General features: G+C 29.0%; 1 protein-coding gene and 1 long non-coding RNA gene across 2 annotated transcripts; one reads left to right on the top strand and one right to left on the bottom strand.

Annotated features, from left to right (window-relative positions):
- Window positions 1-6980: 6980 nt before the first annotated feature.
- On the bottom strand, window positions 6981-58625 carry LOC136979580 (rho-related GTP-binding protein RhoE-like). Its single transcript, XM_067275599.1, has 6 exons — window positions 58421-58625; window positions 35905-36080; window positions 20121-20208; window positions 19020-19129; window positions 14037-14171; window positions 6981-7314 (listed from the first exon to the last, which is right to left on the bottom strand). The coding sequence occupies exons 2-6, from the start codon at window positions 35998-36000 to the stop codon at window positions 7078-7080; spliced, it is 666 nt and encodes a 221-aa protein (XP_067131700.1). The 5' UTR covers window positions 36001-36080; window positions 58421-58625; the 3' UTR covers window positions 6981-7077.
- Window positions 20569-30834, top strand: LOC136979537 (uncharacterized). Its single transcript, XR_010881397.1, has 3 exons — window positions 20569-20624; window positions 29880-30261; window positions 30788-30834. It is a non-coding gene; the product is annotated as an uncharacterized lncRNA (long non-coding RNA).
- Window positions 58626-60948: the final 2323 nt, after the last annotated feature.

Genomic DNA, 60948 nt, shown 5'->3' with positions numbered 1-60948 from the left:
TAATTAAAGAAAAAACAAATGTATTAACGTGAAATTAAGAAAATTACAAGAATAGTTTCTCTAGAATAAATTATTGCTTCCGTTTCAAGTAGATTACAAGTGGATGATGAGGGAAGATGATAGATTGCTCCTATAACTCTGTTGATGAAGTTAAAAGTAAAATTATGCTGTTCGAATTAATTTCATCTGAGGTAAGAAGAGAAATAATTAATAATAATAATATTTCTGGAATTAATTTTTATATTTTCAATACATCATGAATATTATTTATCTTTCATCAATTTTTCTATTCCTTGACATTCTCAATCGCTCATAGTTGAAAGATGAAGAAAAATTTCTTTTCTTTTATTTGACACGCAGCTTAATGATAATTTATCTCAATAAATCTACATGAACATCATTCTGTATTTCTCTATCATCTGACAGATTTATGTTCTTTATTGATATTCAACAACTTATTTCTTTTCTGTGTTTATTTTTTGAATTTTAGACGGTAATATTGATTTTCGGTTAGAAAAACTTGTAAGTGCTTGCAGCTTAGTACAGTACTTCCATTTTAAAGTAACAAGAGCACTTATTATTTGTATTTATAGCTTGTGTACAATTTTTATATAAAGTAATAATACAACGTAAAAATAGAATATCAAAAATAAGGTATTAAATGGCAGTAATTAGTGCTTGTATTGTTTGGAATTCTAGTGCTTTAATGCCTCAATTGTTTGGAATGGTAGTGGTTTAGATGCCTAAATTGTTTGGAATGGTAGTGCTTTGATGTCTCAATTGTTTGGAATGTAGTGCTTTAATGCCTCAATTGTTTGGAATGGTAGTGGTTTAGTTCTCAATTGTATGGAATGGTAGTGCTTTGATGTCTCAATTGTTTAGAATGGTAGTGCTTTGATGTCTTAATTGTTTGGAATTATAGTGCTTTAGTGTTTCAATTGTTTGGAATGTAAGCATTTTAAAGCTTCTGTTACATGGAATACGAGTACTTTGATGTTTCAATTGTTTGAAATGGGAGTGCATTAATGCTTCTGTTTGGAATGCGAGTACTGTTTTCATTATTCGACTGATATGTGTTGTTTGTGTTTATTCACTATTACTACCATAAAATAAAGTAATTATGAAAAAATATATATAACTAGTATTCTCTATATAAAGAATACGAATCGATATATCTACTAAACTGAGGATTTCCCACTAGATATATCTATATCCCGAACAATCCAGAGGTGAAATTTTATGATCACAACGATTGATGGAAAATATAGATGATAAAAGACCTAAGAGATCCCAATTGGTATAGATTTATTCACGATATTTGTTTCATCTTTAATTTCTCATACAGTAAAGGAAATATCACTCGAATAGCTTTGTTTTCCATAATTTTAATAATCGATATAAATATATTTACCATATTCGAAAATTTTCCCACTAGATACATAGTTCCTAATTCAAAATATCCCAATGGTGAATTTTACGATCACGACGACAAACAGGAAGATATAGATGATAAAAGACCAAAGAGATCCCAATTGGTTTAAGTTTATTTACGGTATTTACAGTATATCACCGTCAACAATCTCATACGATAATGGTAAATATATCGTCTATATAATCTATATATTATTTTCTCATTTAAATTATACTAATTTAAATATATTAAATTTTAATAGAGACTGATTGTATAATTTATTCACAGATTTTACTTCAAGCAATATTCTTCTCTGTTTTTTGAATATTTGAATAATTTATCACTCATTCCAGCTTGAATAATGTTATATAAAGACCTGTTTTCATTCTTTAAATTAATTGAAACTTTGGCATCAAAATTATCATGCCAAGTATTAAAACGTGCCTCTTCCAACTGTTCGCAACTGTTTTAAAAAATATTTTGTGCCAAGTTATATACGATTTTATCTTCTATTACATGACACATTTGAAATGTCTTGCTATTTCTAGAAACCATATACTTGGAAAAGAAATTCAGATCGAAGTTTTACAACTACCTTGTCAGATGTAAGTGAGAGATATGTGTCCCACCTGTCGTCGAAACATTTTTATTTGCAAGTATTCACCGAAATGTAATCCTAAACCAGTTTTCTCATTTCAGATAAAAAGAAAAATAAAATATATATTTTAATAGAATTTTTAAAAAACATACTGTATATTATATGTGATATGTTTGCTCTTATCGTAACCATTCGAAGATATTGCTCTAATAGCTATTAAATGTTTCTATAGTTTATATGACTCGTTTGATATATCTTTTTCTTTAAAAAATTTAAAATATGCATTAAAGTACCACATTCCAAATAACAGTAGTATTAAATTACTCGCATTCCGAACAACAGAAGCATTAAATTACTCGCCTTCTGAACAAGAGATGCATTAAATTATTCGCATTCCGAACAACAGAAGCATAAAATTACTCGCATTCCGAACAACAGAAGCATTAAATTATTCGCATTCCGAACAACAGAAGCATAAAATTACTCGCATTCCGAACAACAGAAGCATTAAATTACTCGCATTCCGAACAACAGAAGTATTAAATTACTCGCATTCCGAACAACAGAAGCATTAAAACACATTTCAAACAATTGAGACATTAAAGCACTAGCATCCCAAACAATTAAGACATTGAAGTACCGGCATTTCAAACAACAGAAGCATTAAATGTTCTATTACATTGTGGAGAGTAAATGTTTATCAATAGTTTAAGCCATTGAGCTCTTCAATGTTACGAATTATAGAATGTTTCAATGTGCTCTGAGTGTGTGTGGTATTTCATGCAATACCAGAATAAGTAAGTGATTAAAGTGAATAATTTGAATAGTTAAGTTCGCTGAATTTTTTGAAAGGCTATAAGGTTTAATATTTTTTAATTATTGAGCATTACAATATATTTGAATAAATGGGTTCTTTCTACAATTTGAATAAATGGGTTCTTTCTACAATTTGAATAAATGGGTTCTTTCTCCATCAGATTAATACTCTAAGGTTTGATATGGGAAGTGGAAATCTGAATAGTTTGAATGAATATGCTGGATGTTCCTTTTTTGTAGTTAACAAAACGATTATGAATGGCTAGTTATGATTTTTAAGTTACTAGTGCTTTATGGCTAAATATTCCTCCAACGATTAAATGATCAACGATTCATTAGATCGCTGGTGAATACTTCAACAATTTTGATCATTACTATAATTTCGGACGAATCAAGTAACTTAACACCAAGTGAATGAATTGGATTAGATTAATGGAATAAGACAACACACTTGGGCGATCCGCCAGCGGAGATGGTCTCCCGGAGGACTTTCTATAATAAACTGGCTTCTGTTTAGGTGTTGAACACGTAAAACCCGAAACTCCTGGTGGTAAGGCGCGAACCCACGACCAACTGTCAGTGGTTTTATCCACTAGGCTTTCAGACCGTGCTAATGGCATATTTAAATAATTTCAAGTGAGCACGTACAGCCAATGCACAAGCATACAATAACGATAAGCAGCTAGAAAATTGATGTTTATAAATTCTTTGACCATTGTAATCTCTTCAAAAGCAAGGCATGTTATTCTCCATTTGAACAAAGAAAAACATAAAATAATCATTACAGATATCTTGTCTATGCTCTTTTATGACATTAGGAAACTTTATAAACAACAAGCATTAGTAACTTGGTAAGCCATCATGGGAGTAAGAAGAATTCTAGCGTGGAGTTATGAGATGACTCTAAGGAGAAATAATACTACTGAAGGCAATCAAATACTACAGCAGTAATAACAGCAATTGTTTGATTCTTAGTTTCATTAATAATCCCAGGCATGTTTCTAAAACTATTTCCTACATCCTATAATTTTCTGTATCGTCCCACCAACGACCATTTAATTAATTTTACTTATTTAATAATACGAATAATATAATAGTAATTATCGTTTGAGAATTCAGCGTAGGAAACCCGACGTACCTTTTATTTTAAAGTTTTAGAAATATATATTTTAAAATTCATGAAATTTGTAGCATTGGGGGAAGGACTTTTACAATATCAATCTGGATATGGAATTCTCTCGCATTGGGAATATATCAAGTGAATTACAAATGTTATTTTCAAGAGTGATTCATGAGCGAATGAAAATCAACAAGGATAAATAATCCACTTTTCAAATAATATTTAGATTTAGAATTTTTAAAATAATTTACATAAAGCTTGGGTCTTTTTAAAGTAAAAAGAGAGAAGATCCAATTTTATATATTCATTTTTCATATACTGTATATAAGTATAATAAATGAAAGGAGGAAGATAAGTCGCCTCTGCTGCTACAAAAAAAAAAAAAAATAAAAGAAGGAGAGGATAAAAGAACAGACCTTACAGAAAAATATATGACAGTCGAGAAAATTCGGAAATAAAAATAAAAAAGGAAAGAACTCTTTGTAAACTATTGAATGTCTCGCGCATAAACAGTATAAAATTGTAGTAAAAATTCCAAACGTAAACATTGTTATAAATATTTGCATAATGATACCAGGATAAGTATAATGATAATAACCTGTTCTTATGAGAGAAAACTAGACATTTGTCATAGTCTTTCAGAACAATTTATCTAACAATTTCCTTTATATACATATATATATTGAATAGTTTTAGATGATATTCCTGATGATCGTTTACGGTTGTAAACAACTCATTCTTCTCGATTGTTAGAAAACAAGACATTTGTGTCGTTGCTAGTTTCATTGGGAACATTTTTCAAAATATTTCCCTGCTAACGGGATTATTATTTTTAAGTTATTATCCTCTTGTGTAATTATGTTTTAGGATTATAAATAAAGAGATGTTTATTTTCGACCGCATTCGCTCGATAAACTTTTATAATGTGATAAAGCTTAATGCCTTTAAGTACATTACGATAATCTTTGAAAATTTTTGTGGAAGAAAAATTTCTTGTTATTTTTCTTCTAATTATTTTTATTATCTATCATTTCTGGAGATAAAAATTACCCTTTATCGCTTGATATTAGCATCAAGTTTTCAGTTTTGTAAAGGAGAGACGGTTGTTTCGATCGTTATATGGCAAATTTTGTCTCCTTTACGACGTGCATTTCTATTATTTATCGTGTTTTTAAACGATCGAGTCGAGTTTAATAATAAATAAATTATATTATGCTCCAAATTTTGCTTAAATTTATCTCAGATTTATCATATTGCAACCAATAACTCTTTAATTATATTTTATACCTCTATAAGAATTCGTTGAGACTTTCCTTCCTTACAGCGACTATCTATAACCATCCCTCGATATATATAAACAACCTGGAGGCAAGAAAATATTCTTACACTCCTTATTTTCACAAGAATAACAACATATTCGATCTATTACATGGTCTAGCAAGTGAAATCTGTGATATGGCAAGCGACTTCTAAAAATTGTACAAGACAAGAAGAAAGTATCAGAGTATTATAAACATATCCAATTTCAACAGTAGATCATGATAAAATCTAGAGGATATTGTTTAATATTTTTAATAGAGTATTACTCTATCGAACACAGTTTAAATTGGAACAGTACAAGATATTGTTATGATAACGTTGGGGGAGAGTACGTACAGAGATATGAGACAAAAACGAAATTGAATCACATCAAGCTTAACAACTATCTCTTAAGAAAGAAGATATATTACATAGGGCATGCGCTTTTTCTTCTCAATCTACAGAAGTAAGACGTCGAATTGAATCTGACCTAAACGTGTAATCTCTTCCAGACATCGTCCAATTGAAGCACGCCAAACACTACACACCAAGTTTTTAGTCCCGTACAATGGTCTTTGTTAAACTAGAAAACACAAACCACAACAGGGAATACAAGACTTATTTAAGAGAAAAATGGCAAACCAACCCTATAAAAAATTATTATTTTTTTCTCCTTTTTGTAAAAAATTATTTTAAAAATAAATGTAAACGATTGTTTAAATATAGTTTCCTTTTTTTATTCCAACACACTATGATATGTTGGGATAAATAATTTATTGATATTCATTCCCAAAATTCACACATTCATTCTTTCTCCTATTATATTTTCTTATATTCTTTTACATAAATCTTTTTTTTTTTTTTTAAAAAAAACTGTACATAAACAAGAAAAATAATGGTAAATTATTATACAAAAATTCTCTCTTTTATTATTCTACATATTCATTATTCACAGGAGAATGATTTATAGAAAAAAAATTTAATTTATAAATTAAATTTTTAAATATTAAAAAAGGTCTACTCATATACAATTAGCTACATTATATATATGATGTATAGTTATATTTAATAAATTAAATTTTTTCTCTTTCTCTCTCTCTCTCAATATATATATATACTCATATTTCTTAGAAATAAAGAATAATTAAATGTAAAAATGAATTAAGGCAACCTTTATGTAAAATTCTTCATTGCCATCGTCATGCTGATCATCAACAATAAACCTTCACATGATTTAACATGTAAACACTTTACTGTAGAGTTATCAAGTATAGAAAGACTCAAGAGAAGGCCACTCTTTTTGTGACAGTCGATTAGAGACGTGAACCAATTTACTGCAGAATTTATTTAAATAATTATATTTTAAAGTAATAAAAATTGATTAAAATGTACAGAGAAGGAGGGGGAAAATTGTTTCTTTTGCTGTTTAAAAAAAAAAAAAAAAACAAATTTTAACAATATAAATCGACTAAAATGTCGACTGTTGTAACAACATTTCTGCTGAAATTTAAAACATCGATATTGATCTAAAATTGGATTTCAATATTGAATTTGTACATTACAACTGGAGATATTAACCGTAAACATATTTATTGTTTTTATTTAATTGTTCAGGTAACGGTCATTAACGTTTAAATCTATGTACATAACATGAAATATGATATTTTTTTATTTATAGTTAACGTTGTAATATCAGCTTCACATGTTGGAATATCTTTATTTATTTTCTTAATATATATATATATATATTTGTTTTATTTATATTAAATAGATAAAAATCGAACCAGTCTCTGAAAAAACTATAAATTCTTTAAAAAAAATTCATGATTATGGTCACATAAGCGTGCAGTTCCTTGCTTTATCTCTTAATTCTTCTTTCAGGTCTATTTTGCTTTTGTATTTTCTCTTCATCAAGCTTCGATGACGTTGTACAGTTACGTGATTTTTGTTTAGTTTTCCCAGAGATGCTAAAGCAATTACTTCGAAGGCATCTTTGACTGTTTTTCCACAATGTTTTGTTGTTGTTTCCACATATGTCGTTGCACTTATCTGCCTAGATGCCGCTAATGCCTGGAATAACAAGAAGAATTGTTAAAGAATATTCTTATATTTTCTAAAAGAAAAAATAAGAAGGAAAAACTGAAATTTCAATAGAAGAAAATCAGAAGAACAAAGGAAATTTCACGATTTTGCAAAGTTAATTTTGTTTACAGAAAAGTTGAATTTTTTTTTTTAGATCGTTCGTTTATGTAAACTTTAAAAAAATAATTTCGAAAGGATTATAGAAGCATTAAAGTCCTTTCTTATTTCAAAGGATTATGTAGTATTAAAGAATTATCCTCTTGAATCCTCTCCCTTATTCATCAGTATTGATCACCCCCCATAGTTCTTAATTTATCGAAACAAAAAAAAAGGGGGGAACTAAATGTCATGATATTAGTGACATATTTTTTAAAATTTAATTTTTTTTTTCAAATTGAATGAAAAAACCAAATTTAATTTTGGTTTTTTTTTTCATATGTTTTCCTATATGAGAAACCAAATCGTTTGAAAAATGTTTCATGTTGTGCCACGGAGCTACCTTTAAAATATGTCAGAGTAGGAAGTAAAACTCAAACCCATACTCATGAATAATTCCAAGGTTTTTTCACTTCTTATCTACAGTTTCTTCTTTCTTCTTATGAATTATTATCAGGTATAATTTAGCCAAGGGTTTGAGGGAGAGGGAAGGAGGAAGAGGAGGAGGAGGAGGGGAAAAAATACATTTCTTCTGAATGCTACACAACGTTAAATTTATCTCGAGTTTTGCAGAGTCAGAAAATTTCAGAAAATTCATGAAGTAACAATCCATTTTGTGAGATAAGCGATGTATAAATAGCGTTATAATTAATTTTTCGATATGATCAAGATAACTGGTAAAGATATTTAAATTTTCTGTAACTTGAAAAAATTAAGACGTGTATTATGTATTATATACATACAAACTAATTGATTAATTATCAATTATCTCTCCAGTGGAGTATGACCTTTAACACAGATTTTAATAAGTTTAACTGAAGAAAACGTTATTTATCATCTTCAATAATGAATGCTATTAATAAATTTAATATTTTTATATAATAATGCTTCCTTCTTATACAGATATGTGGACAGAAACTTCTCTCATATCTTCGACTAATTTTGAATTTTATTTATAATTCTTTATATATTTAATTCAAAGAAGTAATAAATTTAAAAGCATTATATAATATTAAATTTCGTATACTAATGGTTACTTATAAACATATTCTTTCCTCATTCTTACTTTCTCCTTTCTACACTTGAGTAAGTTCTACTCCCTAATATATCAAAACTTTTCTCTTATAAATTTTTTTATATATCCTATTAATTTCGAGCTATTTTTATAATATTTTTTATCTTGTAACTAAATACTATAGACTCCCAAAGGATAGATAAAAAGAAAATACAAAGAAAAGGGGGGTAAAAAAGCGCAGCATCTATCCACTTTATCAAGTTGTCATCAGAGTACAAATCACTTTAACAACTTCTGCCTGCTCGTTAATAGAATTTAGAAACTTCCAGTGAAAACTCGATCCTAAACAACGGCGTAACAGAAGATTAGATAATTTATTTCCATTTACGTTACCCTTTCGGAGATTTCTGAGATTATACTCAAAACCGTGACACCTCCATCAATCAAAAGCGATTTAAACTTCTACCGGAGTTATCCATGACGTGTGAACTAACCGCTAACTAAATTAAAGGAGAAATTTCCAAAATATTACTTTTAAACATTTTAAAATTGATATAGAAATTGTAAAATTTTACAAATCTATCGAAAATTTCCAACATATTTAATATACCCGATACGTTAAATTGTTAATTTATCGATGTACTGCTTGAATAATCCTAAAATTTAACATTTGTATAATGTAAAACTCTCGACTATGATATCCTCTAAGGCAAATTTTACAATAGGAGGAAATACTATTGATCGTAACTGAATTTTTCAGGGGCAAAGTTGATGTAACTTTTATTATTTTTCCCTCGTTATATAAAGATTACAAACAAAGTAGAACGTATCTTATGAGATAAACTGAATATATGCTTCGTGCGAATTATTTTTGTCTTTTATTTAGATTTAAGAAGCATAAAAGATTTCGAAATCAATTTTTTAGTCGCGTTGTATTAGCAAAAGTTAGGGCATTTTAAAAATTGACATACGTTCGTGCCGTCGATTGGTTGAAATTGAGAAATTAAGTGTAAAACGTGATGTGATTTGTTGAAATATTCTTGCCATCTTTGTCATGATTTTTCATCTATTATGACGTATCTTCCTTGCGAAAACACTCAAAAATTAGTGTTTTAACTACTCATACGTAAAAAAGTTTCGAATTTAATGGTGCAAAAATAGAAAAAAAAATTTAAATTTTACACAAAATGGCTCCTATTTTTTGCTTGTTATGTAAGCAAAAAAGCTGCTTAATTAAATTTCAAAATCACGACTTTATTTTTCACGTGAATATCCTCATAGGTATGAGATCACGTGAATATTATACACCTTAAAGGATCGAGTGATATGTTATTGATTTCAGTTTATCGTAAGTATCAACTCTATGCCAAATTTGCCTCTCTATATAGCAAATGTAGAAAGTTTAAATAAAAATCACATGACCGGAAGTTGGAATATAGTTAATCGAGGTATCTAGCACTTATTAACTATAACGATCGATAAAAACAATCGATGCATCCTTATTGAATTTACATAAAAAAAAAGTATGCAAAATTAATTTTTTCTACAGAATTAGTATGCATAAACGCGCCAATTCTTCCCCTTACGGAAATATTTCGCATAACGCTTTACTCTCTATTCTTCTTATACATCGCGGGGGTTAATTAATGTAATTGAATTCAAACTAAATGAAATTTCAAGAAGTAAACAGAAAAAGAAACATAACATGTTTCTAAATTATTTATTTAAGTTTAACAAATTTATATTTCTTACCTTTGGAAATATATTTTACAACTTTAAAACTTTTTTTTTAATATAAAAAAAAGCAAATTTTGAATAACGAAAGCAAACAAATTAAAGTAAACAAATAAAAATGTGATGAAAAAGAAACGTATAATGAGAAACAAAATAATAGAAACTAGCAGATGAAAGAAAATATTACTTATATTTAATTTTATTTTTAAGTCGCTTTCATATTGTTACAGGAAAACTTCGTTTATATTATTCAGATAAGGAAATTTAAGTAAATATTTAAATTGTTATTTGAATATATTCAATTTGTTGCTGTTAAGTTCCCTATCAGCAAACATAATATTGACAGGAATTACAAATGAAAAATGAAAGAGTGTAATATACGATATACAAACATCGTCACAATACAAGGCTGCAATTTTTAATCATATTTTTAATTTATTCAATTTAAAATATATGCTCTCCATCTCAAATTAGTAGAGTCTTGTCCCTGTATATCATTAACAATAGAATCGTACCGGTCATCTACATAACACTTTTCAAAGGAACACGTGATCCTCCTCTATCTTCTCACCCCGTCGACCTTTAACTACCAAAATTTAACAGCATTAATTCCTCTAATACACAAACCTCTCTGCGAAATTTCAGATATTTTCGACAAAAGGCACGCGAGTTATTATGCTTCAAATTGGGAGAAGGAAATCGTGCGCCCCCCAAACACACATCCATACATACAGAAAAACCCCCCAAAATTTGTTTCTATTTCTCCGTGTTTCAAGGTGCCTCGAGTCAAAATATATGAAACTGTTGTGGGGTGATTGCCATACTTTCCCTCTGTTTTACGTTAGAGTAGAGAAAGTAAAAGGCTGTTATAAATCAACGAAATTCTAATCATTACGAGATACTTTACTTCCACCCTTGCAACATTATGCTTACTAAAATCACATTCCCTCGCAAAGGAGCATTTTCACGAATTTATTATATTCAATTTACTATTTCAACTCATGAACTTAAGTCAAGATACGTCTTCTTAGCAGGAGGATCATTTTCCAAACGTATTTTGGATAAGAAAGATAAATTCGGATAAGGATATTGTAAGCCAAATGGCCAGAGTAGAATATTGATATTATTGGCTTCGGGCCAATTGGACGAATTTATGTTCAGATTATGGGTATGTTTGGGCCATTATCGTACTGAAATATGGACGATCAACTCATACAATGTTATAAGCAATCAATGCATATATCTTCCAAGTTATAGTGATGTGGTCGTAACTTATTATCCAATGAAAATATTACTGTAAGTGTTTGGAACTTTACCAAACTTACTTGTCATTTCACTTGTTTCTTATTATTATAAGAAATCTATTTGTATAAATATCCAGATTTTGTAAAAATTCGTAAATGCTAATAACGAGTAAATTCTTCGCTGAGTCCTTCCTCACTAGAGATAGAACACGTGACTTCCTCTATCTCCCCACTCGCTTGACCTTTAACCACGAAAATTTAACAGCATAAATCACTCTAACATATAAACCACCTTGCAAAATTTCAGAAATTTTCGATCAAAGGCATAAGAGTTATTAAGGTTCAACGTGGGTGAATAAAAGTCGTTACCCACACATACATTAACATCCATACATATAGAAAAAACACCCCCATATATATGATGCAACAGCTACTTCCATGCGTGAGGATTATGCTACGTTTAATGAGATATATGCATCAATGGCTTCCGACAAATACATTTGAAGTACAGTACCCATGCTTCAAGTGCACGACATTAATGTAGTTTATCATTAGTCGTGTTTAGTTGTTTGTAAGCATGATTTTGGTGCATATAAACACAATTTCATTTCCTAGAATGCTAAATTTTACAGTTGTAAAGTTACGGATGCAACCTATAAGCGCCAGCACACTATAAAAGAGGCATCATACATTATGCAAGAAGCTTCAGACTATAATTCAATGTCGGATCAGAGCTTCCCGCAATCGGTGCCAACTTCGGGCACCTTGTAGATCAGAAAAACGGCAATCCAGGCGAAAGGGGGTATGTGCCCAAAGTTGCCCAGGCAAATCCAGGCAAAAGGGGGTATGCACAGACCATAATATAACAGTTTAAAAATTTTATGTTATGTTCATAACAATTGTGCTTCTTACATTTAATAATATTCGACATCTCTTGAAGGATTTATGCATTACCCATTTTATTGGTGCATGCAAAATCTATTCTTTCGCAACGTAGAAACTAAAATTTATCGCTTTAGCTAGTAACGTTGAAAGTTTTGACTGATATTGTATGTCAATATGTGTAAACACACTGAAAGATATGGTCTGTCCGTTCTCTTGTATTAAACTTTAATGTGTTTTCTGTGTTCACAGTTACTCAATATGCGATATTATTGCACATGAAACAGAAAAAATGTTATTGGTACCCAGGATTAGAAAAATTTCCATGTTGCACTATTCGGATTATTAAGTTATGGCTTAGATTACCAGATTTTCAAAATAATTTATAATACTAAAAAGTCACCATACTATTTTTCAAGCGATAATTTAGATATTCCATAATTTTTAAACATAAAAATCATGATTAAATTTCGAAATTCCGTGTGTTTAATGCATAGATAACTTTCAAGGACTGTCATTTAAATTAAAAAATTCAATACCGGAATTCTTATAATTACTGTTACTAGATTTTTGCATAAAACTCTTATTAAAATCCTTAAAAAATTCGAAAAAGTTTCGACTTTTGTGAGTAAATAAATTGAATTTATACGAAAGACTTCACTCCGCTTATAAGAAAAATCCCTGCAGAGAAATTGCATCTATACACGAAACACACGTTAAAAAAACCGTAATAACTCTATTGTTAGCTGCCAAAATCTCGTTTTTTCCCCTTATTTCTCCATAATCATTACATTATACTTCCCTATTAATTTTCTTGTTAGGGAGTACAAGAAAAGGCAATTCAGTTCTCTTTATCTTGTCTTTTCGTGTTTACCAGATGATATTATTAGATCCAAATCAATGAAATTCGCTATGACGTTGAAGTAAATTGTTTAGTTTTCTAAGAAAAATCGAAGAATATTTAAATAAACATTGAATAAAATACATTTTAATGAGAACTTTACACAGATTTTTAAAGCATTTACTGAAAATTTACTCTTAATAAGATAAGGATTAGTAACTCCTAAAGTAGTTGCTCCTAGTTAGCAGTTACTTTGACTAGAGTTTTTACTGGGATTTTTCAAATTTTCTATTTAAAATGTTGCGAAATTCTACGTACGGATAGATAAATTTCCATAATATTAATTAACTTAAAAATTAAATACAGTGTCACAATTACGAAGGAACACAAAGAGATTTTGACAACACGCAACTAACGAGTAAATATCCACCCATTAATGACAATGATTGTCACTGATATACCGTAAAATTGATCAACGTTGTCTCAGATGATAGACTATGTTTACAGAAATTTCTATATTAAACTTTCTCATATATTTATGTTAGCTGATACGATCGATAAAAGAACAAGTGTCCTGTATCCGTATCCACGATATTGATTTTAAAAGGACACACTCTCCCTCAATTTCTCTTGTAAATCATTTATTACGTATTTTTCTTAAAAGAATAATGATTTATACAATTATATAAATGGTATTTACGTAAAATTAAATCGAAAATTTACTAAATTTAATATATAATTAAACTTACCAGGAGTTTGTGTAAGAATGGGAAAACAATAGCGAGAGAGAAATGGATGCAGAAGAGGAAATTCTTGAGGTAAATATGTCGTGTCTTACCTGTTCGGAAGTGACAGGTGTTTTCTTCAATTTGGACAGATTACGAAGAACATCTGTGTCGTTCCTTAAATCACTCTGGCAACCGCAAAGTATGACGGGAATGTTTGGACAGTGCTGTCTAATTTCGGGATACCACTGTAAAGATTCAATTATAATTATAAATGGAATTCGTCGATTGTGCAGGAGTGAGGATAAACAATTCACTTCAGAAAAATCTCGGCTCTAATTTACAATATAGTATATACGGGAGGGTGAAAACTTAGCTATACAGTGACGATTTATAAAGTAGCAAACACAAGGGGGAGTTTTGTTTACGCGTAAAAATCATTTATTTTTACACGTAAACAAAAAAGGAAAGGTAATAATAATAAGCGCCAAACGTCTGTGTTTATCAGATTGGCAATTGTATAGCTACTTTTGCATTCCCCCCTTTATATTATAATTAATAATCGTTATCCTTATGTTCTGTTCGACAAAATCCTTATACTAATTAGTCTCATAATCTTAGCTAAAGCATACTTTGATGAGAAATTAATGATTTTATATAATGACTTATTAGTGTTTAATAATAGATTTTCATTGTCTTTTATCTTATAGTTTCAAAATATTTTGACAGAAGTCCTATAAATTGGCTTTCTTGGCGTTAAATACTTAAAAATTAATATTAAACTTTTAAAAATGATAGAAAATTATGATATGGCTGCATTATAAAATATTACACATACACTCAGATAAACCTCGATATAACGCCCCTGCAAATAGCGTCACCCTCGTAAAGCGCCAGTGGATAGCTACGATTTGGCATTGCAGCCAAATCACGCTATTTTTTAAAAAAGGCTTCAATTTAGCGCCATACTCGATTTAACGACAATTACAGCGGTAAAAGAAAATGGTGGCGCTAAATCGAGGTTTGACTGTATAAAATATTCTCTTACATTAATATAGAAAAACGAAAACTAATTACACGAAGGAAAACTTTTTACTACCCCGATTTTACGAATTATCTCATTTTTATTCGATTATTTACTATTGTTTACGTTCGCTTATACGTATTACAAGTATAATTATTGCATTTTAGTGCAATAATGCACAAGAACTAAACTAGAACCTGCGTATAAACCGCACCTTTAGAGTAATGGCTGCTTTTTAAGCGAAGGAATCCCATAATTGCAATTAAACGCCGAATATAAGCCGCACCCCCTCTCAATTATCGTTTTAAATACAGATAACCCGCAGGTAATAACGCAACACAGCAACTACTTCCCATTGTGGTGTTTTCAAGAGTTAATTGAACACCTCTTTATAGCAAATATTTTATGAATAATGTTTGAACGAATGATCAAGAAATAAAGTTTAATTTTCTCTACTATTTTATCTCAAATGTAAATTATTAATTCTCAATCAAACATCATTAAATTATTAATAACTGCCATATTTAAACTGGATTTCCTTTTAGTGATTTACTTATTAATACTTTCATTTATCTAACTTAAAAGTTAATTGGATTAGAATATTTTATTTATCAAATATTACTTTTAAATAAATTATTAAATGTATGAGATTATAACTGATGAAACTTATTATTTATCACAGGCAAACACAGCTTAAATTAATTAATAATTTTAACCAGAAAGTATGAAACTAAAGGAAAAAGTAATTATATTAAATGGAAGAAAAAGTTTATTATTAAATTAATTATTTTTAAGTAAAATACCTTGGCTAATTGATCTAGTAAATTGTAAATGGTAAATATGGAAAAATTTACTTCATATTATGGACATAGTAATCAAGATCTGGTGCTATTATTTAATACAGTTGCGGAGATAAAACAGATTTCAATTAAAGAGTCATTACCAATAATTTATTTAATAGCTTTTCTGTACTTTATAAAAGTGTAGCCAATGGAAAGACAGTAATTATATTCATGTACTTACCTGAAATTATAGGTTAAACAAAGGAAAATGCATATTCTCCAGAGTTAGAGAATTCAATTAATTTGTGTTAGACTGTGAAGTTCAATTCAGCTTCGGTATAAACTTGATATTACAAATGACCCCTACCCCATTGATCTTTAACTACAAAATTTACTATCATCAGTGACCCATACAGTGCTGAGATACAATGCACACTCCTTGACCCCTAAACACCAAAATTTAATTGCACCAATGACACATATATAGATATAAACTATCCAAGTTTCAGTGTTTAGTTCATATAATAAAATATAATGCAAAACAGATGCTGAAACACAATTTTGCAAGGGATTTTGAGATCCTGGAATATCTGAGAAATGCAAAAAGTGCAAGTATTAAAACTAAATTGTTTATAGTTATACCTAGTCACTCTTAATCAATAGTGATGAAGAGTACATAGCACTCTTCATTACTAGTAGAAGCAATCAACTGCTTATACCTCTGTTAGGTATTACTTCTACTAGTGAAGTTTTATCAGTAATAAAACTTTTCCTAGATTAAAGAAAGTTTAGTTTGATTAAGAGTCCCAACTGGATCCACTCTGAAGAAGTTCTAATAAACTTTCTTGAAGTCCAATAATCTCAACCATACTAACCCTCTTTAGTTGTTTACTATCACTTGTATCTGAGAATAAGAAGGCAAAGAAATAAAGTGATTGGTTAAGTAAATAACAATTTTCTCATCTGTAAATAAATCTCAACTCTTTTTATTAATGTCTTAATTACATTGAATGTTTTATATATTAATGACATGAATTACTTTAATTAAGAATTGATATGATAGGTCAATATTGGCATAAACTTCTTTCGACAGCATTAAAATTGCTAAAGTAAGCATTTATTCAGCAATTCCAAGAAGGGACTATTATATAAATGCATTAAAAATTGGTATAAAGTATATTAAAGGAATAAATTCCATAATTCATCATACTAAAGCAGAAATGCTCTCGTAATGATGACATCTCTAGCAATCTATACAAAGATCTGAAACCTAATTTTTATATCTGGAATGTAAGATTTTTACATAAGAAACTCCTCCTTTATATTGTACTATAAATACCTTCCTATTAAAGTAAAATTTCAGTCGAAATCAATCGTCTAAAAATAAAACGTAACTCCGCATTGAATTTCCTACGCGGTCCTCCCATGGGAAAATTTGACTATTGTCCATTAAATTTAAGAAAATTGTTACAAAGAGCTTTAAAGTGAAAAGAAGAAAATAAGTAAAGAGGGACAACCGACATCCACCTCCTCCAATTGAACAGAATTCAATACCAAACATTATTTTTACGAAAATATATCGGAATTAAGATTTATAGTACTTAACTTCTTCCAAATAATACCTCTATCCTCTAAGGAATTTTAAAATAAAAGACAGCGTGGAAGAAGATAAAAAAAAAAAAAAAAAAGGCTAGAGAATAGATTGAGAAGCCAAAAACAAAATTGCCTTCCTTTGTTTATTGACTACTAAACCGTTTTCTGAACAGACACCTTTTAAATTGCATTGGTTTGCAGGTAACAACGAATCAATATACGATACTGTTGGAATAATTCATGAATTTTAAGGGTTTTATATAAATAAAACAAGACAAATAAAAGAATTTAATTAAAATTTATAACCTTAAGGGCTATCAAAATAAGGTATGCTGTAATTTTCAACATCATAAATTTATTTTAGCTCATTATTAAAACATCCAGTTATATCATTTATTGTATATTATTTAGGCATGAATGGGGCATCTATAATTCATAAATATTTATATGATTTTTAGTGTCAGATACCTTAAGTATCGTTTATACAGCATGGGAGTTAGTTCTAGCTCTACTCATGGTATATAAATATCTAGAACTTTGGAAAATATATTAAAATTTATTGGTATATTACCGTGTTAAAATTCTCTTTAACTAGCATCTTAAGTGGAGAAATAACCATGTCAAATTAAAAACTTCTCAGGTGCCAAAAAATAAATATTTTCTTTAAGTACTTCGAAAAAAAAGGAGAAGGAAAAAAAAATTCATAACGTTAATTAAAGCTTTAATATATATTATAATTTTTAATTACTGCATGAGAAATTTTTTCCCCACTACTTCTTAATTTAATTAGTAAAATTTCTAAAGTTTTTATCTATTTTCTCAAAATTAATATTACTTTTATGAAAATTTTTTACTATGCTATGCAAGGCACACACACGTAGGCAATCCCAGTTTTTGGAGGCCCCAAAGTTGGAAAAGATAAAGCAATTTTATCGTTTTGGCTGTAGAATTATGTACAGATTATTAGTTTACGTTGTAAAATTATGTAGGGGAGCCACAATCTTCTCTGTCTGAAAGCCCAAATCTTAATCCATCAGTGGTATTGTTTTTCTTTTATTAAACTATTCTAATGTAAATTTTATAACGTTTAAAGAGTAACCATTTTGAATTTCAATAGAAGAATTAGCCATATCAATAGCGAAGTGAACGTTTTTCTGAAGCACCAATGTGAATATGAAATAATAAAAGGTGAAAGGTATCCAGTGTTCCACAACTGAAATGCAAAGTTTAGGAATTTCAATTGTTTTCTTTACCTTCTTTTATCTATCTTGATGTTTTTAGTTCAGTCTACAACGATACCTTTAGGTATAGAAATTGGAATACCAGTCACTTTCCAATCGGACTTTCCATCATTAACTAAAGTGGTAGATCTGTGGATACAATAAACTGAATGGGTTTATGTCAGAAACTTTTAACAGTCCCACTCCGTCTTTTGTAAATCTACTCGTTCCAGATAGTTTCCGAGATTGAGAAAAATAAAATTAATGCTCTACCCAGAGAGAGAAAAGTGTTTTGCTGCCTTCCTCATTGTCTAGAACACGATATTTATTTTTTTTTCCAACAATAATTACTTCACGCGTGGACTAGTTTCGAGTGGTGCAGCATCAGAAGAGGAGGTAAATTCTTCTTTTAAGTGAGCGTGTACTAAAAGTAAAGTAAAGGCATTATTGCTAAAGTAGTTTCCTAACTTTTCTTACCTTATTCACGATATTTTCTAATGAATTTGGACAAGGAATCTGGAAACACAGCAGTAACACTCTGGCATCTTGATAAGTTAAAGGTCGGACTTTGTCATAAGCAGCAGCACCTACAAAGGAGAGGAAGAAATAATCAGCAAAGAATAAAGAAAAATATGGAGTAAAAACATAAAAAGATCTACTTGTTTATTGTTGAGGATATTTTAAAGGATTTACATAAAAGCTTAAAATTGCAACAATAGCCATAAACTCCTTCCTGCGTATGATTGGATGAACAATAAAACCACCGGGCCAATGGTTGTACAGAATGTATACCAGAGAAGGAACAATCGAGCTTCCAATTTGCAGTTGGTTTCCTATTCTCTCGAGAGACTCATCTCAAAGGAAGTGGTTCCTAACCAGAACCGGAAGTCGATCATTTCCATATTCGATATGACAATCTACGCCCTTGTTTCTAACGTGGTAGGTAGGTTGTTAAAACCAGCGTATAATAAAATTTCACTTTAATGTATACTCTCTAGCTTCTCCCTTAATTAAACTTAATTTAATAACGTATCATTAAAATAAAAATATTCGTTAACAAAAAATAAATAAATAAATAAATATGCATTTTAATGATAATAGATGGCGTGATAAGTAATTTTTTTATGTCAAATTTCCTCGTGTGTCTTGACGGCCATATTTAATTTTTTATAACGAAAAATTATCTTGTTTTCTTGTTTTGAGCTGAAAAATCACTTAATTTTTGATGTTTTTTCGACATTTAAACGATATATAACGATTTTTAAATTTAATTTAATCGTTTTTTTTCTAAGTTAAATATTTAATTTATCTCTTTTTAATCCTTCCACTACAACTTTCAGATACGTTTTAATACAGTAAAACCTGTGTAAACCGGAATCGCACGGTAGCAAGTTTTTCCGGTTTAAACAGGTACTTTTAAGGCTAGTTTAAACAGGCATTCTTAAGGCCGGTTTAAACAGGTATTTTTTCCGGTTTAAACAGGTATTTCTGTTTCATCCATGTTCCTTTTTTGTATAGATTTTGCTACGTTTTAAATTAAGCAAATTCTCCTTTAAAAAAAAAATCGAAATCGCTTACCTGAAGTATCCCAAATTGTAAAGTTGATACGATAATCATTGACTTCATACGTAGTTGTGTAAACTCTAAAATCAGTAGGAGTATATACCTTTGAAAGTAAAACATACAAACATAAATCAGTACGTTATAAAGTATTTAAATTAAGTTTATTTTGCAGATTACTTAGTACAATTCATTGCAGTTTACATACAAGATTGACCAAAAGTCTGTATATATTCAACACGAAATCTTAAGCTTTGACACTTGCAAAGACTGTTGTTAGTAAAGAACAGGGTTATCTAATTTTTATGGGCCATCCTTTGTATTGTTTTTATACACACGAAAGAAGCATATAGAGTACAATACATTTTATTAACGTAAAAATAAAGAATAAATTCAAAAGTTTTAATGACTTTATTATAATTTATTTTTATAAATAAACACTGTACAATGTTTTCTTATAGTTTGCTTGTAACAATACAACAATTACTGCAAGCGCAATTAAGATTACTTACACTTGATAAGGTATAAAATACATTTAAAAAAATTACTTTTTTTAAATTTTTAATTGTAAAAATATAATGAATAATAATGAGAAAACGTACAACTTTAAAAGCGTAATTAAAACAAAACTCGTGGTCTATATTTAATAAAGGTAAAGTTTTAAATTCATTCTTACGTTAACTGTATAAAGAATATTGCTAAGTTTATAATGGAGAACGTCAGTTGAGTAATTAATTTGTACTTGTCCTATAATTTCGTATGGATAGAAACGTTTACATTTGTTGCTAGAGAACAATAGTCTCGTCAGTGCTCCCTTGATTTCATTCAATTTTCATTATCTCTACTTTATAAACCGATTATTAGAAGTGTTCTTGAAAGATTTTTCAAATTCTTTAGTACTTAAATTTGAATTTTGTATACAAAATAACGTAGCAGCACTCACGTTTTGTTCAATATAAATTTAATTAAAGCACTCAATAATTCTTTAACGCAAATTCTTGTTTACAAGACGAGTCTTTCGACTTTATCGTGCATATTTTCCGTTTATTAACACCGTTTATAAGTGTTTGTATTCCTCTACTGATAACACTAAGCGGTGTCAGTAAATAAGACTATAATTAATAGAAATTGTGATTTTATTGGCTCTAGGCTTTGGTTTTTGTTCGATAGGACAAGGCAAACTGCCTCCAGGGACGGCATTCTATGGGGAAACTGCACCCCCCTCTATTAAGGTGTTAGGCACGTGAAGAAAACCCGGAAAATTCCACGTGGTTAGTCAGGCGCGAACTGGCGACCAACTACTAGTGTTCTGTGGTTTATACACTAAACGACTAGTGGGCCAAACCGGCACGAAACAATTAAAACTGTATAGCAAGCAGTAATTCATCTATCGCGTAACTAAAGAAAAGTTTACAATTAATAAAAATTATAATAGATATTGAGGTAGACAACACGAAAAGTCTTGTCTGTCTGCTCGTAGATAAGCGAAATTTTATGTTTCGCGAGACGCTAATTCAGGTGATAGACTAATGATAACAGTAAGCGGATTCTATTGTGTTACATATTTTATAAAATTAAATTTTAATATAATTAAGTCGTTTTACCAATTAGTTAACAGGTTTCGAGACGAAAATTGTACTGAAATGATTACGATTACTTGGAATTTACAGTGGAGTGTGTCCATTGTTATTTCCACTTTACTCTTAACTTTTAGTAATTGTTCCCAGAGATTTGTAATAGCTCCTACCTTGATTATAAAGATTTGTTTCAATTATATAATGCTTACAATTTTACAAAAGTTTTAAATTATTTCCACAAACTTAAAATTATGGCAAAATTAATTACGTCTTTAATTCTTAATACAAAACAATATTTTTATCCACAAATAATGAAGCCATTTTATTCTTTTACGAAAGTAAATTGTCAAATTTTAATGACAAAATTCTCCTTAATAACAATAATAATGTCTTTATAAACAAACAAATGCTTCAAAACATAATATATTCGTAAAATATTATATTATTAATTATTTTAAAATGGCAAAAAGTTTAATTTTAAGGGTAGAAATGAGGTTTTAACGAGTAAAATCTTAAGGTCCACCCCACTCGAGATACGACACAACACCCCCTCTATCTCCCCTCCCCCTTGACCTTTAAGCATCAAAATTTAATAGCATCAATGGTACTAATACACGAACCACCAAACAAAATTTCAGAAATTTTTGACAAAAGGAACAAGAGTTATTAAGCTTTAAATAGGGTAAACAAGATCGTGTCCCCACATGTACTGTACATATGGAAACCCCCATTTCCCAATGTTTGAAAGTACCCTGAGCCCAAAAATGTAGAAATGTTGACGGGCCATACTTTCTCTGTTATATAAAACAAAAAAGAAAGTAAAAAAAAATGTTTCAGATTAGATATCAGTCTGTACTGAATAGAAAATTCCGAATATTAACCTACTTAATTGAAAAATATTTATAAGAAATTTTCTACATAATTGATTAGCTAACAGAGAAACTTTTGACCCTATTAAATGTCAAGCAGATGTCATCATACAGTTCGTTAGATTGAAAGATATACAATGATAAATCGTATTTTGCTCTTTGCTCTTATGTATGGCATGTATATCACTAACGAGAGGCATTAAAACTCCTTACATCCCATTAAACTATTGACCAATCCCTATAACAAGTATGAATATCCCTTTCAATTTAAACTTTATATGTAATATATCTACGTATATACTCTTATTGTTAGCATTTATAAACTTTATGCAATTTGCAAATTTTAATTCCAACTTAGTTCGAGTACAATTGTCATTTTAGGAGTGGCCATCGACCGTAAATCTCAAAATTCGTTGGACCATGTAAAGCTGTTACTGCTCCTACATTGCTAAAGGCATTTTGGCTTAATCTAGAGTTATAAATTACATAAACACATTGTATAGTTTTAGGTAAAATTTAATAAACTGCATTTATAGGAATGAATTTAAATATTTCGTAGAAAAAATTACAGTTCGTAAAGATGTAAGCAAAACAACTATATAAATAAACAATAAACAAAACCCAGACATCATCTGATACTTTTAGATTTATAATAAAATAAAAAAAAAGAAGTCCAGTAACGAGTTGCATAACTTTCCTGGTAACAACGTTAAAATCGTGCATGGCGCCATCTGTTACGAAGTTTCATTTTTAACATATCTCAATATTAATTTTTATAAAATAGCAAAACGTTTAATTTTAAGGGTAAGGATTCGTAATTAAGTCAGGCCCTACTCGAGATATGACACACGATCCCCCTCTTATCTTCCCACCCGCTTGACCTTTAACCACCAAAAGTTAACAGCATCAAAGCCTCTAATACACAAAACTCCCTACAAAATTTCAGGAATTTTTGACAAAAGGAACAGAAGTTATTAAGCTTTAAACTGGGTTAAAAAAAAACGTACGCCCCCAAAATAATACAGAAAAATCCTCCCCAACTTTCTTGTTTTCTTTTTCAATTCTCAACATCTCAAGGTCCTCGAGTCTCCAAAAATGTAAAAATCTTGGGGTTCATTTTTTTTTTTTCGACCGATCGCCATACTTTCTCTGTACATATAATAGCTGGAAAAGTAAAAGTTAAGTAAAAGTGAGTGTAAAGTTCGGTTACACGATTACGTGTTAGAAACAACACTGTAGTAACAAGAGGAAAATTTTAAGGGCTTTATCACCCACCGACTACTTCATACTAATACTACAGAAGCATTGATTTTCGATAAAAATCATATACAACACTAGTTTACGCTTCAAATTATCTTTACAGTCGTATATTAAATCAGAAGAGTAATTAAATTAGAAATGAATTTTGTAAATTTGTGTATTCTTTGAACAAAGTTTCCATTTGAGTGGATGAATGGTGCTGCTGTTCATTGTACCCAACAGCAGGAAAAAAAGTAACCTCAAAGCGTGTTTAGTGACGGTATTGTAAAACGATACTGGACATTTCCTGCCACAACAGGTGGTGATTTTTAGGAGATTTTACAATCTATTCATGCTAAAATTAAGTAATATTTAATAAATATAAAGCAAAAAGTTTATATATCTATTTTTTCCCGTCTTTTTTTTCGAAAAAAGGTGGTTTGGTTTATTTTTTACAGCAATTCGACACGTGTGCAATGCCTCTCGGGAGGACTTTATAAGGGAAACTTGTCCTTATTTAGGTGTTACTAACGTGAAAAAACAGCCTGTTAGTAAGGTGCGAACCCACAACTGGAGAAAACCACTGAATTACCAGTGTTAAGTGGTTTCATCCTCTGAGTTACTGATAGGCACTGAAATTAAGATTTTAATTACTAATATTCAACATTTAGACAACTCTTTATAATTATACTATAGAGCTATATACTATATTAATGAAAGAAAAACGTAAGAAATAAACAGCAGATGGAAAAAGTAATAAAAACAATTAAAACCGATTAACTAGGCTAAGTTTCTAGTATTAAATATCGCTCGATATAATCTCTGATAACTCACAAATAAAGAAAACAAACGATAATTTAATATCCCTTACGAGAAAAACCAGTCGTAAAGATCAGGTAAAATGATAAAGATATTGCTTATATTAGATTACTATAAATATATGTTGCAAGATAGAAATTCCACATAGGTTTTTAAGTGGAAATACTCGTGGCATCAAAAATTTATACCAAGAAGAAATTCCAGGATTTCAATATATTTTAAAGCAACTTCAATACGGACGTTACTGCTGATCAATCCTTTTATTTTTCTTCTTCTTTTTTCTTCATCGATACTCTCACACATGCAAGAAACTCATCAGTTCCCATGTTTTCTATAATAAATCAGTTTATGTAAGAGATGCGATCTGTTTTAGAGTAGAATGCATTAGTTTCTCACACGTATCAAAATAGTGAAGAAGGAGAGGGGGAGGTGAATACTATAATGGTAAATGACTTAGACCCTTACATTATTGATCAGTTGTAGAGAACCATTAGTTAATGGACGGTTGAACTGGTTAGCTTTTATGCAAAAATTCTTACCAGTAAACTACTTTTCATAACTGTTATTCTCTTAGTAATATTTTAAACTGGAGTTATATACATTTATCAAAATTTTATTATGATTATGTTTTTAAAGGAGAGGAGAGGAAGCTTTTAAAATAACAAAAAAAAAAGAGGGGGGAAATCAATAGATAACTTACGTTGTCAAGTGGAAGAGGAAACTAAATTGATGAAATTTTGATGGAAGAAAATAATAACTGTCTAATAAATTATTGATAAAACAACAAGAAATAAATCAATGCATCTTTAAACCATCCAAAAATCTGTAAAATATTTTGAATTAATTCTTTTTTTTATTAATATTATTCTTCCTCTCTGACGTGATCCATTTGAATATATGCCAGTTTTAAATATCGGTTTTCTTGTCGATATATCTTAATTTTTTTTTTTCCTTTCCTTATCAGATGTCTACGTATCTGTTACCAAGAGATAACGAATGATATGTATTGGTGATTTGCTAAGAAAATTCTTTTTCAAGTACTAATATATCATACTTACACTATATGCGCATATAAGCATGCATACTCCAGTATGATTCCTCTTCTTTTTTTATCAAAATTATTGAGAAAAATACATTTTAAAGGTTAATGATGGCTTTAAAACGTTTATGGCTGTGATACGGATGTCTGATTTAACGTCATTATATAATTAGAAAGAACACGAGATAAGATACGGATGTTAAGAATTAAGGGCAAGTACTAAATTACTTCTCATAACAAATCTGATAAATCCTTAGCAATTAGTGAAGAGTTTTCAAAACTTAAAGTTTGACTTCATAAGTATTTAGTTGAATATTTCATTTTTCTTTATTTCATGATGTTTTCGAAGAGGAAATTTTTCAATGACTCCACTATTAATTTTAATATGGCTGGCAGCAGATCTTTACCGTAAAGGCATTTCTTCCAAGAAAGCATTAACAATAAGCCCATTATGTAGAAATTTATTACTATTTTATTATTAATATTTAATTTTCTAAGCGATTTAAATGAAAAATCAGACAACTAAAACTATTTACTTACCGAATTAATTATTTAAGATACGAGTAAAAGAATATATACAATTCTACAAGAGAAATTTATTATATAAAATTGCTAATTTATCCTTCTTAATATATGGTTTATAATTGTTTAATTTTTATAAAAATTACAATATTGCGAGCCAAATCAATTTTTCACTTGTGTAATCAAAGTCAATACCACCCTAACTTCGTGTAATGGAGTTGATCTAAAGTATTTGGATCCATGTGATTCGAGATAATACAATTTAGCGTGTTGACCTGTCCAACAAACAATCACCATTCCTAAGAAAGAAAACACTCATCAGTCCATAAAATGTCCGAGGATATCCTATTATCTAGGAGAAATGTTCAATTCTACACACACACTTAGAACGAACTGATTGAGCTTTTGTACAAATGCTTGTTGATATGATTGCTGCCAACTAAACTTTACTTCCATTCCATTAAAACTTATAGAAATCCGTACAAATTTCTTAAGAGAATTTACTCCAGTAATTAAGATTTAAACGTTTCCTACTTGATAATTGTATAGCAAGTGTAGCGCATTAATGAGTATCATTAATGGAGATGCAAGAAAAAAAATTAATGAGTGGAGAAAGATACCGTCTATTGCTATAAAAGAAGCTAAGAACACAGTAATGTGATGCTGAAAGAACACTGCTAAATAAATAGGGGTGTACTTTACAAAAAAAAAGCAACAAGAAAAGCAACAAGAAAAAAAATCTGGAAGAAAAGAAGCTGCAAAAGATATTGATGAGTGAGATTGTAAAGAATTCTAGTCAATAAAATATAACTTTTAGAAGAAATTAAGAAGATTAATGATATCGAAAGTATAGATTAGTTTAAAATATTGGAAAGAAATTAATGTAATTTACAAAGGCATTCCTGTTGCATATAATGGAACCTACACCATCAGGATGGAAAGCTTTACAGGGCTATTAATCTTCATTTTAGTAAGAATAAATTACTTCTAATTTTACAAATTAAGAATTTATAATAATAATATATATATACAGGATTTTATGATAATTATATAAAATGTACAGAAGGGCCCGGTATGGTTTTCAGGGGGCCTGAACCAGTGGTGCGTTATAGCTTCATGAGGGCCAGAAAAATTTGAATTAGGGGGTTCCCCTAATTCAAATTTTTCTGGCCCTCATGAAGTGGCCCCATGTACAGTGTTGACTCTTCGGGGAAAAAATTTCTTATAAAAAATTGGTTTGGGGCCCCTACTGGTGGGGGCACCAGGCAATTTGACTTTTACTACCATAGAATGACGAGCCACTGGTGTGAACCGATCCTGAGGGTAGAAATAAAGGAAAAAGAAAATACAATTTTCGAATTAAAGGAATTGAATTTCTTCGGTTGTAAATAAAACTCCATATAAGTTACAATTTATTAAATGTCACAAGATAATGATGATGACCACGATGATCACGATGACGATAACAATAATAATGTGGAGTTATCTTTATTTATTTTTGCAAGTCAAGCGTACGCACACCCCCACTACTGTACACAATACTTCCATCTATTTCGATAGTTCCTATTGAAAACTAGTAATGGAACCTGATGGAAACATCTTATTACATGGATTGCTGGAAGATAGGCAATATGATCTCTTAGACACTTCTGAGTAAAGAGGTTATAGAGGAAAAACTAACGGTATTGTATTGATGACGGTTGTCAACTTTATAATAGATGGAAGTAAATCTTTGAAGATTATAACTATCAGCACCGAGATTTTTCAGTGAATTCTTCACTTTTCCGCCCTCCTGTAAAGGGGGATCGAAATTTATTTGAAAGAAAAATATTCGAAAAATTCCCCCCTTTCAGAAGATTGTTGAAAATGAATTAGATTAAAATCTCAGGATTTATATTTCTGGTGACGTATCTATCATTTTTCATTATATTAAACTGTAGCAGGAAGGAGGGAAAAAATCATTAATTTTTCCATCTTCAAAGTAATGTTTACTCAGTAGATAAACTCAAGATATATGTGCAGCAGCGCTTAATTCTCTTTATAGCAAACTTTCCGCCATTTCCTTAACTCCTGCTATTAACCAATCGTAGAGAGTATTAAATAAATTGTATAGAATAATAAAAATGGAAGATATAGATTGACCGTATATGATATACTACGAGTAAATAAAATAGAACTCAGATAAATTTAGGAAAGTTCAACAAAACTGTAAGATAAACTCAGATCAATGTTGAAGACAATAAATTATCCTTGTATATCCTCTTTATCAGTACTTTCCAAACTTCTACAATGTTTGATAATAATGCATGGTGATGCGTTAGAAAATCAGTATTTTTCAGTGTTTATGTAGAAAATTTAATTTTACGCCTTCTAAAAATCATATTTATTTACTGTACTAATTTTATGTATTAAAAAATGTATCATAAATACACAAATTTAGATCAAAATTTTCGAGTTAATTCATTTTATTTTTTTAAATAAATCTTAACGCAGACACTCCAACTGCACTATTACGTAAATGTGCATACAAAAATGTGAGGAGAATACTTCAAACCCATTGTAGATCCCTTTCGAATGATGAACAAGATTTCTTTTATCATTCCTTCTATATTTTCCCGAATTACATGGCAATACTATTAACCGCCGTCTGGGTTATACGTGATTCTAATGTTGATGCCCGAACTTCCTCCTCCTTTCCCACCTTTTCATATATTTTTTTAATGTGTTTTCTACACTTGATAACACAATCTTTCTATAAGTTTTTATTAAAAATTATTGGATTGTGAAAATTATCAGGATGATATCGAAGTTTTTAGCAACAAAAACAACTTACGTATTCATTTCATCCGTCTGTCCTTCTTTATATAAAACAAAATTTCTAAAAAACTGAAAGATTTAGAGAGATGAAATTTTCGTGGTACGTGATGAACATTATTTCCTAGCAGAATTTCATGTTGAAATTGTATTATCAGCTACATAACCCCTATTACTGCCTTAAATACAAAACGTTAACTCAGTTCAAACACTAAAAAGGATGGCGTGTAGTTTTGTATTTTCTTATAAATCTCTGTTTATTTCTATATATAAATGGCATACAGTCAGACATACAGACAAACTGAAAAATTTATTAAAATTAAAGGAACTACACTAATAAAATTACTTCTATATATAAACGTGTCTAATTTATGTAGAAGCATTATAAATTCTTTAAATGTTTATCCAGCATTCAAACACTAAATTTTTATAGTAAATACAGTATATAATAGGGCAGCAATTTGAAAAAAATTGTACGTTCATAAATTCCCACTGTCTGTCTGTCTGTCTTTCCTTAATCTCAAGAACGGAGTTAGATAGATGAACGAGGAGACCAGACGTGGAGACCAGAGGGGTAGGAAGCCACGATTAACTATATATGAACTTCCAAGGCATAGAGGTAGTCACGTGATTTCAATTCAAAAGATTTTCCTAGAATGGAATTACATAGATGACTGTTGTTATCAGGAAAAGTATGATGTACAGGGGGCAAGACACTACTAATGTGAGATTGAGAGCATTTTTGCTTGTTAATTCATACTTTTTTTTATGAAGGATTTTAAAATTTAAGCTCTCATAACAGATTTTTCAACGTAAAAATAAGCTGGAATAAGCTGGAAAAACGTTTTTCTTCTCCGTCTTCGATTGGGAAAAATTTATTTATATATTTATTTTTCAGAAACAACTTGAAGTAATTCAATAGAAAATCAGAAACAGGATAATCACGGTCTTTCTCCCAACCCAGGAACCAATGTAGAAGCAGTAAAACGCATTACAGTTCCTTTATAGAAAATATCATCTATTCTTTAAAACATTTAAAGGAGAAAACTGATGACAGCGATTGATTCCTTTGTTGAGCCACATTAGATTATTCTGAAGAATAGGAGGAAGATCAGCAGAGGCGTTTTTTTCTCCTATTTTTTATGTTATAGAAAGTGATGAGTGATCGATAGAATCATAAAAAAAGGGGGAGGAGAAGAGGGAGAAGAGGAGGAAGAGGAAAGAGAAGAGGTGGTTATCATGATTGAATACATTGGTTATGAAAGGTCTACATGGAGTAGGTAACAAAATATCTCTTATTCGATTAATTGAATATCAAAATCGATTTAGAAGCGGATAAAACGTAATCAGCAGCAAAACAATATCATAAATGGTTTATGTCTGCATAATGAATCACTTAGCGAGAAATAATACACTTTGAGTAATGCGCTGCATATTCAATGAGATGTTATTTTTTTCTTCCTTCTTGAAAAATATAATAATCTATCGGTTCTTCAAGAAAAAATGAAGTATTTTCTTTTAAATTTATTCGAAACGTACGATGAAAATATCATAAGTGGCATCATTAGATCTCGACTCACATTACTTATATTAGAAAAACGTTTGGGAAATTTTAATAATAATCTTCAAATTCGATACACTTTGAACACATCACCCGAATCTTCTTCAAGAAAATGTTTTTGTGTTATATTATTATTATTATTATTCAATTAATAATTCCAATTGTTTACTTATTCTATCGATCGTTCGTTCGTACTTATAATGAAAAAATTGCCTCACTCGATCTCTCTTTCTTCTATTCTTCAGAGCAATCTTACTTGCTTCAACAAAGAAATCAATTTATTTTATAAAGGGCTACTTAATTAAACTTAAAGTTATAGCAGAATTTTTGCTTAAAAAATCAATTTAAAATAAGGAGTAATTTATATCTGGAATAAATAATAATTTAGCAATTAAGAACAAATATATTTTCCTTATTCCCATGTTTAAGAATATAGAAAAATTTATAATTAAATAACTGTAAACAGTTATATATTTGGTCAAAAAACACCCTCCCTCCAAGAATTTTTGGACTCATGGGACCTTATAATGTAAAGAAATGCAAAAAATTTGGGAGTTGTTCTGTATGTATGAATGTTAGTGTTTTGGGGGGTCATCCTGTTTGAAGCTTAATAACTCCCGTGTCTTTAATCGAAAATTTTTGAAGTTTTGCAGGGAGGTTTGTGTATTAAGGGGGTCCACGCTGTTAAATTTTGGTAGGTAAAGGTCAAGGGAGTGAGGAGATATAGGAGATCATGTGTCATACCTCGAATGGGGTCGGACTTGACTAGTTATTAGCCTTTGCAAATTTTATAAAACTCATCTCTATCCTAAAAATTAATGATACAAAATACAACAGATGGCGCCACGCATAATTTTAACTATTTTGCCGGATAAGTTACGAAAATCATTGCTGGATTTTTTTTTTTACATCGTAATAAACATGCTGAATGGCTGCCAACGTTAGTGATGTTTTTATTAACAATAAAAATCCCTAACCTTAAATTTTATAAACTATAAACAAACGTTTTGATATAGGGAAAAAATGTTTTAAACTTTTATTTTTATTCAATATCGTTATAAATTGGAGGGGAAAAAAGTCGAAATTTTTAACAACTTTTAAAGTTATTGTTAAAGTTAATCAACTCATAAACGTTGTTTCGTAGGAGGAGGAGAGGAAGAGGAGGAAGAGGAGAGTGAGAGAAAAAGAAAAAAGAAAAAAATTTAATAACAATAGAAAGTTGTAGACTGAGGAAAGAACTGATTAAAACCCAGTGAAGAACTTCAGGCTAAGATTCTAGACATCGTTAAAACGAGGTTGCTATAAATAGATCTAATGAAACTTGGAAAAAAATCTATTGGCTTTCGACAATTAGAAGATACTTTCACTTAGGCGATTCTTGCTTTGAAACTCATCCACGCTGTGTTAACACGGTTTCTTGGTACAATTAATTTCAAATTGGTTTAGTAACCTTCCAGTTCTTAATAGTTCAAACGCTTTAATCTATATGACTCAACGTCCATTCAAATAATCTCGAATGGTAACTGGATATAAGTGGTAATGAGTTTATTTCGTTATTTCTTACCACTCTTCAACTACTACACACGCTTATTAATCACCTCGTTTAGATAAATTTAACGGACAGTTTTTATGTAATTTCTTATTTTATAAATTGCTCTCTTGCAGTTACTGATTCACATGCAATTATCCTGTAATGTCGATCGTTGTTTTCGCACCATTGGCACACTAAAGTCTCGACAGTGAACATTGTAACTCACGTAGTAAACAAAGTCCAATTGGGAGCAATAACTAACCACTGAACTGAGATAGAAACAAAATTGGCCATTTCTTTTATCTTTTTCGATTTTACCATAGATATATAATGGTCTTTGCACTCATCCACAAAGGATCTTTTGTATTCTACTCTTCGTAAAGATATAAAATCTCTTATAAATTTTGAAACATAAGAGACATTTTTCCCCCATTAAATCACAGAAAACAAATTAGAAATTTCTTGTATCTTTGCATTTTCCATAATTACGAAGAGACAAAGCTATTATTATCAGTAAAAAGAAAGGAAGAAACTTTTATAAAGATCACATATCTAGAAAATGTTAAATGATCTGTATAAGTCTCCTGAAAGTCGGGAGGTCACTAAAGCAAATTAGTTAACTTCTCAACATCATTTGCCAATTCTTGAAGGATATTCCCTTGAGTCTTGTCAATAAATGACAGGAATTTTTGTAAAGTTTCTAGATCATATCATTAGTTTAAATGAAAAATTATATTTTTTCTTATATATATATTAAAGTAAATCAATAAGTTTAAAATGGGGAAAGGGAAATAATGTCAATCTGTAGGTGTTAGATGCCGTACTGGAAATTAGATTCTCAAAAACTCAGCTTCAATTTAGAAGAACTGCACATCATCTTTACTTTATTATGAAGTTATCTTCCTCTCAGCTTTACTAAATTGATAGGAAAACAGAAAAAAATTATATATATAGGCCCTATATATATTTTTTTTTCTTTCGTCCTATGTTCTTGATTTAGTATCAACTTTTTTCTGTTTTTGTTCCCATTCTAGAAAACCGGTCAGTAAATTTTTGAATTATTAATCTTCCATTTTTATCTCCAAAAACTATGCCAATGTCATTGATAATTTTACTTTCAGAATGTTGTCAAGAATTGACTTTAATTTTTTTCCTTTTTGCTTAAATATTAATGTGCTGCTTAATGAAATTTCAAGCTCATACCTAATTATAAAGGGAAAACAAGTAAAAAAAATTTATATTGTTTTCTCGTAGATGAAAATGGAGAAAATAAGAGTAAAATTTAAGTGTTTTCACATAAAATATAGGCATAATTTTTGTTTTGAAAATTTCCTAAAATATTTCATATATAGAAGAAAAAATATCTTTCAATGAGTTGTGTAACTTTCCCGGTAAAAGAGCTTAAAATTGCATATAATGCCATCTTTTGTCAGATTTTATTAAAAACTCTTTACCTTTTATTAAGGATGGAGATGAGTCTTATAAAAAAAATTGAAAATGCTAATAATGAGTAAAATCATAAAGTCTAACCCTACTCGAGATATGACATATAACCCCCCTCTATCTCCGAAACATCTCGACCTTTAACCACCAAAATTTAACAGCAACAAAACCCCTAATACCCAAATCTCCCTGCAAAATTTCAGAAATTTTAGACTAAAGGTATGGAAGTTATTAAGTTTAAAGTGGGTGACATCTATACATACAGAAAACCCACCAACGTGTTTGCATTTGTCCATGTTTGAAGGTCTCCTGAGTCTAAAGTGTAAAAATCTTTGGAGGGGTCACTTTCCTCTGTTATATGTAACAACCGGGAAAGTAAAACAGTATAAAAAATAAAGAATTTCGTGTATATAATAGCATGCAAAACGAACATTTCATGAATGAACTGTGTGCAAACCATAACTTTTTTCATTTAAATTCTTTTTTTTTATCTTGTTGTTGCGTACATTAACACTTGGAAATTCGAAACACGTGTTTAATTTCTTTCTCAGAAAACTTCATTTTTTGGGCCAAATATATAATACACGACAATGTTTTCATTCCTTTACATTAAGATAATTAACTCTAACTGGATTCAAAGATGGCACACCACCCCAACACCAGTTCATCTTTTTCTGAATGAGGTGATGCTCGCTAGAACTTTTACATCTCCTTAAAAAAAACCATAAAACAAGTTCTGTGAGATGCAAATTCGCTCTACCCTCATCACTGTTTATCTGTAATAAATTACTTCACGAGAAGTAGAGCGTGACGGACAGATTCTCGTGAAAATCTCAAGCATACGTGCCGTACAGTAAGTAAGCAGTTATTTTCGTTATCCAGTATACATAATACACAAATTTTTGACTGTTTTCTCGGTGATTTTATATAAATTTGCTGTTAAATTTCGTTACCATGTCCGAAAAAATTGAACCCAGATAGAAATCAGTCGCTGCAGTTTTTTATTTTTTTATTTTTTTAAGGAAGCTGTCAATGTTCTAATGCCATTATCGATGATATAGAAGCGTAGATCTGATGCTGATTACCTAAAAGGGGAGTGGATAAATCTAGTGTTGTAAGAGCCCCAACTCTTTGAAGATTTTTGATCACGCAATTGCTAAATTTTATCTAATGTTTCGTGCAGATTACGTACTAAACGATGACGTGCAATGCTTACTACACCATTTCCTACAACTTTCCTTTAAATATAACTTTTAATTTTTAATTATTATAAAATTTAAAAATTAACACCGTCATCATTCACGTAACAATTACCGTCCACCCTATACAACGCGCCGACGGTTATACGTTACGCTCTATTTCTGCGAAAATATTCGTAACAAGAAAATTTAATCCAGTGAGTTACGTTTCCACACGAAGGAGGAATTACGTGAAATTATTATATTAAAATTTAAACGCTTTAAAATAAAACTGGTGGCCATTTAAACGGCGCGCGAACAGAAGCCAAGTGAATCTTCATTTAGTATGAATTACAGTGTTCGAAACAATTGGAAATAAATCAATTTTTTTTATATTTTTTAAATATTTTTTCTTTTATAAATTAATTAATAAATCAACGAATTATTTTTACAGTATAATACTTCGCAGACAAAAGCATTTATATATATATATATACGACGAGATGGGTAACATCTGTTTGACTTATAAAAACCAACCATAAAACCTGCATCATCAGAACGAAATTGTTCTATGCATGGCTTATATCAAATAGTCATAACGTGTAATATCATTGGACGAATAGTTTGTGACATCATTTATGACCATGACAACAGTCGTTAGAGGTTCCGATCGTAAATGCAATGAGTCCAAACAAAAGCAGATGTTTAGAATTCGAATTAAAATGGCAAATAAGCAATGAAAGTATAGTAGCTTACGTTTGTAATTTCTAAAGTATCCGTTGGCTAAATATTAAATTTTAATATCCATCCTTTCTTCTCGCGTTTTCTGCGGTCCTTACGTCGAAATTTAATGGGGTGTACACTAAAACTACGCGTAAAAATCACAAATTTTATAGAGCTTCGGTATACTGTTTCATGGGTAAGACGAGGTTAATTTATAATAAATACATAAATTTCTTATATAAAATTACTCCTACAGGGTGGCTCAAAAGTTAGTTAACCGCGTTCGGTTCTGTCCCGAATAGAAATTGTAAATTGCGCTTAAAAAAAAAAAAAATGCTTATTAAACGATAAAATAAGGCAGTAATTTAGTTTCTATAGCGGTTAACTGACTGCTGAGTCACCTTTATTTCTTCTTATAGAAGTTATATGTACAGTACAGTACATAAATTATAAAAATTATAAATAAATAAAATAAAATTAACTTTACCTCTAGAAATTTATCATGTATGAACCGATGTACTAATGACGTTTTTCCACATTTGTTATCACCCACGAGCACTATTTTACAAGTGTATTCTTCCATTGTAAATATTCTGGACTAGTCCAATTAACGAACTGTTTTTTTATAATATGGACGGAATGAGAAGATAAAAAATTGATACCCTACAAAAAAAAATATATTTTGAAAATTAAAATAAAACAAATAACTAAATAAATACAGTAAAACCTGTGTAAACCGGAATCGCACGTTACCGTATATTTTTTCTGTTTTTGGCAGGTTTTTTAACTAAGAAAATCGCTGTCCCGAAGAATTTTACCGTTTTAGACAGGTTTTTTTTTTAAACGTAAGAAAAATTGCTCAGCTCCGAAGAATTTTCGTTTTGGACAAGTTTTACTGTAAATAATAAAATTAATCACGAGGTATATTTATTTTTATTACATTTTATAACAGTTTTACAATTCTTTTAATTATTAACACCTGCTGAAATTTAAAATAAAACCCTCTAAAATTTGTTTTATTTTTAAAATGTCAGCTGATGTAATTTTTCAAAAATGCCATTATGATATTATTTATTGTGTTAAAAGTTTTTATAGTTAGTATATTAATTCATAAAATTACAAACTTGCTTTTAAATAATAGTTTATAAATTTATTTATTGTATAAAAACAAAGGAACATGTCTAGTCGACTTGGGACCAAATATCTTTCTAAGAGAAGTCCCTTGAAGTTGTAGAAAGGTTCTGTTTATAAGAGATTGTTTTTTTTTAAAAAAGGTTGTTTAAACAGGTTCTATTTGAAGAGGTTCTGCTTTAAAGCACAACCTTCCTACAGTTAGTTTTAAGGAACTTTTCCTCGCAAACAAGAAATGCTTGGACCTACATTGACTATACATTTTTCCTTTGTTTTCATGCATAAAGTACATCAGCCAAACTTATATTACACATCTACACACACCCCGTATATGTACACAGGCGAGTTCTTTAATAACAATTTAAAATATAAAAATACGTTTTAAACTTTCGAAATAAATAAAAGTAAAACTCGACTCCAGAAGAAAATATATACAATTTTATAAAGAGATAATTATAGTTTATGTCTTACTCCTGTATGAAAACAGGAAAAAAATAAATAAATTACACACACAGAGAATGCGGTTTATCAAGTCTTGAGCTATTATTATACTTATTTATTAAGATGTAATTGCTTATTAATAATGTCCTCAATGTAAAATGTGGTGTGCGCATTATTACTATTATTATTATAAGCACACTTTATATATATTTTTTACCTTATTTACTGCTAACCGTATAATCACTCATGCAGAAAGTAAATTATATAATAAGCAGAAAGGCAAGCTTATTTAATTTTTTATGATATAAATGAGTCAGTGAAATAACTGATTTATTAGTCAGAATTTATCCTTTAAAAACTTAAGAAGTTATAAAAGATTTTTGACTGGATTTAATGGATAAATTTTAATATTTGCTTTCCTTAAGCGATTAATGAAAAATCGATATAAATTTCATTTGAAATTAACCGAAAATATTATCGAAAACATGACATTACACGAAAAGAATTAAGTAATTTTCCATTAGAACAATTGAAAATGAATAATTTACAATCATTTCGCTTGTTTTCTTTTCTTGTTTTCATTTCCTTTGATTTAATTTCAATTTCAGTTTTACGTTCCTGTGTTGTTTAACACAGAAACGTAAGGCGATCGGTCAAATAGTCATCCCATCTTCAAGATTTTTACATGTTTGGACTCACGGGTCCTCGAAAGGTTCAGAAATGCAAAAAACTTGGAGTATTTTTTTCCATATGTGTGGATGTTAGTGAGAGTAAGGCACGACTTTTTACCCACTTTAAATGCTTAATAACACCTGTGATTTTTGCGGAAGTTTTCTGAAATTTTGCACGAAGATTTGTATATTAGGGGAGAATATTTCTGAAAATTTTCATGGAAATCAGTCCTTTGATTCGGGAGATATGCTTCGACATCCTGAATATCTCCCGAATCAGAGAAAACTGTATGGAAACATATAAAGAATGCTAGGAAAGTCTAGCAACTGTTTTAAAATTTGCTTTAAGATTTTTTAAATAAAAATTCATAAGTATTTAAATAACGATCTTAAAAAAATAATTAATTTTTGAAAAATTATTAAATAAAATAAAATAAAATAAAAAATAAACTACACGAAATATTACAAACTTTTTAATTTAATAATAAATTTAAAATGAAAACACTTAAAAATAGAATAAACTTTAACATTTATTTTTAAAATACAATAAATTTTTACGTAAAAAATTTAAATATATCATATAAATTATCTTTATAATAAATTCGAACCTCTAATAACGACCATCTGCCAACAACGCCCATTTTTTTCCCATCAGTGTCCGTCGTTTAGAGGTTTGATCGCATTATAAACAATTTTAGCGTGGAAAACAGTTGTTTACAGATAGTTTTAATCCCTGAAAATTTGATTTAGGCGAGGGAATAAAAATATTTTCTAACAAAGTTTTCATTAAAAACTCTTCAAAGACGAACATCAAACGTCGGTTACTTCAGCATGTGACATTGTCAGCTGTCACCACTAGTAACAGTCTATCAATTTTACAACAGTAATAATCTTTACGTAATATTGAATCCATATAAAATAATGGAAGAAAAAAGAAATGATAAATGTTATTGAAAATTCTCTAAAATTCATGCATTCACATTTATAGAAGCCGGAATAAAACTAAAAAAAAAGAAACAAAAGAACTAAAATTTAAAAATTCTTTTCTATTTTTACTCCTCTATAACGTTGTTTCCAACATAAATTTTATCTGAAAAAGTAGGGCGAATTATTAATGCATTAAATCGATATTTATCAAGAGGTAGTACGCGTACCCCCAATTACACGCAGAAAGCTGGCGAGGTGGAAAAAGTTGAGAGACTCTGCATAACATTATACTTTTCTATATACTAACCTGATAAGTGTATAGCAGACCTCTGTGGTACGTGACTTACACGATAAGTAGCAAGCTTCATAAAATTATTTTGCTTTATATTACATCGAATGTTAATATAAAGTAAATTATACCCACGATCACTGTGTTACTGATGTCTGTAGTTTGTTACTGATATGTATTATAGCAGTAACTTGTAAGAATACATTACTGTAGGAAAGACTCGTGACAGGTTTATCTCGTTAAGACGGATTTATTTGATTTTTTCTATCAGCAGGGGTGTCTTGATTGCATGAAACTAGACCTACAGAGGTCATTATTAAGCGCACTAAATCAAACAACTGACAAAAACATCCAACAAAACGTTTTTATTTTAATAATATCAGCAGTGTCGTCCGCAATTATAAAGTAAATAGTATCGATTAATTATGATTCGTGCTTGTTGGCTTGTCCTTTGATACGAATCAAGGAATGGAGATAAAGAACAGGCTCATAAATGACTTGTTTAACAGCTCATGTGATAAATAAAATGAAAGAAAAACTGACTTGATTCATGGACGAAACTATAATAATTGTATCAATTTAATTAGATATTTAATTAGATTCTAGAGCAGGGATTCCCAACCATTGGTATGCGAGTTCTTCCGAAAAATTAATAGGAATTACTGTGACAATGCAGAGTTGTAATTTTTAATCACATTTAAATTTTAAAAAATCACACGGCTTCTGCTCAAAAAGTTAACTGAAATGCCCTTAATCTACAATATACGCTAGAGAAATGAAAAAAAAAAAAAAAATCTACTCTGGAAAAGGGAGTGAGCCAGATGGAGGGGGAGGAAACTCATTGCCTCAACTATGTCAACTGATCTACGTATCTGCTTAATTTAAATTCTGGTATGTAAATTCTATACGCAACCTCAATAAATCAGTATAACACCCAATTTTATTGGTCCACATAGCTAATTTTCCCACTTAGTACCTCACAAAATTATTACATATGACCGATCAGTATCAATAACGAATCCAGAAATCTTCCAGAGGGAGTGAAGAAAGGAAACGATATGCCTTACAAAATTCTTTGCCCTGCTGTACACGGGGAAAACTTTCATAAGGGGGAGCAGAGTGACCCACGCACCCCCTAACAACCGATACACGAGGTGTTGAAGGTTGGGGAATTCCAGCTGTAGGGAAATATTTTCTCAGATTTATCAGTTAAAAAATTAGTGTTAAATAGCAGAAATTCGGTTTAAAATGCAACCGATTGACATTATCTGTCATATGCGTCACTAGATGTAATAATAGAGAATTGGAGCATAAATATTTCATACTTATTTAATATATTATATTTTTTTCTTATTTTTAATTAAATACGTCCTCGTAAAAATTCGCATTAAAGAATAAATAAAATAAAATCTTGTTAGAATCGTCGGAAAAATAACCGTGAATGTAAATTTAATTTATTACATTATTAATTTAACAGCGATAAAATCAACACGAAAATCCTTTTCAGTATCATTCAGATTGGGAAAAGTTTTATAGATTAAAGAATATTATTTTTTCTAATTCTTCTTCGTCTTTAATTCATAAATCAATATTTAAATCTTTAATATATTTCGTCAAAAGAAATATATTTTTCTTACTTAAAAACTTGTATAAGCCGAAATTTGTCCTATTTAGCAGGTTCCGTTTCGAACAGGTTTCACTGTATAAAGCTATTTTACTCGAATAACTGACTTTTCGCCCACCATGATTTATCCTCGTCAATGCATTCACTCCAGCAATTTTATTAAATAAATTAGCCAATTTTTAGTGCATTTACTCATAAAAAAGACTAATAAAATGTTATGAAATACTCAAATATTTTCTCATAATATTATTATTATTTTGCGATAGTTTTGCAACGTCTCCGGCATTCTTATCGGATTACTTACAACATCTGTCAACAACCCTCTACAGAAAACGTAAACTGTACGCATTCCATCCCATGTCAAACACTAATACATGCCCTCAAAAATGTAAGAATATTAGTTTAAATTTACAGTAAATAAAACCTGTTCAAAACGGAAAAGTTATTCGGTCTGATTTACACAGGTTTTACTGTATTACATTTTTCTAACTAATGATGATATATCACTATCTCAGGAAAACTTTTATATATTTCCCACGTTCCATTTACTCCTAACTATATCCTCATTAATTTATCCTTGAGGGTTGACTCTCCTATGAAATAATCGATCAAAGATAAGTTATAAGTATTAATTAATTAGAACAGTAGCCAACTTCAACGTTGTTTCAAGACTTAAAGCTAAAAAAAATATATTTTTTAATAAATTAAGCACTTTTATTTTCTTTTAATTTTTAAAAATGAACGTTTTATCGTAAAGAACCTGATTATTTTTTATAATGATGAAGCTGTGTAAAGTGAGATTTATAATCACTGCTCTTAAAGGAATTTAAAAGAATTTGCGCAACTTTCCGGCAAAAAAGTTAAATTTGTGTGTGGCGCCATCTGTTATGCGATTTTATATTTTAAAAAATGGCAAAAGCGCTTTATTTTAAAGGTAGATATGAGTTTTATAAAAAGTTGTAAATGCTAATAACGAGTAAAATTTTTATTAAATCATAGATACAGTACGTCACACGACCTCTATCTCCCCACCCACTTGACCTTTAACCTCCAAAATTTAACAGCATCAATGCCCGTAATGAATAAACCTCCCTACAAAATTTCAAAAATTTTGGACGAAGGGCACAGAGGTTATTAAGCTTCAAATTGGGTAAACGAAATTATGTCCCTCACACAAACATAGAGAAAAAGTATGGTTCAATCGGAAAATTAAAAAATAAATTTAAAAAATTCTTCCATTGTTTTAAAGATAAAAACTATAGAAAGAACTAAACAATATTCTTCACTAATTAATTAATGTATGCTTTAATATTTAAGTATCTATGCAGCTGCTCCATGTAATCGGTTAATAGTTAATATATGATCATTAAACATTTATTGTTATGAGATATTCATGTATATGGAATATATTAATAACTACAACTACATAAAGCCTATTAAATTAAATTAAATAAATTTTATTTTATTTTTTACAATAGAATAAATTCTTAAATTACCTTTAATTTTTCAAGAGGTACAGCAATAACCTGTATACAACGTAAAATTTTCGATTTCGTAAATTGCCTGATAGTGATTAGAAATCTCTGAGCTTTAAATCATATATTTTATCTTAAACATGTATTTTTAATCAAGTTTTAAACTTTAATCAACCTTTCGGATAGAAAGTCTTCCCTACACTACATAATACAGCCGTATTAGTTTCTTAGCAATTACTTCAATACTGTACTTCGTGTGAAATCTACTCCAAATAATATTAAAAATCTTTCTTTTGTTTATTGAAAAAAATTCATTTTACTTACATAAAACGAAATCTTCGTTATTTTTCCTATTTTTTATAAAGTACTGTAGAACCTGTGTAAAACGGAATAGCGCGGTAATGAATACTTTGTCCGGTTTGGCAGGTTTCCGTTTTCTTCATGTTCAGTTTCACTGTATATACATGCTTGAATTTTATATATTATTAATATTAACGCTTTATAGTAAATATTAATAACACATGAATGCTTCAAGTACAGTACGTGATACATACAAGGGTTCTTCAAATGCCTAATACAGTACATAAACAAAAGGCATTATATACATGACACATATTGGATGCTTCAAACACGTGATACAAAACAGGATCCTGCAAAAAATGTTAAAATTTACTTGAAGGTGAGTTCATGGCTGTACTTTTTCGAGAACTGCACAATAGGGTGGTGACTTGTTAGGGAAATAAGTCACCACCCAAATCGAAATAGGGAAACAATGGAAAGGGCAAATCTTAATACAATACTTCTATATTAGTGTTACCATTTTCTTGAAGCACCCTATATATACCCATGTAATCTGTATATCTAATTCTCTTTTCGGGAGATGAAAAATCGAGAAATGAAGATGGAAATCCCAGATGAGTATTCGAGGTGACATTAATGATAATGATTTCGTAATCAGTTTCATTGCGTAACGGAACGTTTATCTTTGTTTTTGAAATTACAAATATATTCTGGACTTTATACACACTTACAATGGGAATTTCATAGATGAAAATAAGGGAAAACCCCACTTAAAATAACGAATTTGACACCGTTTATGAATTATTTTAACAACAATAAAACCTGTCCAAAGCGGAAACTTGCCAAACCCGAAAACTATTCGGTACCGTGTGATTCCGGCTTACACAGGTTATACTGTATTATTAATTAAGAAATTAGAGAATTATTTTAACTCAATAATATTAGACAATACTTCTAAAATATTGTATCGCAATGTCTTCTTGTAAATATTTAGAATTATTTAATTATTAAGACGTAATTAATTATTTATTTATTACAATTACTTTTAATAATTGTTAACAGTAAATACTTTCATCAATAAAATAGATATGAAACGTTAAATGATAATTATAACATCCTCTTCAGGTAGTAAATTTCTAATAATATATTTTAATATTAATAAATCATTATAAAACATTTATTAATATTATACGCTCTAGAAATTAATATAATAATCAGTACATGTTATAAGAAAATGCTTTAAAATGTTTGTAAAACAATTAACATTACTGTTAAATACAGTAAAACTTGTCTAAAACGAACCGTGTACAAAATGGAAAATACATGGCAAAACGATATTTCTATATAAATTATTAATATAATCGAAAAACCTGTCTAATGCGGAAATGATTCTACAGGTAATTTAAAAATATAACCTGTGTAAAGCGGAATTTTTCAACGTAACAGTGGCTAAATTCTAAATCATAATTACAAGTATATTTCAACTTTTTATACAGATTTTTTTCTCTCCATGTCCTACATATACAGGTTTTTCAGCATGTACTCGAATTGTAAAACCCATTAAGCAGTTGTAAACATGAATTTTAACATTTTTCAACACACGTTTCTGTATTAATTAAAAAAACAACCCTCAATAAAAACGTAAACCTGCGATAACCGAGTTCCGTCTTAGACAGGTTTTTCTGTATTATAGAACTCAGCAATTCAATTTTTCTTTATTTTCAAGTACAATAAGCAAATTTATAGTTGCACTTAAAGAAAATTCATTAGATACAATTTTACAAAGTAATGAAAGCAATTAAAGTATACACTTAATTTTATTTATAAGGCAAAGACGAATTAATTAATTTTAATTAGCGTGTAATAAAATTAATAAATCTCAAAAAAGGAACGGGTAGAAGAGGGCAGAAGATATATTACACAAGGGGGATATATAAACATTCCCATTTTGTTGATGTAAAGAAATCATATTCAAACAAACGTCAAGAAAATTTAAATAGAACAGTCCATAAATCAATAATAAGAATAGGAAAATTCGTGTGTAAAGAAGGGACGAAGGTAAACTGAACATCTATAATAATTTATATTTAATTTAAAGGTTTATATTCAAGAATAATTAAAAAGAAAATTAAGATCATTGATTAGTGTTGCAGAAAAATCCAGCGAGTTGCATAACTTCTCTGGCAAAAAAAAGTTAAAATTGTGTGTGGCGCCATCTCTTACGAAATTTTATTTTTAAAATGAAAAATAGCTTAATTTTTTAGGGTAGAGATGAGTTTTATAAAAATTATAAATGCTAATAACAAGTAAAATATTCATTAAGTCCAACCTCACTCGAGATATGACACATCACCCCCTCTATTTCCCCACCCACTTGACCTTTAATCACCAAAATTTAATACCAGCAAAACCCCAACACACAAACCTCCCTGCAAAATTTCAGAAATTTTCGACAAGAGGCACAGGAGTTATTAAGCTTTAAATTGGATAAACAGAATCGAGCCCCCTACACACTAATATCCATACATACAAAACCCCCCAACATTGATTGATTGTTGTAGAAAAATTATGTGAAAGGAGTAAAAATCAGTAATAATTAAAGAAAAAAAAATCTCATTAGCACTAATTGCTACTCGGTATAAATATAAATGATTTTTCAAATCCTAAAACTTGTGGATAATTAATAATAATAGTAATAATTTCAAAACTTCCCTGCTGTTTCTCACACAAGCCAGCTTACCAATTTAATAAATAATAAGCCATTCAACAGTTTCCATTCAATTGGTGTTAATTATGGTTCCTAAAAATATTTTCCTCTCATAATAGAAATGAATGTTTTATGACTTTCGAGTGTTGCTAACAATGGAACAATGTAAAATAACTAAGGTATAAACAAGAATTTTAAATGTGTAAATTCCGTAAAATGTCATTTTTATGAATGGGATTTTTTTCATTAGCAGTTTTAGAAGAAATTTTTTTCTTGTACTTGATTTACGTTATTTAATTACAAGCTTACGTGCAATGAAAAAATTTTAATCAGGATCTTTTGAAATTAATGAGAAACAGTAATGTGACACATAGTGTAAAGCATAAACATACCTTTATTTACATAAAGTAGGTTGAACATGTAGCAGAAAACTCCCTAAAGATGATGAGGGGGAATTAGATTGGCATAATAAACAGCATAACTACATTTTATGCATAAAATAGCATAATTAACATAAGCAGTTTTTACATAAAATATGTTGATTAAGTAGCTGTAAGCTCTCTAATGTGGGGGGAATACAGGGAGGTTAGATTGACAGAACCCGGACTGACATAAGATTTGTATTATTATGTTTTTATGGAAGAATGTATGCTTATAAAATGTTTATAAACTCCTTTATGTTCCGTATCTATCGTCTTTAAAGTCTTATCTGCTAATATATTGCAGCAAATTGCAAAAATATTCGGGAAAATTTTATTCCGTACGCCATTTTGGAAACAAGCTGCCAGCTATTTCTTTCATTTATTGTACATAAACCAGATGAATCCTCGATTGTCGAATCACTAGTCCGGGTCGGATTTGGACTTCCTGTAGCCCTAAAGGTCCTTCCTTGTAGCAAAAAGTAATAAATTTCAATTCGTTAGGCCTTAAACTAAATCATAGCAGTCAGGCCTTAAGCTAGCGTGTAAATCCACTCTTTGTTGATATCAATTCAAAAATAAATACGAAGAAAAGTAACTTATATACATAATTTTATTAAATTAAGTGTCATCCACAGTAAATAAATTGTTCGATTTACACAACGATGCGAAATAATTGCAACAGTTGCAGTCATTCCATTCAAAACTATTGCAAAAGTAACTGCAATTATTTATTTTAAACAGAATTCAAGAACGTAACAAAACCAGAATTCTTCTCATCATTACACAAACCTGCGAACAACGGCCACTGACGGGTACATAAAAACGGTCGCTATTGAAAAGTGGCCGTTGTAAATACTAAATTACTATTAAACAAGGGTGCAATTGAATAATAAAACCCGTGAACACGGACAGAGATAGAAAAATAAAAATGGCCGTTATAAGAGGTTTGACTGTACAAATATTTAAACAGAAAGATAATCTAGGATGATAAAATTACTTGATTGAAATAATAGAAATCAAGATTAGAAAAGTAAATATTAAATTATTACAAAACAAGCGTGGAATTAAGGATATTTAAACTCACAAATAATTTTACTGCTGTTTAAACTGATAAAATAACCAAATAAAACCTTCATAAAAAGGGAAGAATACTTATACACGGTTACAAAATGAACACAACATCGACCACGCGATAAAAAGCTGTTACTTCATACACTATTTAAAAACCGTATCATTAATTAGTAGTCAACCACTAATTTTAGAATTGCTTTTATTTATTTATCTTGTACGAGCTGGAAACCTCAAGTATAACTAATTATTAAACAATTAATGCAATTAACAGTTAAGCACAGTTAGTAAATTAAGAGAGTAAGTTGGTTGAATAAACCGAAAACTAAATTTATTCTATACTTTGTTAAGTAGTTATATAACGTAATATTTATATACCAGTATATAACATTTTTTATTATTATTAAAATTTCGCAGTAGTTTTAATTTAATTACACAAATAACTAAGTTACAAAGTAGTGGAAATTAATTAAAACAATTCGTTATAACAAATTGAACGATGTTATACAAGTGTGATGCCATGTTTATTTAATACCTGATTACTATTATATAAAAGCAACCTTATTTAAAATCTCAGTGATTTTCTACACCCTTTCAAAGTCTAATTAAGTATAGAGGTGTGAATTCTTCCAAATACAATACCCATTATGTACTGTTTTACATTGTTACACCTTATATAAAATTTAGTTACCACTAATAGAAAATTGCTTCACGAGTATAGAATTTGATTAAAAGTATAAATTTACGGTTAAATAAAAATTAATAAACAGAGATTTTAGCGTATTAACGACAACAATAGAGTAGTGGCAACAATAGAGTTTACGTGTAAGTTACAACAATAAATAAATAAACCGTTAAATTCGAATTTGAAAATTAAAATCTAACGGTTATTTCTAACGAGTTTGTTTACAAAATAATTAGAATTGAAGCTAAGAAAATCGAAGTTTAGTTCTTGCAAAACTTTTCCATCAAAGTCTATTTGTAATTAATCGCTTCTAAACGTATTGGCTGCTTTACCTTTCGATACAAACGACTCCTGCCAAGGCGAGAAAATTACTTCATTATTCAACTGAAGGTAGTGAAAAGAAACTTTTATTTCGTCACCTGCAAAAGACCGTTTACTGCGTGTGATATTGAAGGGACTATCCAGTCTTTTGCAGGTGACGAAATAAAAATTTTCCATATTGAAAGGTAGTAGCTAAAGAAAAAAAGGGGGTGAAAGAAAAATGTGAAGTTGCAAATAAGCTTTTTATACGACGGAAGAGAATTTCTTAAATATAAAATTTTCCTTTAGGGTATGTTTTTAGTCAAGTAAATGTGTTATTTGTTAATAACCAAGACTATTCAAGAATATATAAAATGACTAAAACTATAACATTTTAGTCGATTTTTTAAGTTCTTAAAACTTAAAATTGATCAATAAAAAAGGAGATTTGAATCGGTTTTTCCATGATATAGCAACAATTTCCTTTTTTAAAACTGATATTTTGCTAAAAGTAACAAACTCGAGACTATTTTTATCTCTTATAGATCTTAGAAACTGCATACCTATTGGCTATATATAAATATTTTTTATCTTTCTCCTATACAAAATAAAAATAACTCTTAAGTATAATTTGATACCATATGATTGTTTCCTTTTTTAGTCGTTACAATGGTAAAAAATATAGTACAAATGACCTTCAGTCATTTATTTTCTCCTGATACTTTGTATCCTGGTCCAAAGTATACATTTTCTTTTGTCAAGAAGTTTGTCAATATATATATTCCATGTAATATTAGATAAAAATAATGTTTCTGTGACGTTACATCTCCAGAAGAATGTATACAAGATTCAACGTAACGTTACGATAGGTTGAAATCTAAGTAATATTTTAAGCAGAAAATTAAAAAAGAAATTCTACAACTCATATTCTGTAAAATTGTATATAAAATTTCAAAGTTTTCAGCGAATTTTTCTTTTTTTTTATCACTCAAAAATGGCTGTTTATTTAAAAAAAATAACATCCATTAATGTGATAGTTTCTTGCAATATTTTTAATGTAAAAAATTTAAAAAAATAATAAGAGAAACCATTATCATAATTTCGAAAAATATTACTAAAATTACACGTTTTGATTTCTGTACACATACATACCATTTTTATTTATACAAAAAAGGTAATTTAACAGGTTCATATATGCAATAAAAATTGTAAAAGTCTGTGTGATATCGCAACTGTAATTTCAAGAATATTGTAAATTCACTCGAGCGAAAAATGATTTTTTTTTACCCTTCCTCCATCTTCTTCTCCTTTTTAGTACAACATAAATGCTGATTTTCTCACTTCCAAAACTTGTTAAATATCTAAAAAGCTATTATACTGGACACAGTAGAAGTAGGTAGAACGATCAGATATGTGTTAAGATGAGTTAATTCTACTAAACCTTTTATCTTTAACAACTCTAAATCCATATTATCTCATTATTGTGATAGGAATGGAACCATTTTATCAATATAAAAAGAAAGTAATAAAATGAAAGAACAATTTTTAAGTTTTTATTGTGTTGTACTGATAGCATCAATACTGGAATGAGCTGTAGAAAACGTTAAACATTGACATTTTTTCTCCTTTTATTTATTTCTTCCTAGTTTTAGACAATGATAATCATTGTACCAGACCATTTTATCGAAAAGACAGGAACAACTCTTGAGGGGAAAAACAGCTGTTGACAAGTGAAACACGAAAAGTTGAAAACAAGAAAGTTTCCTTTTCTTCTTTTACTTTTTAATATTTTCAACAGGAAAATAATAATAATATTTAATATTTATTGAATATTCTTTATGTTCTGAATATGCAAAAAAAAAAAAAAAAAATTAATAAATTTTTAAGTATAAACAACAACAAAAATAAGATAAATTTTACTTGTTTATTATTATTTTCTGTAGGGAATAAAATTAATTCGTGGGTTTTGTTTACATACGTATACAATTTATTTTTTTAAACCCCTCTTATTATATTTAATAATTCACCCGGTCGTGAACATAATAAAGTATATTCTGGCATAATAAATTTGTATACACAACGTTTGAAAACACTTCTAAATTTAGTTTATCTACGTCACAAAACTCATCCCTTCTTTTAGATCTAAGAGACGGTCCCTGGGTCTTCTGCTGGAGAGAAATTCCATTTTCTACGTGGCAGGATGTTACCATAAACGGAAACCAGATTCAGTTACATTTATATTCGATAGAAATATAAAAATATTCTCTTTTTTGTGTTAAATTATTACGTATGACACGATTACTTAATGCAATTCTATACCCCTTCCATATACACACGTTCTAATCTTAAAAATTGTATAAGGAAAACACGTGTTATATGTGTAAAGGGATAGAAGAGAATGTAACCTTTAAAACACGAATAAAAATTCTAGTTTACCTGCTTTTATTATATAAATTTACTTGAATTTTAAATTAAAAATTGTGAATTTACATTAAAAGTTCATTCAGTACTTTAATACTTCCCATATGAAAGTGAGAGGAAGAAGGGAAAAAAAGAAAGCTGAAAAATCTGCTATCCTTTCTGAATGAACTGTTGCTTCACTTAATCTAGAAAAAAAAGGGGGAAAGGATATTTAACAGCTAATGACTTTGGACTATGTTATCTCGTGTAGTTACTGAGCAGACATCTTTAATGATTGCTGCAACAAAATCTTATCACGACGTAAGCTAAACTGTCCAGTTGTGATGAAACGATCATTAAATGCTACAATTTTAACTCGAATGGGCTACAATTATCGCCAGGTTATGTTGCAACTTTTATATAGAGGAGTAGGGAGGAAGAAAAAAGAAAAAAACACCTGATTGATAAGGTGTTTACAACGCCTCTGTAACGAAATAACCTGTTATTTTTTTCATACCAACCATTTAACAAAATTGTTAAGAGAGGAAAAACATTATAATTTTAATTTAATTTAGGTTAAATATATAAATAATTAAAAAAGTAATAATAATAATAATAATAATACGAAAAATTTAGTCGAGTTTAGTGAAATAAGCGAAACACAGCAATAAATGAGCAAACAGCACCTGAACCAATCCATTTTACGATATATTTGACATTGAAAACAGCAATAACAGTTCCGTGACTAATGCAAAATACACATGAAACATCAATTTCCTCTAGTGAATACTCAGATTTTATAACAACAACGTACCAGGCAGATGAGAATATAGAAAACAAACGTAAAGGAAAAATATATAAATATATGTATATATATATATATATATATATATATATATATATATATATAAAGTACCATTCAGGCGATTCTGAAAGTTGGATGTATTTTATGAAACGCACGTTTTCAGGTTACTTTCGTGCGGTGACGTCATGAATGTCCTGTTTCTTCTTCCGTGATGTTCCGGTTGAAATGCTGAAGAGGAGGAGTTGTAGAAAGTTAGGTCTTTTTTCTCACTGATAAAGGAAATTTGGTTGAAAATAAAAGATCGAATATCGGTTTGAAACTTTTCTATACTACTATATTTATTTCTTTATACTGTATATATATATAGAGAGAGAGAAAGAGAAGGGGAGTATACATATACTGTATATATTTTTCTTTGAAAGTTTTATCTTTAAAAGTTTTGATCTTTTTCAATTCAGCAGAGCTTTAAGAGAACCGCCTGTAAAATACTCGATATGTTTTCCTTCATTTTTGATGATTAAAAACATAGATGGAAGAGGAAAAAAAGGAAACGTCTGAATGTCTGTTCGATAGATTTCTCCAAAACTAAATGCGTTAAATATATATTATGAACTGGCGAGTGGAATCATATATAATACATTATCCAAAGAGGAATTTAATTAGCAAAAATCTTTATTCCATTTAAATTCAAACCTCTAAAGCGGAGCATAAAAATTTCCCGCTGTTGGGAGGTATTTTCGTTCAACGTTTTCCTGAAATATGGTCGCCATTTACAGGTGGCCGTTATTAGAGGTGATAAATTGTATAAATTAATTTTATTATCATAATTATCCGGAGTAATATGAAGTATAGTAGAATGACTTCGAATAATGGTAGTTGCTTATTAATTTCTATAAATTCTAGAGCAGAAATCTGTTGTAAATTAAATTGTACATTAAATCTATAATTAAAGTTTTTATTATATTTTTAAATTCATACGAAATGATCATTGCGTTAATTTACCGAATGAAAAACACGCTTTAAAACGATGCTCCCGAAATAAAATTCGCCCTTTTAATCTCCTTAAAAGGAAAGGAAAACATTTAAAAAAACTTGTATAAAAGTGTAAAAGTAATTTGCTGCTTTCCTTTTTTTTAATTCGCATTAATAAAATTATAACGACTATTAACAAATATGCAAATTCCTATCTTGTTAATAGCTTATAAACGGAATTTACAATTGATTTTTTTTTTTTTTTTTTTTTGCTTTCTATTCTTTAAAAGAGAGAGTGCAAGAGTACAGTTCGGTTTTTTTAAATAGAATTTAATCATTAAACTTGAAAAAAATAAAAGTTTTTTCGGCGTAAAATCCTATTAAAACTTGTTTAATCTGGTGTGGTAAAGGTCAAAATTATGCCGGAACATGAAAAAAATGCAGCAAAACTTTGTTGTGTATTCGTAAAATTATCTACCTGTCACGTACCTTAACGTGTTTATGATGAGAAAATCAATTATTATAAACGTTCCTGACACATTTATCTATCCCATAATTACACAACATATATATATCAGATGAAAAATAACGATCAAATAACAGTTATGAGCCATATAATTTCCATGTTAAGAGATTAAAACGGACATAATTAAATTATCTCCCCCCAAAAAAGGAAAGAATTACATTTAAATTTTAAAATTTTAGATAAAAATCTTTTACGTCCGTTTAAGTAAATTATTATATCAAAAAATTTTGTTTTAACCTGTTTTTCTCTCTCTTTTTTCCGGCGAAAGTATTAGAGAAATGTGCATATTTTTGTATATAAAAAGGGAAATTTTACGGGTTTCTGATGCGGTTTATAGAAGAATAAATAGTAAAAATGTTTTAAAAATTCCATTCCTACTTCTTCACAACTCTTTTTTTTTTTCAAAGATCATAACTCAGTTTCGGAAAATAAAAAATTTTACTCTGGATTTTTTTTTATTCCAGATTGAATATCATTCATCCGCATCCTTAGCAACAACTTTCAAAAAGCATTTGGCAAAATCGACTACATTATCTTCTTAAACAGGTGATGGATACGGTTGACAAGAAAAATTACTTCAGCATAACTGAAGTAAATTTTACGATTTTTTTCCTATTGAACGGATCTACATTGATACATCAAATTGAAAGCATCACTTTTACCCATTTATTCGCAACCGATCCATGCATTATGTACATAATTAAGCGAATAATTTGTTAAGTTTTAATATATATGACATGTTAACTGCTGGATTTATGCCAGGTGAAAGACCATCTGGCTGATGTTTACTTAATATCTTTTCGATAACCTGGGGATATTAACGAATAACCCACAAGATAATGCTTAAAAATAGGCAATTATTGGGAGTTATCCAGTCTTTTTTAAAGGATTTTGTGCTTTAAAATGTCAAGGAAAGGGATGCGAAATTTCGATTTGAAAGTTGTTTTTTGTTTTGTCTTATTTCGTATATAGGGCAGCTTGATCTTGATACGAGAAAACAAGATTTAGGAAAAAGTTGGCTTTCTTGCAATACAAAATACTCTCTTAATTTCCGTTGTTTTCCTCTTTTTTTCCCTTTTCTTCCTCCTCCTTGTCTAGTTTTTGTGTTGTAAATAAGAATTGATTTCTGTACTTTGAAATTATTTGTTCTGTTGCAGTTATCTATGAGTCATTTTATACGTCTACAAATATACTTATAGATAAACTTAGTATTATAGAATTCCTTGGAGCATTGAAAATTAGCCTAGTAAAATTAATCAAAGCGGAAATCCAAATAAAGCCGATTACTAATTATATTTTATAGTTAAAATTCTAAGTTTAAATTGAATTTTATGCACTTAAAATGCCATTAATACTATAGTATATATAAGCCTTGAATAATCTGTTAATATTCATACACTCGAACCCGCGATACGTGAAGCTTAAATCACGATTTATAAAGTGCAAAGAATGTTTTCAAAATCGTGAATTGCATCATCCTTAATCATTTTCACAGTCATTCGTGTAGTAAACAGTAGTTAAAAATGCAAAGAAATGTATAAAGACTATAATTAGGTGCCTAGATTCCAACTAATTCTAGCCTTCGTGCCTACCTCTTAGTATCTAGACTACTTTAGTTCCTTCTTAACCACTGTTTACCACGTCAAAAAGCTTAAATCCTGTCAAGGCTGGGTTTAAATCAAGGCTAATCTAGATCACGTTTCTGCAACCGCCATACATATTTCACAATGTCTACACAATAAGAGCCAAAATAATGCACATACCTAAACAACTAGGTATGCGTTTAGCTACTGTACTTCAATAAATGTGAGAAAATAAGCTTATTGTACGAGATTTAAACACGAATTTCGGTGGTTTCATCACGCTCGTTGTATACGACATAACTTTAATGAAAATAACGTGTTTCTTTACTAAACAATGAGAAGTTTTTACAGTATATAAAACTGGAACGTGAACAGAAAAGCGAGTCATCGTAAACAAGCTTTTACGATTAGTTATAGCTTCTTAAATATGATTAACATGTAGGAAAGTAAAACGGATTAAAGACTTTAAAGATTCCCTTTGTCAGGAGCGTTAAGAAGGAATTTTTATAACATCAACATAAATTTCACACAGCTCAATTCTTAAAAATAGCATTTACTTAAGTAAAATCCTATTTAGTAATTTTATTATTGAATCAGATCAAAAGAACCGTTAATGAAGTCAAATGGAATTTTCAAGCGCTTTCATACAACGTTTTATCAAACATAATAAACAAAAATTAATGATTCTCGGATAAATAATGTAAAAAATTCATTTATATGTCGTGGAGATGTTAAATATATTTAATTATTTCATTTATTATAATGTTTAATTCATATTTCTTTTTTAAAACTGTAATAATAACGTACTAAAGCTGAACGTACTAAAGCATAAAAAGTGATAAAATATGTAAAAAAATATAGGCCTAATTATAAATTTGTTTATAACTTAGGCCTGTTAATAATTTCTTTCTTAATTATATCGTAAAGGTTATGAGAAACGTCTCATAGAATGACTCACTTTTACTTCTCTCATAAGTTTCGGGTTACTTAGATTAAATCAAGACAGCTTTAAATTTGGAATCATTACTACAGACTTTTTTAGAATAAAATATAATAATTTATATTTAAAAAAAGCAGCAAAAAGTTTTAATTTCTACTCAAAAACTTTTAATTTCTACTCAAAAACGTCTTAAAAATCAAGTCGTATCATTAACTCGGAAATATTAAAATTTAAATTAGTTAAAACTAACGTAGCATTAAAAGTTTTAAAATTAATGATTACTTTATTTTAAAGAAGTTAAGTATATGTATATATATATATATATATAAAAGAAAAATATATAAAAATTATTTTAGTTAGAAACGTAATAGGATCTCAGGATGATAAATCTTATCAATATGACACATTAAAAGTAATTTTTGATTAAATTATATAATTAATTCTCACTAAATCAAAAATAATGAGATAACTTTATCATTGACAAATGAAGAAAAGTATAAGTTGTCTTCAGAAACCACCACAAAAACCATCTTCATGATAATATTGATGAGTCGTGACATGCAAAGTTCGTTGTCTAATCATTTCAAATTTTCATTCCAAGGATTTTTAAAGAATTGGAAAATGTCCAGAGACTAAAAATATATATCAAAACATTAAAAATTCTTCCCACTTTATCTAAGTACTAACATAAATTAGTAGAATTAACACGTAAGATTTACTCCTCTTCGGCTTACTTTCGGTTCAGCAAACTTAATTAAAAAAAAAAAAATGGAAAGTGAAACCTGAAACACAGAAAAAATAAAATAAAATAAAATAAAATAAAACTTGTAGCAGAGTTTCGTTATTGAACGGATGTTTAATTTGTTCTGATCTTTCTTATGAAGAAGAATTTTTGTCATTGTTAGATTTGTAATTGGTTGTCTGGAAACTAATCAAACAATTACACTACGGTATTTTTTACATTGAGTTTCCTCTACTGTTTTATTTTTCTATAGCTTATAAGTAAGAAAAAAAAATCCAGCAACGAGTTGCTTAACTTTCCCGGCAGCGTTTAAAACTGAGTGTGTTAATTTTGAGGGTAAATATTCGTCATTAAGTCCGACCCTACACGAGATATGACACACGACCCCCTTTATCTCCCCACCTCGTCGACATTTAACAACCAAAATTTACTAGCATCAATCACCCTAATACACAAAACTCCCTGCAAAATTTCAGAAATTTTCGACAAGAGGCACAGGAGTTATTAAGCTTTAAATTGGGTGAAGAAAATCGTCCCCCCCACGAGCACACTTATGTCCATACATATAGAAAAAAAAACTCCCGAATTTTTCTACGTTTCTCGACGTTTCAAGGTCCCCTAATTCCGAAAATGTAAAAAAATGAGGGGAGGGGTCATTTTTTAACGATCGTCAACAGAGCCGAGAAGGTAGAAATAGGAGAAAATTTCAAAAATATTATATAAAAAAAATAATAAATCAAATAATTTAATTTTAAACTATTTAATAGAAAGTGCCAAAGCGTTAATTTAGTAATTAGGTTTGTTACCATTCAGTTTAACAATTTGACCAGATTGAATCTTAATACATTGTGTTGAGGGCGGTTGTGAACTAATTTAATCTGTTTGGTTTTGGAACAATTTTTGAATATCGTTACGGATTGTTAGGTTTTACTTTTGTGTAAACAACGTGGGAAACTGCAAAAAATATTTGATTTAGTAAGCATCCGGCATGTAATGAAAAGAGTAAAAAATATATATATATATATATTTTCAATGTTTGTAAGCATTGTTTGAATGTAAAATGAAAACAGCGAGAAGGGGGAAGATGAAAGTCGAAACTGAACAAAACTGTAGTTAATGACATGGTTATACACCGATGGAATAAAAGAGATCAACAGAGTTACTGAAGAAAGACAAATTCTCTTAACAGTTCAGTTGGGAGAAGTAACAGCTTCTTTCGTGCTATGAATACAGAATAGAAAACTCAGTGCAAATATAAAAGTTATAGAAACACTTCTCCCGGAAAAAAAATAAATAAAAAAGAAAAGCGAATAAATATGCCAATTTTCGTGTTTATATTATTAAAAATTTCATCATTCCACGCTGTTAAAAGCAACAACAGTTCACCCGAAAGAAGTATAGATCTATTGGGAAAAGTTGTTTAAAGTCATCTAATGAAAAAGCCTGAAAGAAGGAATTGGGAAAAATGAATAATATTATCTTTCCTTACAAGTTAAACAATCTTCTAAATAGGATTAAAGAATAGTTTAAATTCTCTATGTATATAATTTCGACGTCTACTAATTCAACTAAAATATTTTAGCGTGATTTGCATACATAATTACATTCACGCATTAACTAACATTGATTTAATAAGCATAAATTCTCATCGTTAAATATTTCGAAGATAAATAATAAATATATTTAAAAATTACAAAAAAAGGTAGAGAAAATAAAAATAAAAAAAATCGTTAATGAAATAATCGGTTCGTGAAATTAAATTTTCTCGAAAGAAAAAAAAAGTTAAAGTAATCAGCCTTGAAAAAAAATATATAATAATTCAATTTCCTGGAAAAATAGAGATCATATTTATTTTAAAAAAACACGAGTAATTGATCATAATTAAGTAGTAATTGATGACAATTAAGAAGAAATTGATAACACTTAAAATGAAATTAACGAACTTAAATGAGAATCAATTTCAACAATGCAAGAAACTCAATTAAAAATTAATGGCAATTAAACGGGAATTAATTTTCTTTCAATTTCGGAAACTGATTAAATTTAATAAAGAAATTAAATTACAATTAAATTCGGCGTAAAATAGAAAAGTTAAAATTTAATTTTGATTGCGTAAATTTCTATATTAAATTCTTAATTGTAATTAAATTAAATTTCTCTTTCGTTTTTGGCTTCTGAATTCCGTTCGGTGTAAGGAATTCGATGACCGGAAGAATTAATTTTTTTTATTATTTTTTCTTTTTTTAGAGAATCGGAAACTTCGTAGCAGGAACTATACACGATTATTTTAAGCAAGAATGCTTTTATAGGGTAACAACCTTGGGAAAACAGACGGTGGCCATTTTATAAGAAATAAAGTATGAGAGAGAGATAAGAGTGCCTTTTATATATGAACGATGATCGCAAAAATGTCTTTATCTCGAGAAAAATGATCAGGGCTCTTAACATGCCGATTGATATAAATTAGTTTTGGATATTATATCTAATAATTTCCTCACACTTTTGACCCTAAAAGCTACTTACATATCTTTTAATTACTTTCCGATATTTTAATTTATTAAAATATGACACACTCGTTTGAAAACTTGTAACATAATAATTAATTAACAAACGGGATTGTAATTTAGTGAAATATATTTTTTAAATATATATTTATTTATTTTAAAATATACAAAAATGAAAGTTATTTTTAAGCGTGTTATTAATATATATATATATATATATATTTTTTTTTTTTTTTTTTTTTTAAATAAAATAACATGCCACTAAGAGCATCACCGCCAAAAACAGGTCTTGAACTTCGACCTGCCGAACACGTTTGGACACGAAGAATTTTGATGAATGTATTGTTAAAATTGTTATTTTTGGGTTTGGCTATTTCAATTAAAATAGGGATTTAACTTTAAAAAAAAATAAAACCCAAATTACAATTTTAGGAATTCGAACCCAGATGAGCCTCTGCCATTTATAGTGTTGGAAGGGAAAATTTTCTTACCTTTTAAGAAAGAATTACATGGGTTGGATATTATTTTAAGGCTGACATGTACTATAGATGGGAAATTAAGATGGATCCACGCCTCAGTCAATTCTCTGTAGATAGCACACGCACTGTGTAAGTAGCTGCTGTAGTAATCCACAGATCGTTGCTGTGACTTTCCTACTGTGAATGACCGTTCCCTTCTGCCGTCGAAGCCAACTCATGGTTAGACGGTGGGCGGAAAGAGAAGTGGAATGTGCCATTTTAACAATAGCAGGGGGTGTTCGGCCGATGCCGGCGGGATGGGTTCTTGTCTACTCGAACTGAATCGATTGATTCAAAGATTTGTGTTTGTTGCGTAAGATAGTTACAAATAAGCAGATATACGGATTTAAGTAATATACATAATAAATAAATATACATATTTATATATCTGTATCATATTTTCAATAAAAGTATTATAAACCGTCAAGCGCACAAACATATATATTATATATATATAATATATATATATATTCGATCGTTTATAATATTATGGAGTATTTTATATTATAAAAAATTTATTTTTGAACTAAAATATATATAAAATATGCTTTTAATTAGGTTTATATGTACTTAAATTAATATTTTTTAAACATTAAAAAACACTGTACACATTTTAAAGCTGATTAAGACAAGTAAATTTTTATTTTAATTTTTAAAATAATTAATAAAATATAATTGATTATAAAATAAATTATGTTAATTAATATTAATGGCATATCTTTATAAAAATTGCTTAAAAATTAATATTACATTAAGATACTTGCAACCCTTTATCATATTAATGAAAAAGTAAAGTTGCAAAATAATTTTTTCAAATTTAAATTAGATAAAAAGTAAAAAAAAAATTAATTTCTGTTCCCATTAATCTATGTAAATAGAACAGAGGCTTGAATGAAGAGATAAATGAAGTATATATAAAAAAAAAGAATATTTATCAAACAAAAGGTCATCGATCTTTTTATAGAGTCAATCAAAAATTTTGACATTTTTTTTTCAAAGTGACAGCTTACATCTAATAGAAAACAATTTGTAGAAATCATTTTTCAATTTTTATTTATCTCTCACGCGCACTCACTTTTCTCAACCCTCCTTTTTTTTCTGTGTACACACAGAGCCAGATATCATTAATGTAAACACGTATACAATTTAAATGTAATTAAAATATAAAATATACATATATAAAATTTATCGAACGACATTTTTAATACATAGTGCCATAACTTTATTTTTTTCCCCTTTGTATAACAATTTATAAACTTTCTTGACGTATGACTTGGCGCACACACAGACATACAGACATATATTATACGCTTTATATATTAATCTATACGTCAAAAATTATAAAAAAAACATCCGAAGATAGTTAATAAAGATACATATCATTCATTTTGTACAAGGAAATATATATATATATATATATTTTATCTCGTAATAATATTTTATCATTTTTTTTATGATAAAGGATATCTAATCATTTAAAAAAACTATTTTTAAATTAATATATTCGTTATTTTTAAATTCTTTCTTTTTTTTTTTTTGTTAAGGAAGAAAGTTTATATCAAAATTCTAGATTATCATCAATAAAATTATTCTTATTTTTAAATTTAACATTTGATATATTCCAGAGTAAAAATAATCTATATTTATACGTATTTTTAAAAAATATTTTTTAAATTTTATTTTTCTAGAAGAAAATATTTTAAATTTGTTTAATTTCAAGTTTTGTTTATAAGAAATTTTATTTTTTCATGGAAACCATGCCTAACACTAAATATCAGGGGTATTTTCCATGTGAAAAAAACTCTGACACTTAGTGTTAGGGATATTTTCTACGAAAACTCTGACACTTAGGGATATTTTCCATGGAAAAAAAGCTTTGAGTGTTAGAGATATTTTTCAACGAAAAAAAAAATATCTGACACTTAATGTTAGGGGTACTTTGCGTGGTATTAACTAAGCGTCACGGGTATTTTAAGAAAAAATTTCGCATATTTTTCTGCAAAATATTTTATTATTTCTTTAATTAATTAAATTTATGTTATATAAAGTAAATATTAAATATATTCTGCTAATTTTAGTTATTAATAAGGAAGTTTTTTTTTAATGTATAAAATTGGTCAGTCAGCAAGAAGAAACTTTCCAACTAATAGAGGAGAATGGAAGATTGCACCTGTCTTCACTTCGATGCAATATATGGTCATCAAAAGAGAATCGGTCAAGTTGTTCTGACATAAAAAAGACAGAACAAGTCAATGAGTGACAACCCGCATTCCCATTGCAGAAAGCATACAGAAAGAAATAAACAATAGAAAATTTCTTTTGTTAATTCCTTTTCTCTTTATTACTTGATGATGACGATGAAAGGCATGAAAATTTTAAAAAAATTTGAATGTATTTCGTATATATATTAGCTAAATATATTCAAGTGTATTGATTTTTCTTACATTTTTTTTTAACTTGTAAAATGCCTGACACTTGATGATGTCGTAATTAAGAATGAT

This window comes from Centruroides vittatus, unplaced genomic scaffold, assembly GCF_030686945.1.
Source record: "Centruroides vittatus isolate TY-2023 unplaced genomic scaffold, ASM3068694v2 contig_628, whole genome shotgun sequence".
Taxonomy (NCBI): Eukaryota; Metazoa; Arthropoda; class Arachnida; order Scorpiones; family Buthidae; genus Centruroides; species Centruroides vittatus.
Note: the sequence above shows the minus strand (reverse complement) of the source record. Positions and strands in the feature narration are given on the sequence as shown.

Coding starts and splice junctions, on each gene's coding strand:
- LOC136979580 (XM_067275599.1), bottom strand. CDS start 36,000: ATGGAAGAATACACTTGTAAAATAGTGCTCGTGGGTGATAACAAATGT. Junction 20,209..35,904: donor TACATGATAAATTTCTAGAG/GTAAAGTTAATT, acceptor TTACTTTCAAAG/GTATATACTCCTACTGATTT. Junction 14,172..19,019: donor TAGAAAATATCGTGAATAAG/GTAAGAAAAGTT, acceptor GAATCTTTACAG/TGGTATCCCGAAATTAGACA.